At 31.7% G+C, this 72,089-nt stretch overlaps 3 protein-coding genes and 1 long non-coding RNA gene across 8 annotated transcripts in view; all 4 read right to left on the reverse strand.

Annotated features, from left to right (window-relative positions):
- Window positions 1-7,119: 7,119 nt before the first annotated feature.
- LOC139481784 (uncharacterized) lies at window positions 7,120-9,768 on the reverse strand. Its single transcript, XR_011654685.1, has 3 exons — window positions 9,236-9,768; window positions 8,424-8,492; window positions 7,120-7,661 (listed from the first exon to the last, which is right to left on the reverse strand). It is a non-coding gene; the product is annotated as an uncharacterized lncRNA (long non-coding RNA).
- Window positions 9,769-10,797: 1,029 nt separating this feature from the next.
- LOC139511606 (sialin-like) lies at window positions 10,798-32,253 on the reverse strand. 4 transcript variants are annotated; one of them, XM_071298526.1, is made up of 9 exons: window positions 32,100-32,253; window positions 22,497-22,743; window positions 21,901-22,060; window positions 20,699-20,811; window positions 19,516-19,650; window positions 17,744-17,948; window positions 17,141-17,288; window positions 16,505-16,619; window positions 10,798-15,645 (listed from the first exon to the last, which is right to left on the reverse strand). In XM_071298526.1, exons 2-9 carry the CDS (start codon window positions 22,686-22,688, stop codon window positions 15,490-15,492), a joined length of 1,224 nt encoding a protein of 407 aa, XP_071154627.1. In that variant the 5' UTR covers window positions 22,689-22,743; window positions 32,100-32,253; the 3' UTR covers window positions 10,798-15,489. The 4 variants fall into 4 exon arrangements, with proteins under 4 accessions (XP_071154627.1, XP_071154635.1, XP_071154609.1 ...); XM_071298534.1 differs by having other exon boundaries at window positions 32,193-32,244; XM_071298508.1 differs by having other exon boundaries at window positions 32,084-32,244.
- Window positions 24,951-28,158, reverse strand: LOC139511603 (zinc finger protein 862-like). Its single transcript, XM_071298494.1, has 2 exons — window positions 27,820-28,158; window positions 24,951-26,930 (listed from the first exon to the last, which is right to left on the reverse strand). The coding sequence occupies exons 1-2, from the start codon at window positions 28,067-28,069 to the stop codon at window positions 25,048-25,050; spliced, it is 2,133 nt and encodes a 710-aa protein (XP_071154595.1). The 5' UTR covers window positions 28,070-28,158; the 3' UTR covers window positions 24,951-25,047.
- Window positions 32,254-39,984: 7,731 nt separating the features above from the next.
- The window catches only part of LOC139511622 (glycine dehydrogenase (decarboxylating), mitochondrial-like), a 40,616-nt gene continuing 8,511 nt past the window's right edge, over window positions 39,985-72,089 (reverse strand). Inside the window, exons 2-25 of one of the 2 annotated variants that reach the window (XM_071298548.1) lie at window positions 70,068-70,146; window positions 68,891-69,026; window positions 67,905-68,069; window positions 66,309-66,386; window positions 65,533-65,680; window positions 64,619-64,815; window positions 63,785-63,881; window positions 60,119-60,224; window positions 59,017-59,156; window positions 58,457-58,537; window positions 56,917-57,017; window positions 56,273-56,399; window positions 54,667-54,809; window positions 53,656-53,731; window positions 53,228-53,353; window positions 51,038-51,117; window positions 50,257-50,326; window positions 49,444-49,556; window positions 48,773-49,032; window positions 48,207-48,302; window positions 43,077-43,184; window positions 42,422-42,486; window positions 41,329-41,409; window positions 39,985-40,663 (exon numbers count right to left, since the gene is read on the reverse strand). In XM_071298548.1, coding sequence (XP_071154649.1) covers window positions 40,508-40,663; window positions 41,329-41,409; window positions 42,422-42,486; window positions 43,077-43,184; window positions 48,207-48,302; window positions 48,773-49,032; window positions 49,444-49,556; window positions 50,257-50,326; window positions 51,038-51,117; window positions 53,228-53,353; window positions 53,656-53,731; window positions 54,667-54,809; window positions 56,273-56,399; window positions 56,917-57,017; window positions 58,457-58,537; window positions 59,017-59,156; window positions 60,119-60,224; window positions 63,785-63,881; window positions 64,619-64,815; window positions 65,533-65,680; window positions 66,309-66,386; window positions 67,905-68,069; window positions 68,891-69,026; window positions 70,068-70,146 — 2,829 coding nt within the window. In that variant the 3' untranslated portion in view covers window positions 39,985-40,507. Of the gene's footprint in view, window positions 40,664-41,328; window positions 41,410-42,421; window positions 42,487-43,076; window positions 43,185-48,206; window positions 48,303-48,772; window positions 49,033-49,443; window positions 49,557-50,256; window positions 50,327-51,037; window positions 51,118-53,223; window positions 53,354-53,655; window positions 53,732-54,666; window positions 54,810-56,272; window positions 56,400-56,916; window positions 57,018-58,456; window positions 58,538-59,016; window positions 59,157-60,118; window positions 60,225-63,784; window positions 63,882-64,618; window positions 64,816-65,532; window positions 65,681-66,308; window positions 66,387-67,904; window positions 68,070-68,890; window positions 69,027-70,067; window positions 70,147-72,089 lie in introns of both variants that reach the window. The other variant, XM_071298555.1, reaches the window with a different exon arrangement.

Genomic DNA, 72,089 nt, shown 5'->3' on the forward strand with positions numbered 1-72,089 from the left:
AAAAACAAAAGGTCCTGGAATAGAGTATTTTTTAATTAACAATTCAATTCAATTCAAATATTTATTGTCATATAAACTCTGAACAATAAGTTTGTGACAAATAATATAAACATACACAAAATACATTTAACAAACAAAACCATGAAAACAAAAAAAGCAAAAAAGCAAAACAATCTATCTATATGATATATAAATATATTTTGTAAATACATCAAGAGTCCCCTGTCCTCAGTTCTAATGCCTGTTTAAAATAGGACCCTAAGCTTTCTACTTCTTTTGAGGTTGATGGACAAAGAAGATATTTAATTTTTTCATTTTCTTGCCAGGACATAAAATCTGGCATATGTTTAATTACATTTCCTATAAAGTTATCTCTTAGTTTAGCAATTTTTTTGCAGTATAAAATAAAATGGGCTTCATCCTCCATTGTATTACAGGATGTGCATAGTCTTTTTTCTCTAGGTATTTTTAAATGTCTTCCGTTTTCTATCATTAAATTATGATTGCTAATTCTCATTTTTGTTATGTTCCTTCTCTTTTCAAAAGATTTACAGTTTAAGTAGTTTTCCATTTCTAAATTTTGCTTTAAACTTTTATATAAATACAATTTACTTTTTTTATCTATTTTTTCAAATTTTTGTTCAAATATATTTGTGTAGAAATTTAAGAATTGATGTTTTAAGGGTTTTTTTTAACAACTTTGAGTAATTTTCTCTTTTGTTTCCCTCAAGAATGGATGCGTCCACATTTACCTCTTTCAAAATATTTTTAACATATGTAAACCAGGTATAGCAACCTGAATTATCTAAACTTTTAGAAAGTAAAAAGGATTCGTATAATAATGGATTAATTTCAGAATTTAGAAATCTTGATAAGTAAAGTATACTTTGAGTTTTTATATGCATCTCTAGTGGGTATCTCCCTAGCTCTGTTCTCACAGCTATGTTTGATGAAGATTTTCTTGTTCCGAGGATATATTTACAGAAAGACAAATGTAATTTTTCTAAACTTGATTTATCAGTAAAATTAAGGGGGTCTATATTTGTTTTGGAAATATTTGCACGTTTTTCTGCTCTAAATTTTGTAACATAAGTATCCATATAAGTTATTTCTGAATTATAAGTGGCTATTGGTTTAACTATAGAATCAAAAAGACTGCAAGCTACTTTAACTGGCAGATTATTTAAGGAACCAGTATAAGTTTTAATGGCAAACATCACTTTCCTTGCTTTATTTACAAGCTCTTCAGAGCTATATTAGTTATAAATAAAGTTGAATTCTTTGATTCGCTGTTTTACTTCATGCCCTCTAACAAATTGAAAACTGTACCTATACGCCTTATTTTTAGTCCAGATTTTTAGTATTCGTATTGTACTGATTAAAATGGTACAATAGGTAACAATATGACAATTTAGTAGTGTCAAAACTGTGATTATGACCCGTGTATATAGCATATAAATCCTGAACACACCGTTTGGTGGTGCGCCTGTCATCAGATGCGGAACGTACAGATAAGGTTATAGGTAACAGGTGAATATACTATTGGTATCGGTATCGGACTCGACCCGGAACTTCTTAATTATTGGCAATATTAATTACGTGGAAAACAAAAGGGCCTGGAGTGGTGTCATTTTTTATCTACACCTTTGTACTATATTAGTTATATATAAAGTTGAATTCTTTGATTTGTCGTTTTTACGTGATGACGGCTGACTAATTGGACCTCGTAAATTTAGTATTATAGATGAGGAGCGAGAAATAGGGTTATTGATAAAGTTATCCTGACCTATCCGTATTTCACTCATAGTAAAAGACAATGCTGTGCAGTCTAATTTAATTTTAGTTTCGGAGAAGATTTCCAACAAATTAAATGCATGAGAAGCAGCAGCTGTTTAACTTTCTCGTTTTGGAGTCAACGTATTTTTTAACACCTTCAAAATTCATTTCTTTAAATTACATTGTTTTTTTTCCCTAGGAGTGGATCGTAACCCTTGGCTAGCGAAGATGAGTTTAATATAAATTTTAAAAAATTATGAAGAAACATAGATCCAACTTTGTCAGTCAAAATTTGTCTTTTATATTCCTTTTGGTTATTCCTTTTATGTTACTTTACAGATTATCGTCTCCTTTCATACGTACTAGTATATAAAGTGGTATCTGAAAGATTTATTCTTCTTCTTCCAAGTAAGGAACCGAATTCGTATTACATGTGTATGGTCCTAGCGCAGTACCGGGCAAGGCAGCAAGTCCTCTCAAAGTTATATACATTTAAAACGTTCGCCCATTTATAATTAAAATTATATACACTCTCTATGCTGTTCACTTCCTTCCAGAGCTTGCTTTCAGAGCAGCCCTGAAACCCTCTATCGAGTCAGCCGATGTTGTTTTAGCTGGAAGTTTATTCCAATCCCTGATGGTCTTTGGAAAGAATGACTGTCCATAGTTTCAGTTTTTGTTCTTTCCTGGTAAAAGCGGCCTATACCTCTGGTCCAGTTGTCATTGGGTATAAGATATTGTTGTCTTTCTATATCAATTAGCCCATGCTGAACTTTAAATAGCATACATAGTATTCTACCAGGCTTTCCCACTGTAACTGTTTAACCATGTGTGTTACCGGTCTGAGTAGTTATTATGAAAAAATCTTGCTGCTCTTTTTTTTTAACTTGTTCCAAAGATTTAAACTTTTTTTTTTGCTCGATGGATCCCAAACTGTGCAGGCATATTCCACTGAAGCTCTTACCATGGCTGTATATGCTGCTGCTTTTACTGGTTTTGAGCAGTCTTTCAGATTTCTTCGGATAAATCCCAATGTTTTATTTCCTTTGCCTACACTATTGTCAATGTGTCTATCCCAAGATAGGTTGTTGCTGATAGTTACGCCGAAGTATTTGTTTGCATCAACATTGTCTATTGTATGTCCGTGGAGTTTATATGATGTATCTCTCACTTCTTTGTTCTTCTGCGTTATTCTTATAACTATGCATTTTTTGGTGATAAAACTCATTAGCCATTTATTCTCCCATTCTTCCAATGATGTTAAGTCTTTTTGCAAAAGGTCGCTGTCTGCCTTGCTGTTTGCTGTTCTAAAAAGTAGGCTATCGTCTGCAAATAGTTTTGTTTCAGATGATGTTGATGTTTCTGGCATGTCATTTACATAGGTCAGAAACAATAGAGGTCCAAGAACTGTGCCTTGGGGGACGCCTGATAGTACCGGGACTTGAGAAGATATATTACGCTCTACATTCTGTTTTCAAGGAATGATTGAATCCATTTTGTAGCTTTAGGGTTTTCTCCATAAAGTTCTAGTTTATGTAAAAGGCGGTGGTGCGGTACTTTGTCGAATGCCTTTGCAAAGTCAAGAAGGATGATGTCGACTTGGGATCCTTTTTCAGTTTTTTTAGCAATGTCGTTGATTGTTATTATAAGTTGCGATTCGCATGATCGTATTTTGAGAAATCCATGCTGTGCGTTCGTGCGTATGTTGTATTTGTCAAAATGGTCCATAATACTGCTATGGACTATGTGTTCCAAGACCTTACATGTGATACAGGTCTATAGTTGGAAGCTAAATGTCTTTCATCTTTCTTGAATAGAGGTACCACGTTAGCATCTCTCCAATCTTGTGGTACTTCTCCGGTGTTAATGGATGTTTGGTACAGATCTGTTAGAAAAGGAGCGAGTTGGTCTGCCGCTGTTCTTTCGGGATGAATGATGGAATTGAGTCTGGACCAGTAGCTTTGTGTGGTTTAAGGTTTTTGAGTAGTTTGTGTACTCCCTTATTGCTGATTTTGATATCATCCATGGTGGAATATGGGCTCTTTCCTTTGTTGGGAAAGTTATTTAGGTTTTCCTTTGTGAATACTGACTGGAATTGATCATTGAGTATTTCAGCTTTGCTTTTATTGTCGCTTTTCAGAGATCCCAATTTATTCTTTAATGGTGCTACATCTGTCCATTCTTGACCTTTGCTCTTTATATATGACCAGAATTTCTATAGTTGTCTTTATAATTGGTGCTTACTTCATCCATATATTTTTTGTTGGCTTGCCTGACTTCCCATTGTGTTTCCTGTTTGAGTCTCTTATATCTATCCATGTCTCTTTTTTTGGTTTTCCTGGCCTTTTTGTGGTTTTTATTTTTTTTTTATTTATCTTCATTCTAATGTTGGTGTTTATCCATGGATGTGTGTGTTTTCCTTGGCTCATTTTTGTTCTGGTACTCTCTTATCTATTGTGTTTTTGGATTGCTTTTTTGAATACTTGCCACATGGTTTCAACATTTCTGTCTACAGTGTTAATGAAAGATGAGTTGAAATTGGCCAAGTCTTCTTTTATTTTGTATATTTCTGCTTTCTTCCATAAGTATTTTTTTCTTCTCACTGGCTTTGGTTTAGATGGTTTGCATTCCAAATCTAGTAGGACGATATCATGGTCACTATTTCCTATTGATGGTAATGGTTTGCGTCGTAGTTTAAAAGCTGGATGAGAGTTTAGTATAAGGTCCAATGTGTTATCTTTACGTGATGAAGTCTACAATTTGCTCCAATCCGTTATCATGGTTATCAGCTACAATCTCCAAGAAAGTTTGGTTGGTCCTGGTTTGATATTGTCTGTTTATTATGGATTGTTCTGACAAATTAATAGATATAGGAAGATGTGGTGTGAGTGCCAATGAGACAACTCTCCATTCAAATAACAAATGTATAAAAGTAAACCATTATAGGTCAATGTACGGCCTTCATGTCTGGTAAGTTGACGTCGCCTCCAATTAAGAATATGTCTTTCTGATGTTTCGTTCTGATGGTGTTTATTTCATTTTGTGTTTGTTTCAGATATGTGTCGTCAGTTTTATCCGGTGGTCGGTAGAAAATACCTATAAGCATTTTCTTTTTCCCCTCTAGATATATTGTACCAGTAATTAATTCTATGTCTTTGCTTTTTGTGATGTTTCCTAGTTGTAATGTTTTTTTTAGCAGCTATCATTACTTTCCCATGGGGGTCTTTTGGGCGATCTCTGCGTTCCATATCAAAATTAAAATACTAATAGTCAGGGAATTTCTCGCTTGACTTGATGTTCGAGTCTAACCATGTTTCTGTGCCTATGATTATATCTGGTTCTGTTGATTCAATTAATGTTTCAAGGAGTTTACTTTTTTTCCTTAGGCTTTGGAAATTGATGTTTAGGATTCTTAACTGTTTCTTTGGTACTGTCTTGGTCTTTATTGGTTTAGGTGATGATATCATGATCGGCATGTCTGTACTGAAAGTTGAGCAGGTGAGATGGGGAATTTATGCTGGATCCTGATGTTGATAGGATGGATGCTTCGGATATACTGTCTGCAATTAGTGGATTGGTTGATATGTTTAGCGTTGAATGTTTGCAGCTATCTCCATTTGGTATAAAATGTATTTAGTTAAAGACTTTTTTTGTTTTTTGATTTGGAACAAGATGGGCATGTCCAAGTGCCTTCACTTTTTCCTATATTGAATTCTGTTGTAGACATTCAAATACAGTTTCTGTGTGTCCATTTGTCGCAGTCACCGCAGGCTATAGATTCCAATTTGCATGCTTTTTGGCAAATTGTGCACGGATATCTTGGCTGTCTTGGGCCAGGGTTTTTCTCAATGCCACTCAGTAAGAGTAAGATGAGTATTTGTGTACATCCTCTCTGATAGCAGTTTAAAATTTTGTTGAGTCAATTGAATATGTATTTTACAGCTTTTTATCCAATGTACAGGGTGCCATTTCACAGCTTTTTATCCAATGTACAGGGTGACATGTTTTCCTTTAAACTTTGTGAGTTACCACTTATTCTCTTTTTCCCGGTGAACCATATATTTGTCATAAATCATGTTCATAGGTTTTCTTATTTTTCCTTTTTGTTATTTTTTAACGTGTGGATTTTTCATCGTTAATTTTGATCCAGGTTAATAAACTCTTCTTTTCAGACATAAAAGAGAAGTCTTGTAGATATTTAACATGTAAAGACAAGTTCAATAAGTTCAAGTAAGCAGCTTAATAAAATTAAATCAAAACGGACAATACCTGAGCAAGAATAGAAAAATTAGTGAAAGACAAAAGGCGGTGTTAAAAAAAAGGAGTGAGAGCAGATGCTCTGGAAAAGGGAAACCAGAACCTGCTCTGCATGCGACATCCGTCGTGTTGTTGGTAAAACATATCATATATTGAAGAAATTAAAAACCCCAAAAGCCTTTGTAGAAGAGTCAAAAGTGTATAATCATGTCAAATTGTCTATGACTTCAAACAATGAAAAATGTATATGTTAAGATATATATGACGCATGCTTTACAAGTTTAATAATAACCCCTATACTCAATAAACTTAATCCATTTATTTTGCAATCAGGATTTCTTTTAGATCGCATTACCATTATATCAATAGATGATGTTGAATGTTTGTCCCTCCAATAACATTATCATTTCGACCGAAGTGATATAACGTTTTTATCAAAATATTTTTATAGAACCAAGTCAGGAAAAAGCAGTTGTTATCTTATTGTTCGTTTCTATGTGTGTTGTATTGTCGTTTTTTTTATTTGTAGCACTTCAGTGTTTCTGTTGTTTCGTTGCCTTCCTCTTATAGTTGATGTGTTTACCTCAGTTTTAGTTTGTAACTAGGATTTGTTTCCTTTCAATCGATTTATGACTTTCGAACAGCGGTATACTACTGTTTCCTTTATTTACCAATCATTGATGTTGTCGACCAGGAAAGTGTTAAGAAAACTATATCTATATGTAGACCAGGGGTCAGTTACAAAAATATCTCTTAAAGTTCTTTTAAGTCATAGTTTACAGCAGCACAAAGAATGTCATAAGAATTTTTTTAAGAGTGTGACCAGAACCATTCTTTGTTTGCCCTTTTCTTTCTCTTTACATCCTTTAAGAATACCCTTAAGACAGTCTTATTCTAAGCACACTTATTGACTTTCCGTCCTGTTTGTTAACATTTCTTTCTTTGTCATTGCCAAATAAAAATCTCTGATGCCCTTTGCGGTCGCAATAATAACGTTATTGGAGGGACTGGGAAACATCTATCATTGGTAGTTTCTGTCTACCTTACAGACTGTTACCTTATATGTAAAATGAAAGAGATGGGTAAACATTTACAATTAATTCTCCATAGGCCGTAATGGTAACGTTTTCCTCCGTTGCTCAGTCCATATCGTTTACTTGAACATGTATGATGGCTCATATCGAAGCTGATACATTTATACATGTCTGGTTAAATTTTCGGGGTGGCAAGTGAGATTACTTTTTTCGCAAATTGATGGACCCCGGAAGATGGTGAAAAATGTCAGTCTCCTCATGAAATAATCCCAAAATTCTGATCATAAAATTCAATAAAAAAATTGTCCTTTCTAATAATTTATTTCAGGTCAAATCTACATCTTTCTTTTCTCATCACACCAGCTCTATAAAACAGTTCTTATTGTTCATGTATGTCCATTTTTAAAATCACAGCATCCACAATTGTATGGCGGACTAATATTTTTTTTAATTACGTCATCTGAGTTCCTCATCTCAAGGTCTATTAGGGATCCTGACCCATATTGAAATTCATACTTCTGATTTTTCCAAATATTTTTATGTGATCTTCATCGGTATAACATTCTGAATAAATCTGTGTATTTTTGTCCATTTCTGAAAAAAAATAAAGTTGTTTTAGCACTATAAGGCAATGACACTTTCGTCGCTATATTCATTTATTTTGAATACAATGTGTTTGTATAATTAATTTCTTCCAGAATACCTTCACTAGTCAAAACAAGGACAAAACTTCTGATTATAACCTTTAATTACAATACACAGACCCTGTTAAAGCATTCTATAAAATTTTCTTGTGCCTTAAAGTGCATTTTGACAGAGAAATTATGCAAAAATGAAGATTTTATAAAAAAACCAACACCAAAATAATTATTCTTACTAGTGGAAATCTGGTATTTAAAACTGTGGAAAGCACTCTTAACTACTTGGAAAGTCATCTTTATCATATAATTAGAGTGCAATATAGTGCAAATTTTCAAAACTTGTGCTTTCACATAATTCTATTTGAGAAAAAATGTTTTTAACATGTATTTCAGTGAAAACCTTTTATTAGTGAGAAATCCACATGAGGTTTTAAAGGAAACATTGTGACATCACATGTATTATGGCGTCATTAAATAACGACAGATCAAAATAGAGCTAAATATAGTTTGCAGTGTTACGTGAGAAACAGTTGCCGCAAGATTTAACTCGAAATATTGAGTCGAAACGATCTGTAACTAAGCCTTTTCATTTAATACCAAGACCATAGCAACAGTTTTCATATTTGCATATTTTTAACATACCGACTATAATTTCAATTGCATAAATACCATAAATAAACAATTTAGAGCTTGCCTAATAAAGCAAAATGCTTACCAGTTATTCAGGACTTTTTAAAACCTCTAGTTTGCCATCTCAGGTTAAAAAGTAATGATATGTCTGGAACTGAAATAAGACAAAAAAATTACTCAGGCTGTGTTATCATTTGATTTAAATACATAAGTACTATTGAGAGAGAAAAATCTAATTCTTGAAAGTTTAATCACAAAGAAAGACAAATGCTTCTCCCTTGTGGCTTAGTCACCTTCATTTAAACCTTTTATTTTAGAAGCAATGGGTAGTAGCTAACTAGCTTAATAGTTGAATAGGTGCAGAAATATTGTTTTCAAAAAGGTTTGACCCTCCCCCTTTTTCACTGAGAAATGACAATATCTATTGTTTTGCTCAAGCGCATTAAAAATATTAGTTCATGATTTTCTTAAAACATGTACATGTTTTTTCTGTTTTTTTGCATATGATATCTACTGACCAGGGGTCAAATCATTGGATAAAAGCACATGCGATGATGTATCTCACTTTACTCGTATGAAGTGTGTTATCTCCCTTGATTATCAGGTATTCCTGTAGACCGAAGTGATTATTACATAACAAAGACTATATTGTGTCATGTTTACTTACAATTTAATAATATTTAAAAGTTGTTTCTTGCCTTTTTCAATATAGTAAACAAATTCCTTTCGGATCTCTCGGAAGTAAACAAAGTGATGATTGTGCCTAAAAAAAGTGTTCAGCCCCGTGCCAGTAATGCATTTTAAAAGCAAAGTTTCATTGAGTTTTTGCTGACCTTTATCAATAATATTTATCTTAAACCATTTATAATAACTAGGTATAAATAAAAAACTACTAACCATCATTTTCGGTGGTGTACAAGGTGAAATCATCCATAAATCAGCCTGAAAACTTCTGGAATTAAGCTTCTAATTTGGGTAAACATTTACAATTAATTCTCCATAGGCCGTAATGGTAACGTTTTCCTCCGTTGCTCAGTCCATATCGTTTACTTGAACATGTATGATGGCTCATATCGAAGCTGATACATTTATACATGTCTGGTTAAATTTTCGGGGTGGCAAGTGAGATTACTTTTTTCGCAAATTGATGGACCCCGGAAGATGGTGAAAAATGTCAGTCTCCTCATGAAATAATCCCAAAATTCTGATCATAAAATTCAATAAAAAAATTGTCCTTTCTAATAATTTATTTCAGGTCAAATCTACATCTTTCTTTTCTCATCACACCAGCTCTATAAAACAGTTCTTATTGTTCATGTATGTCCATTTTTAAAATCACAGCATCCACAATTGTATGGCGGACTAATATTTTTTTTAATTACGTCATCTGAGTTCCTCATCTCAAGGTCTATTAGGGATCCTGACCCAGATAACACTGGAATGCAGTGCCTTTGGACAGGGTGACATGTCTTCATGCAGACTATTACAATGTGCATAAGAGAGAACACTTGTTGGTAACAGCTGTTGACAAGGCGACATGTCTGTTGCAGTCTAAGTGGACAGGGTGACATGTCATTCTGCAGACTGTAACCCCTAAGAGAAAACACTTCCCACTGGTGCCTGTGACTTGCATGTCATTTCACAGGTTTGCTGTGCCAGTGACTTGCATGTCATTTCACAGGTTTGCTGTGCCAGTGTACAGGATGACATGTTTTCCTTTAAACTGTGTAAATTACCACTTAAAAAAATATACGAACTGAATAGCATTCTGGTAATTGAGATACATTAAGCAGTCACAAATCAATTTATTTATCTGATGAAGGAATGATAGAAAGTACGGCTGTAGAAAATGACTGCTGTCTCATTGATGTTTATTCCTTAACATTTCGTTTCTGTGGGCATAGATATTATCATGGTATACAAGAAAGTCATTGGCTTCTTTTTTAACTCACGGGTTCAGACTTACAACACAAACCAATGGCAAATTTTACTATTCTTCAGTATCTAAATAAGTGATTTTGTCAATAACCCATGAATCAATGAAATGATAGAATGTTCATGGTATCTATCATTTTCATATTATATACAATAATGCAAGAACCAATGAAATGATAGAACTTTCATGGTATCTATCATTTTCATATTATATACAATAATCCAAGAACCAATGAAACGATAGAACTTTCATGGTAATTATCATTTTCATATTATATACAATAATCCAAGAACTAATGAAACGATAGAACTTTCATGGTATCTATCATTTTCATATTATATACAATAATCCAAGAACCAAGGAAAAGATAGAACTTTCATGGTATCTATCATTTTCATATTATATACAATAATTCAAGAACCAATTAAATGATAGAACTTTCATGGTATCTATCATTTTCATATTATATTCAATAATCCAAGAACCAATGAAATGATATATACAAATAAATAAAACAATGAAATAAAAATAAGTTATTTATTTGTTCACATGTCAATACTGGTTGACAATAACATTAAACAACAACAATGGACGTTAACATGAAAAATAATCTCAACAAGGCCATTATATACTATACTTAAAGTTGAAACACAAATTTCATCACTAACGACAACAAAGAACAAATGATTCAGTAAATGCTTGAAGTATTTCAGGTAATAGGTTTTTTAATAGAATAATTATGGGTATACTGTGGATTCATTATTATTCGTTGGATACCAACTTTCGTGGTTTTAGTGGGTACAGGTTAACAACGATTTTAAATATTCAAGAAATTACAAATTTTATATCAGGTAGTATGCAGATTTTGGCAAAACCAAGAAATCAAATAACCACAAAAATTGATGTGATTACTGGTAAAGGGAATTCTATTAATACATTTTATTGGGGAAATTAGAGAACTATTTTCTGTATCATATATTTACACAAAGATGTCGTTTAATGAAATTTGATAAATAAAAAAAAAGTGAATTCTTAATACTAATATCATTATTTGAAACTGTTAAATCAACATATGAAATATAACTAGTTTTTGGTATAATGAAAGAAAATGTCATTTAAAAACTTAAATTAAATTTGCACCAAGAAGCATGTGTAACAGTATGTTAATTATCATAAATAATTTAAAAAAAAAGTTTTAACCACATTTAAGGTGGTACCTAACACTACAGGGAGATAACTCTGTAAAATCAGCAAAACGTTTTAATTACGTTGTGTTGTTAAGGGAATATTAAGCTTTTCAATGATCAAAATAAGTGTTTGTCAAACTGCTATATAACCAGTGTAATTTTTCTGATTAAACAATGGTTTAAATTTTTTGAAATTTTTATATTTTTGTCAAAGGGTCAATACTTTGTCAAAATTTAAAGAAAATTAAACGAGCCAAATGAATTTTAGTTAAGATGTTGGGTACCACGTTAAAGATAGTAATAGAATAAAGTGGATATGTTTAGCACAATTTGGTTCACGAAGCATATGTTAAATGTATGTTAACATACACATATTTGAAACATATGTCAAAGAGCACAAAAAATGTAATAAAGCTAATATAGTAATTTACATCTACAAAATGGCATCAAATACCACCACATGAAATAAGAAGCCAAGTTCCTTTAATAAATGGTGAGGGCAAAATTGACAAAAAGGCTTATCTGATAGGCTAATTATATAACAAATGAAGGTGTTAGACACCAGTTATACTTCAAGCAAGTATGCAGATATAATATTAAATATAGCTTCAATATGCACAAAATAAATATATATATACTTTTTTTTACAAAATATCACAGTATTTTATTACACATTATAGTACAAATGTATCAACACTTACAAATGTATCAACACATTTCATAATTGCCATCAATTTGAAAGTTTTATTCCTTAGCTCATCATGCAGGGTTTTAATAAAAAAAAAAAAACACACACAAATTGATATATTTTGAAAATTTTGTTTATAGTTCACAAAAATCTGACAAAAATGTAATTAAAACAATCTTGTTTCTAAAACTATGTTCCAAATCTTATACAAGACCAGCATAAATACAAAACAGTTTCTTTTATAAAGCTGTTTTATTTCTTCCTTTTTTATCTGTGTATTAAATAATGAATAAAATATTGAAATAGAACACTTAGTATGTTTTAGAATTTTGCATGAAGTTGGAAAATTGAGGACTTTCATATTAGCATCATATATATATATACGTATATATTGTCTTTTTCATAAACAAAGTGTTCATAATGTTTATTGTGTTCTCTATTGTATTATATACTATGTATTATCAAAAAATATACATTTCATGTTGCTTACACATGCTAATAGTATAATTTAAATATGCTATAGCATAATTGTGTGTGCCTATTACAATAAACCTTTTTTTATCTTTTATTTGAAAAAAAATAGAACAATTAGTATGTGACCTTACAACATGTTTAAACAAGAATGTGTCCTCAGTACACGAATGCCCCACTCACACTTTCATTTTCTATGTTCAGTGAACCGTGACATTGGGATAAAAACTCTAATTTGGCATTAAAATTAGAAAGATCATATCATAGGGAACATGCGTACTAAGTTTGAAGTTGATTGGACTTCAACTTCATCAAAAACTACCTTGACCAAAAACTTTAACCTGAAACGGGACCGACGGACGAACGGACGGACGGACGCACAGACCAGAAAACATAATGCCCCTCTACTATCGTAGGTGGGGCATAAAAATGGAACAATTAGTATGTGACCTTACAACATGTTAAAAGGGCTAACTATTCATTTTTTTACCCATTGAAATAAAGTCTTTAAGATTGTGTAATAGAGAAATCAGTTACTATCTTCTACTATCTAATTCATCTATTTTATCCATAAAAGAAACAACATCTTCATAACTCAACTGGCTTTTTTTTTTTTAAATTCACTTAATTGTATTATTAGGATTGTTCAATGTAAATATAAATTGCTCATTGTTCATCTTTATTAAAATTAATAGAATTTGGTAGAATGGTTTCTGTGAGGAGCAAAACAATTATCAAAGTGGTTTCAAAAGGCATGATTGTGATTATTAAAAAGGAAAAGCCCTTGACTTTAATAATATATTTAAATAAATAAAAAAAACAAATCTACTGATTTGTCCATTTTTTACTGAAAGCAATTATTATGTACAATAGACCAATCAAGCAGAAGTGTAATGATGATGATACTTACAAATGTAAAATGACCTTCTGAACTGACATATTATCAAAAATAAAGTAAAAGCAATTGTTAAAGATTGCCACCAAAATCAGTACTGTAAATTCAGAAATTATTGCGATTTTGTCATTTTTGACTTAAATGCGATTTAAAATTTTACAATTTTGAGAAAAATCCTTTATAATTAATATAAAATGTTTCAAAAAGCTATGAGAAGTAACAACACATGTTTTTATGAACCCCACTATTTATAGACTCAGTTGTTAATTTTGTCAATATCCGGTTCTATTTTAAATGAAAGTGTACTTTCGTTTTGTCGACCTACATACTGCAATACAGCCTTTCAATGAAAAAAAAATAAAACCTGTAGTACCACAGACTCCAAAGAGTGTCTAAAACGATGATAAAAGACTCTTATTCAATCGGTAATGAAAGGTTGACTATCAAACAGCAGCGAGAAATAATAATTTACAGTCGTGCACATGATGACGACAATTAAAGTCTCGATTTCTAGTTGTTTTACAAATATCCTTCTCATAACTCAAAAATATACGTACATACATTACTTTTGTACAAGATAAACGACTTTCATGACTGCAGGTGAAGTTTTCTAAATGTTTCAACTCGAAATGAAACTCCTGACCAAAATTGTTTATGATTCCGCCGTTTTGTTTTTCGCGAGGTTTTTTTCCCCTCAACAATCTTTGAAAAAACATATTTTGACCCGATACTAAAACTTCAAATGCATTTGATGTTTATCATAACATCTATGGAGCAACTGGGCCAAGAAACATGCCTAAACGTTATTTTTACTGTTTGCACTGTGACCGTCTGAAAATAGAAATCTATGTATCCTCAAGGATACATTCTGAATCTACACCAGTGTGCCAAAAGGATGCATTCAGCATGTGCACAGGGGTGCCAAAAGGATACATTCAACATGAAAAGGTTAAATTATTGCATTTACAACTGTCGCATTTTTCGCAATAATAAAAACCTTGCAATAATTTATGAATTGACAGTATCATAAATCACCAAATAAAGAGTGTACTAGGCTACTAGCTGAAATAACTTGCCTGATTTACTGATGAATATTTATTGCAAGTCTTTAAAATATAGGTTTTACCTTAAATATCACTTTAACTTAACATTAACCAATTACATTTAAACTAAAAGATAAGTTATATTCACTAGTCCAATTTGTTTAAAATTTGATACACAACAGGTTGTCAAATCTAGGACCCTATGATCTTATAAAAATATGTAATGCCCTTTTAGACTGTTCCATAAAGACATGTATAGGACCTAGACCTTGAATTTGCCACAATTGGTGGGTGTAAATATCATGTTGTACAAGTTTAAAATGTAAACAGGTCTCCAAATACTGATATAAGTGGTTACTTTATTTCCAAAGTGTCTTCCCACAGTCCTATATATGTTTGAATGGAACAGCCATTTAATAGAACAGATATAAGATTACAATGTACTTATTATTTAAAAATTTTAATATTTTTCTCTTACAATGGTCAATAACAAAAAATGAGATTTTTAACATGATTCTTTGTACATTTAAAAAGAACAAAAATATATGTTGGCAAAAAGTTAAATAAAACAACATAAATTATCAAGGAAAGAAACACTCATAATCTCAAGAATTCACACTTTGTGTAAACCGTATTATTATTCACATTTTGTGTAAACCATATTAGTATTCACACTTGGTGTAAACCATATTATTTCTTACTCTACGGTTGCTCGATTCTCCATGGCATAGGCATTGCCTTCTGCCAAGGAGTTAAAACAACACTCAATTACAAAATGACCAACCAGGTGAAACATGTATTTTGACAGCTTGAAACTTTTCTCTAGAAAAATATGTTCTTTTGGCCCCAAAATACAAATCCAAAATCTTACAACCATAAATTCATGGAAAAAATTTGATATCACAAATAACTATAATTGTTTAGTTAAATACTATAACACTTGACTAGCAGCACTTTGACTTAAATAAATAATAGCACCAACAAAGTTTACTCCTGCCGCTATAATAAATACAGGAAACCATCTTCCATGACTTTGTGAAACTAACTCTGCTGTTAATGGTCCACATAAAATACCCGGAATAGTGGCCTAAAATATAACAAAATAAAATGTGTAGACAATTGAAATATGATTCATTGATTGATTAATGGTCTTTAACGCCACTTTTAAGCAACGCTTTTGGGCTATTTCGTGGTGATCAAGTTTTTATGGATGGAGGAAGCCTGATTGCACGGAGAAAACCATGACCTTCGATAGGAAAACTGACATTCCTAGTCATTTAAGAATGGAATCAAGTGGACCAGCATGAGTGGTGTTCTGACTTACAACATCAGTTTTGACTGACTAGTGATTACAGTAGTAGAAGTACTTTGACCACTTGGCCACCAAGGCCCACATTTGAAATATGAAAATTACCAAAGCAATCTTAAGATACATGTACTATGGTCTAACCTGATGAAGGAGATATTATTTATGAAATGACAGAAATAAAACATCTTTATCAACATAGAGGAAGTCATTTATAAAATGTCTTGGCAAGTTACCAATTTAGAACGTGAAAGACGTTGGACAGTACACAAAATGGTAATGAATCATGACCACAGCAAAATATGTGGAGGGCTGGATAAGATTGAAAATTTGGTCACAGTATCTACCAACAAAAGACAATACTCTTTAACAAATCAGTGATTTTTTTTGTATATCACTGATATATGATTTTAGCAAATTATAATGATGGAATGCAATCTGCTATTTTTGCAATCAATAAGAACAAGGTTATATTATAATCTTGATGCTATTGAGGCCACAGGCATCCTTTAAGATTAATTAAAGCATCAATCAAGAAGCATGTGATGTGCATACCACTTCAAAAAATAAAGTAACGGTACTTACAGTTGATCATAAAGTAATCTATATTCTATTAGACTATATAATGTACCGTACTCACCAATGTATTTGATATGGCAAATGTAATGCCAGCATGATTAGGTGCAATCTCTGCATGGTTACTTAAGTGACCTGATGAATTACATGCACTTAATCCAAGTGATAAAGATACAAAGCTGAAAAAAAAAGAATTTCACTTTGTTCTTATAACAATGACAACAGATAAGAAAAGTATGATTGACTAACATGATTGAACAATTTGGCTCAATATTAAAAATGGCTAATAATGAATTCATCTAACAAATAAGCAAACACTAATTGTATTTTATACTAGTTTTTTATTCTTGTTAATTTGCTCTGACAGTGTATTTATCTATCTTTTTTATTTGTTTAACTGTATTTTTTATATAGATGTCTGTCCATGATTTTTTTTACCACATGTTTTACTTTCAATACTTTAACAGTTAATAATTGTATTGAAAATATTTCATTGATGAATGTAGCAATATGCCCTTTATATTTAATTTTCTGTAGACATAATTGGCTTAATTCACTCCATCAAATATTGATAATTCTGAATTGAAAACATACTTTTCAACATAATATACTTATATTTGTTAATATGTCTTTCATGAAATTTAACTATATTTTCAAAAATATTGACTACTTTATTCGATATAAACCATAAAATACTTACAAAACAGCTAAAGGAAGATTATCAACAGCACTGAAAAACAAAATAAATAATCCTGGTCCTAACAGACCAATACTTGTCATTAATCTTCTCACGGACACCGTCGTCCATTTATGTTTATTTATTAATGAATCTGCAAAGTGAGCAGCAACTGAAACAAGAGAATCAAACAATTAGTTTTTCTATGTTAAAATATATAGCTCATAATTCTAGTTATTACATAGCTAAGTTAGTATGGCAAGTGTCTTGCTTTTAAATTTTCAGAAAATGTTACAAATTTCTTTAAACCATTAATTATGTATAATTTCAAAAAAGTAATGATTATTGGTGTTTAACCTCACTTTTGGCTAAAAAGGGGTGGTCAGTTTTTATTGGTGAAGCTAGGGGAGGTACCCAGATAAAACTATCAACCTTTGTCACTGTCAATCCTAGTCAATTAGGATTAGAGTGTATGCACCTGCCATGTGCAAGGTTACAGCTCACAACCTCAGTGCTAGTAGGCTAGTGATCCAGTAGATAAACTACATGTTTTGTACTTAAGACTTCTCTGCCACCAAGGTCAACAATGATTATATATTGATAATTCAATACTTTAAATGTACTTACCAACACCTACTAATGAATTCATGACATAAGGTACAGCGGTAAACATTATAGAACTTTGATTAGCACCTAACGTTCTTCTCATATATGTTGGTAACCACTGCATTATAATATAATTTGACCAGTTCATACTAAAATGTGCTATATAAATGGACCACAGCGGCCAATGGCATAAAAATTCTCTCCATGATACATTGGTATTAGATACCTACAAAAAAAGTAAATTATTACATTTTGACAGTCTATCTATAATAGGATAGGACAGAAGTATGATTTTAAATGGGTTTAAAATAGACAAAATAAGTAATGATGTTGAGAAATAAAGTCCTCATATAGATCAGCAAGATAGATGGTTGTTAATTGTCTTGAACGCAATCTTCCATCTGCATGTGAATATGTTGATCTATTTATGAACCTTTCTTTATGTACAGATGGATTTAAAGTAAACAGTGTCAATTCATCATTATCCCAACTTAATATAGTGATATAATCCATGAATGTGCCATGCTTAATAGGGAAGCATCAAATACCAACTTCAAAGTCTTTGTTTTAACATGACCAGAGATCATGACCTCCAAATCACATCTAGATAGATGGAAAATTGCATTATATAGTCTGGTTAAGCATTATATATAAAAGATGATGTTTTCCAAGGGCAAATATTACATGTATATCAAGAGGACATGATTGAGGTCATTCTGTTGTAACAGACTTACCCACTGAGCAAAATTTCTAACTTGCTATTTCATAAAAAAGTAGTCTTTAATAAACAGCTGCGCCATGAGCGCATGATACGCCCGACGTCTTGTGTGGAAGTTTTATGCAATAATCATAAATAGTTTCTGAGAAAGTTTTAAGCAATAACCATATATTGTTTTTGAGACACGGCAGGACATGTGAAACCCCCAACCCTTTTTTTTTTTTTTACAAAAAACTAAGTGTCACTAACATAAAATTTTGAATCAAAACCAAAAAAAAACCAATCTTTAGATTAATATAACAAAGAAGTGTGTAAAGTTTTAAGCAATACTCATAAATTATTTTTGAGATACGGCGCGACATGTAAAAAAAACCCTCCCCTGTTTAACAAAATACTCAATAACTCCAAAATAAAGTTTTGAATCATCACCAAAAAGTATACAGATCTTTAGATTAATATAACAAAGAAGTGTGTAAAGTTTTAAGCAATAATCATAAATTGTTTTTGAGATACGGCACAACATGTAAAAAAAACCTCCCCCTTTTTTACAAAATACTCAATAACTCAAAATAAAATTTTGAATCATCACCAAAAAGTATACAGATATTACGATTAATATAACTAAGAAATGTTTAAAGTTTTAAGCCATCATCAAGAATCGTTTTTGAGATACGGTGCGACATGTGAAAAAAAACACACCCCTGTTTTAGTTACAAAGTGCCGTAACTCAAAAAGTTTTAATCTTATTTTCACCAAAAAGTATACAGATCATTTGACCATCATAAGAAACAAGTATGTTAAGTTTCATTAAATTTGGATAAGTTGTTCTCAAGTTACGGTGCGACATGTTTACGCCGGACAGACAGACGGACGGACACCGGACATTTGTATACCATAATACGTCCCGTCAAAATTTTGACGGGCGTATAAAAAAACATGTCACAATTACCAGACAAAATATTCTGACTTTGAAATGACAAGTCTTTGCTCGTAATACTACCACTAGTCCACAGAGACCGTTAAGAAGGGTTAAATTGACAGTTTTATTTTTATATATAATCAATTGTTTACTTACTTTTGGTGGTTCAATAAATTCTTCTTCTGTTGATGTTCTGGCTTCTTGATATAATACTGCCCAAGCTAATACCCAGAAAATACCCATAAAACCAAACAAATAGAACATCCAAGGCCAGGACATATGTGGTAATATCTAAAATACAATCAACAAAAGTATGTACTCAAATAGTGTGAAGATTTTCTTTTCTAAATAGAATGTCATGTATTATAGTAACTTTTTGGTAGTACAGTCACACACTTGATAAATTGCTAAAAAGGTTATAAAACTAGGAAATACTACAATATCGGGAATTTTCATACTTCATGTCAAAATGCCAGATTTTGTTTGGTTAATGCAAGGGAAATAATTTACCTTATCCCATGGCAAATACTCTATTACCTGTCACAGAGAAGCTTGATCAAGCGTGTGCTTTATTAAGTACAGATGGTTGTAAAGTTTTAGAAAACATAGATTATCACTTTGAATTTGAAAATTATAGAAATTTCAGTATTACAAATTAAATAAACTATCTGAGAGGTGATAGAGCAGATTGGTACCCCTCATAAAGACATTGTCAACCTTGCCTTTGCCTAAGTTGACAATATTTTCTCGTGGCAACAATCTAATCTATCACCTCCCAGGTATGTGTTATATATATATTATTACACTTCTTGTTTACATTTTTCTTCTTTGGTTTTTGTGGATTGTTGTCTCATTGGAAACCCTACAACATCTCCTTATTTTTTATATGTACAAATAACAGGCTATTATTTAAACTTGGAATTATCTGTAAATATGGAATTTGCATAATTTCTTGTGCATGAAATTTTTAATAAGTTCCATGTTTATTTTGCATTATAATGTTTTTAAGAGTTGCATACCACTTTCCATACAATGTCTTTTGTATAGAAAGTGTTGTGCGCCACACAGTACATTCTATTAAAAATGTGCATTATTCTTTGTAATAGAAAGTGTTGTGCCCCGCACAGAAGTGCCCTGCACAGAACATTAAAATACAGAATAAACATGGAATTAACCAAAAATTTCAAGCACAAGAAATTATGCAAATTCCATAATTAAAGATACTTCCAAGTTGAAATAATAGCCTGTTAAATGCTATTTTTGCACAGGTTATGAAATTCTCAATTGAATACAGAACTTCTGTTCAGATCCCCCTTATTCATTGTTTACTTATAATTACCACAGAAGCCACTGTTTGACCTATTGATCCACAAGCTACCAGGTAACCAAATGCTCTAGATCTTTCTTCCCCAGGAATGGTATGAGCGAAGATATGGAAAATTGTTGGAAGACCTAGAAAATAGATCACAGAGTATAGTTATCTTTCCATGATGAAAAAAAGGACAACCTAATTACATATATCATACAAACTGAATTAAATCATGATAGGTTAATTAAAAATTTAGAAAATCTATTGTTATTGAATAAACAAAATGACACATTTAAAACTAAATTAAAGAAAAACAAATGAAATGAAATTGTTGTGAAAAAAGAAGAAACCTAGAGGCTCTTAAGAGCCTGTGTCGCTCACCTTGGTCTATGTGCATATTAAACAAAGGACACAGATGGATTCATGACAAAATTGTGTTTTGGTGATGGTGATGTGTTTGTAGATCTTACTTTACTGAACATTCTTGCTTCTTACAATTAATTACAGAGGAAAATATTTTGTTAAAATTTACAAAAATTTACAAATTTACAAAATTATTAAAAATTGACTATAAAGGGCAATAACTCCTGAAGGGGTCAACCTTTTTGGTCATGTTGACTTGTTTGTGGTTCTTACTTTGCTGAACATTATTGCTGTTTACAGTTTATCTCTATCTATAATAATATTCAAGATAATAGCCAAAAAACAGTGTAATTTCCTTAAATTTGCCAATTCAGGGGCAGCAACCCAACAACCCCTTGTTTAATTCGTCTGAAAATTTCAGGGCAGATAGATCTTTACCTGATAAACAATTTTACTCCTTGTCAGATTTACTCTAGATGCTTTGGTTTCAGAGTTATAAGCCAAAATCTACATTTTACCCCTATGTTCTATTTTTAGCCATGGTGGCCATCTTGGTTGGTTGGCGGGGTCACGCCACACATTTTTAAAACTTAATTCCCCAATAATGATTGTGGCCAAGTTTGGTTTAATTTGGCCCAGTAGTTTCAGAGGAGAAGATTTTTGTAAAAGCTAACGACGGACGACAACGACGCCGAACGCAAAGTGATGAGAAAAGCCCTTCGGCCCAGGTGAGCTAAAAACAAACAGATCTTTTGACGAACAGCAAAACAGTTCAAAATGATATATTTGGGCAAAGATGAGCTTAAAATGTTCAAAAATAGTGTTCTAAGAAGAAATAAATTCTACTTAAATAATGTTATTCAATTTACCTAGCCCTTCTCCAAGTCCGAGTAAAACTCGAGAAAATATCAACAGGTTAATAGATGGAGCACAGAAAGGTACCATCAGAGTAGAAAAAGACCAAAGGAGAACAGATATTAACAATATAGACTTTCCACCATACTTCTTTGATCCACTTCCTCCAAAGACCTGAAATTATAGGTAAAATTTAAAGCATGGCTAGTGATTTCTTACATGATCTATACAACATTCCTTACTACATGTACGTCATGAAGATTATTTTAAATTAGTGTTAATTTCCAGAATAAATTTAGTATTTAACATCACTTTCAGCTCTCTTGGTTTTATTTTGGTGGCCAATTTTTATAACTGGACGAAGCTAGAGTGCATGAAGCCAACCAACAAAATTTTTCTTGGCAAACTAGCAATTCTAGTCAATTAATATTGGAGACTAACACACCTGCCAAGTGCAGGTTTCAACTCACAAAGAGTTGACAGGTTTGTGATGGCTGCATATGATCTACCTAGAACACTCAGCCCTTTACTTTTAAGAAATGTATAATGTTCATTGAAATAATTATCATTTGATTATGACAAAAATTAGTTTTGCCTCATGTCTTCTTACCTGACTGCTCATATATCCAACGGCAAATGAACTAAGTACCCATCCTTGTCCATGCAAGTCCCAATTATATTCATCAGCCATAGGAACAATAGCTATAGGCATAATGACTCTGTCTGCTGCATTTATAAAGTTAGCAATTGAACACAATGCTATGGTGTGTGAAGGTTTTGTTAACATTTTATTCATCCTCATGTTATGATTATAACCTAGTATTATATAATCTCCAACATCATCATTTCTTTAATAACTGAAAATAAAATGAAATTTTGTCAAACTCAAACACCAAAATTAATAAACAAGTTATTACTTTAAATAATTCATTATTGTTACATGTATACATTGTATGTAAATAGTCATAGTGTTGCATGGAATGTCTTCTTGACAATTCTCTATTTAAGCTATGTCAGTTTTTCTTTAAATCATGATTTTTCAGTGTCCCTTTGATGTCTTTTGCTCAGTCGTAAGTCTTTTATGTTAGGTGTTGTTTACTGTTTGTCTTTTGTTTTGATTATCATTTTACATGTATAATCTTGAAAATGTGTACAAGCAGTTTCTAAACATTCAGACAAGTCAGATAGAGCATGACAAAATATTTGGTCTAAAAAAGTAAACTTCATTAAAAAAATTTCCTGTAAAACATTTGTAAAAAAATGGTTTCAATTAAAAAATTCAAGGATTATTCATATTTAAGCCTACCTATGGTGATCTAAAGTATGGATTTTTCAAACAAAAATTGAAACCAATAATCAGAGGAAAATTAAGAATAATCAAAATATATCGACTTTTATTATTTGCATGAATATTCCAGAAGACCCTGATAATAAAAAAAACTGTGAGTTCCAATGTCTCCCAAGTTGCACATATTCTATGAGAGATATGAAGACTTGAGAGCAAAATCATTGCAATTTTCCATTTAATCAATATTTCTAAGGGGCATAACTCTTCAAAAAATTGATCGGCACTGATTTTGGAACTTGTCTGAGACATTGCAAATTATGAATTATAAGAATTGTACACATGAGAGGGCTATTGGTGTCAGGTCCGTTCGCACCCTACACGTTCGCCCCCGAAGTCCGGTCACGCCCAATTTTTATTAGAATTTCAGTTGAATTATTAGATATTTTTTATAAGTATATACCAAACAATTATATTTCTAAACATGAAAGATAATTGTTTTTAACAGCTTGGCTCATTATAGCAATACACTCACATGTACCAAAACTCGTTTACAAATTATTAAACACAAAACCAATAAAAATTGGGTGCAGGAATTTTCGAAAGGGGGGGGGGTGCTAACCCAGGGCACCCAGGGCAAAGGGGGGTGCAAAACATATGTCCCGATACAAATGCATTGATCGGCAAAAATAAAGGGGGGTGCGCACCCCCGGAACCCCCCCCCCCTGGATCCGCCACTGGGGTGCAAACGTGTAGGGTGTGAAAGGGGGCAAACATGAATGGGTGCGAACGTGATTGGGCACGAACTAACCCGGATTCAGGGCTAACAATGCATGCATATTCCATGTAATTAATATTTCCAAGGGTCATAACTCTTTTAAAACTTGTTTATCTGCAATAATTTTCGAACTGGTCCTAGACAATGCTGATTTAAACCTATGAAATAAATTTCGTAAAAATCTGGCAAGAATTGTTTACTTTCCATCCAGACAAATGCACAGTCCTTACAGTCTCACAGAAGAAAAACCCATTAAAACATGACTATATCCTCCACGATCACAAACTGGAACTTGTCTCTTCAGCTAAATATCTGGGCATTACACTTCAATCGAACCTAAAATGGTCAAAACATACAGACAACATCATAGCTAATGGCAACAAATCTCTGGGCTTCTCAGGGCTCAAGCTACTCCAGAATTTCAGGGAGAAGTGACTTCTCTTTTTGAGAATGGTAGGGAGAAGTGGGGAGACATCAGGGAGAAGTGGGGAGAAGTGGTTCACTTTGCTATATTATCGTGTCACGTTCTAGTTTTATGTTCCTTGTGTATAATATGCAGTATTTAATGTAATCTGTATATTGCATGTGCTATTCTAAGTAACTGTGCATTTTTAATCTCTGTTTGATGTTTTAGGGCTCTTGTGATGATCCAGACTCAAGTTTAGGAGTGAAAAAAGCCAATACAAGACATATTTTTGTTGCAGATTATAGCATAATAAACAAATACAATATCATTCAGATTTCAATTTTATTGAGTAGTCACTAGTCAATTCATTACATATATACATTAACAACATGCATAAAGACATAAATATAATAAATAACAACAGAATAATGAAAAGAAAACAAGATATATATGCACTATTTCAATGTTCACTGCACTATAAAATGTCACAAAATGATTGATCTTTAATAACAAACTACTATAGGCACTATTTACTGTAATAACATCCAACTTATAGATATCATATTTTAACATCACTTTCTTTTTAAACCTTCATTAGACAAGGCATACAAGCAACATAGCAATTAATGATTTCATATATTTTTCAATACACAGATATGTACATTTATCATTAAAATCATCAAAAAACCAGTTTACTGTCTGTAAACTTTTCTAGCTTTCATACCCTTCCACTCATTGAGAGCTTCATCAAAGTCAAAATTGTAAATGTGAGGTCCATTCTCAGAAATCATCATGAGATCCTTCAAAACCATGTTAGACATGGAGGTTCTTAATCTACTCAGAATCCTATTCTGAGTAGAAAATCCCCTCTCACAAGGCACACTAGAAATTGGTATTAAAATAGCCAATTCTAGGAGCTTGACAAGGTTTGGAAGGATCTCATGATAATTTCTGAAAACTGATTTCACACATGAAGACAAGTTTGAATTGCTGAAGTTCCCAATAACTAACCTCTTATACTGCCTGTACTCTGACACACACTCTACTCTCTCTATACCAAGACGTTCTTCAAATTTGTCAAGGATGAAGGTTAGTTCATCCATGCCAAATTTGAACAAAGTCTGGCTACCCTCTCTCTCTGCCTTAACAATACAAGCAGGTACAAACAAAGAAAACTTACTGAGCATATCACTCTCACTAAACCTATCTTCTAGATTACCCACAATGCCATCTACATACTCTGACAATACTCTCTTAACCATGCCCTTCTGCTGTGTGTAATACCTCAACTCTACCTCGCTTACCTGCTCCTCACTATCAGTCTCACTCTCAGAGTCACTCTCAAATCCTTCAAACCCCTCAACATTCAACTTTACATTCTGGTCTACAACTTTCTTACTACTTTCACTCACCTTCCTTTTATACAAAACCCTGTCATCTACACACTCAACAAACTCATCTAATGCCTCAACGTACATACCTGCACTCTCTTTCATATCTTTCAAAGCATCTATTGTACACTGAACAATGGGTTGCACCTTGCTGAAATCAGCACTTTCAGTCTGAAAAACTTTAGACATTCTAGTTAAAAATGGTAAAATATCTAACAGTAAATGTGTGAACATAATAAATCTGTATTGAGTTACTTCATTATGAAGTCCCTTAGCAGTAGGGTTAGATGCTGCCTCATGACTCAAAGCAACTACGAGTGCTGGGAAAGTCCTAAAGATTACTTGCACAGCACGATCTAAACTTAACCAACGCACGGAGTGTACCTCTGCATATTTCAGTTCTGGTAAGTTGAGAAGACTTTGTATTTGACGTAATTTGTTCGATCTTAAAGCACTATTGCTGAAGTAGTGAAAGATGTTTGATACAGTTCTAGAATATGACTGGAGTTCTGTTATGGATCTAGCTGCTTGTGATGTGGCTAATGAACACTTGTGTGCTGCACAATGAACCCCTATAAGTGTTGGCACATGTTCCCTTAACCTTACTACAACACCTGTTTTTTTACCGGTCATCACTGATGCCCCATCGGTACTGATACCATAGAGTTTGTTTATGTCTAAGCCATTTGATTTGAGATCGGTCAGAACTAAGTTGGTTATCATCTCAGCATTGGCGGTGCCTGAGGATATCTGTATGTTTGACAGAAAGCATGTCTCTTTGACGTGGTTGTGAATATATTCTACAAAAGTTATCAACCGTTTTTTGTTGGCGAGATCTGTTGATTCATCTATAGATATGGAAAATCCGGCAGAATTGTTGATGTCGAAAATCTTGTTTTTCTTAACAATACTTGACAATACAGACTGAAATTCAGTGATACTTTGATGACTCGTGTATGCTACAGTGTCAAGAGGAACTTCTTGGGTTGTATTTAACAATTCTAAGAGTGGCTTAAATTGAGCTTTTGATTGTTCTTGCTTGGCAAGGTGATATGCAGCTTTTAGATACAATTTAACAACTTTATCATCTTTAGACATTTGCTTTACCACTATATCCTTAATACCTGTGTCTGTATTGATACTAGTGTTCTTCTGTCTGGTGATAGCCATTAGGTGGTCACCAGCTGAAAATTAAAAGATCGTTTTTATTTTCGGTTGAATGTAAAGATAATTTTATATTCATGTAATACAACTTATTTAATTTTTTATTCAAATAATGTTCTACTCTTTATTCTCTATTTGTTCATTCACTATCGTATATTATGTGAACCCCATCAAGACCCTCCTAATACAACTTCATGTAACATCCTAAATCACTATCGATTATTACCTTTAACCGATAGCTATCTATACAAGATAGGTAAATATTGTAGACCGCCTGTCGTGTGTGTATAATAAAAGTGTCAAATCGACACGAGTCGGTAATTAATAGGTAGACCTGATCGGACTTTAAGCGAGACAACAGAAAATGATATTAAATCAAATTTAGATTAATTTTTCATGAGCCATTTCCAAAAGATACATCGATCAATCTTATCTCTACCCCGATTGATTATGCAAATGAACCTATATTTTGGCAAATTCATTAGATTACAATAAAATATTAAAAGAAATATCGTGTTTCCTAACATCTTTCAGCACGAATTTACGTTTACCCTTAATACTTAAACACATATTTCCTAAAAAAAATATTTATCCACGATTACAAATGTGAATCGTTACATTTTTTTACTTCTATTCATTGACGATCAACGAAAAATATTTTCTATTATCTTAAGGATATAAATTATGTAGTAGCGAATCGTTACATTTTTTTACTTCTATTCATTGGCGATCAACGAAAAATATTTTCTATTATCTTCAGGAAATAAATTAATTGTCAATTAATGATACAATTATAAAGAAGCATTTCATAATATAAGTCTTAAAGGCGTACTTTTATGTACTGGTTAAATAAATCAAGAGCATAAGATGTCTGCAAGTAACTATAAAATATAAATATAAACGACTTACATTTTGCATGTCTAGAATGGTTTGTAGTTTTCTGAGGCTTGTCATGTCCTATGGAATATTTATTACTGAATTTAGCATCCCGACACAAAACACAATGCCACATATTGAAAGTATCCTTGACGTACCAGTCATAAGAGTTCTGAGACATAGTTTTACAAAACTTTTTCTGTGGAGGAGTATTTTCCAAATCACTAGTAGCAGCTTTCCGTTTTAACGGAGCTGGCGATTTTAGCCACGATTGGAGAGACATTTTTAAGAATGATTAACCATTTTTCAGTGTTGCTGAATTTATCAACTTCGAAGCTTGGGTATAAACAAAAAGAAACAAATATCCCGACATTATTAGACGTCCTCAATTTCCATTGTCCCAAGCGCGATACAAGCTGTGAAATTCCTGATACATTAAATACCTTTAATCAAGAAAAATCAACTTTTTGTCACAACAAGTTATCTAATTAATTTTAACTTGTTTCTGATCATTAGTCCTGATCACTTTGTAATTAAAATAGATCGAAGCCCTTGTACAGTACTACCTGTGACTTTATCTTATTAATGGTGGCCATAAAAAATATGTTCACCATGGTGGCCCTATATGTTCATCATCATACCCCCTGTTGCTTTTTTTAATACACAAGGTATTACTCAAAAACTAGTCAAGGATAAAGGGAAATCTTGAATGCATTGAAGTGTTAAAATTATATAACTTACAGGTAAGGTGTCTCAGGTAAAATATACATGTATGTGTTTGTCAAATTTAATAACTGTGATTATGACAAGAAATTCAAAAATAAAATGAAACAATAAAACTAGTTGAACAAACAGCTTAATTAAAAAATAATTGTCTCCTGACTATTAGTTTTGATATTATACCTTTTAAATAATTTTTGATCAATTTAAGTTATTTTTTATATTAAGTCTATTTTTTGGTAGTGAAGAATAAATGAATCTCATTTTCAAATATACTGCAAACATTTACAATGCCTGCCTTTTTTATTGACAAGGTGTTTCTCAAATTAATTTTCTAAAATCAAAATGGTTTATCATTTTAGATAGACCGATCTTAACATATGATTAAGATTGTCTTTAGGACTTATGCTCAATGAAATTTAGGCAATTCATTATTTCTTTATTGAATAATAAGTATTAGAAAGATTCAGTACAGCAAAATTTGATAATATTTTTATTGTCATATGATATTTTAAACATGATCCATGTTTTAGAGGTTAAGCATTTCTTTTACTTTTTGTTCTTAGGTTAGAGACATATTATATAATGAGAAGGTAAATAATTTTCAAATGGATTTATATCTCAAAGTTGTTTTGTTAATTTTACAATCAAGGAATAGGTGTTCTTCATTGACCTACAAGAGGCACAGTTTACACATTCTATCCTTTCTAGGAATTTAATATTGTCCACTATTTTCTATTTTTAAATTATTACCAAAAATTCTCTACCTTAATTAACACAATCAAGTTTGCAGTTTTTATCATAAGTTATTATTTTTAGATTTTTCTTTGAATTCATTTTTTATTAAGGACTTTAAAAGTCTTAATTCATTCAAGTCCCTGCAATTATTAACTTTATCTAAAAGGCCTAGGTTGATTGAAATATTCTTTGTAAATGTATACCAAGAATATGTATCATGCCAGTCCAGCACTATCGACAATATAATACACTGGGGGAAAAAATGATTTAATTAAAAGACCATTAAAGTGTCACCATCTTTAGAAGTGCACTTTATTTTTTCTGGAGACAAATTTTGAAAGAAATTAACCAAACTGAAGATAACATATTTTATAAGTTTCAAGACAATTTCTTTAAATAATTTCTTTTCATAAGATTCACTGATTCAGATATATAAGAACATTTTTCATTATGATTAGCATTTTTAATGAACATTTATCAAAATTTGATGATAACTAGGTGGACATTTGGAAAATAAGTCTTTTCGGTGATTGTTTGTGCACAGCTCTTGTTTTGAGATTTGAAGAAAATTTAGATAAACAAAATTAGTTTTTTCCTAAACCATATAATGATACTTGTAGTTTTCCTGAATAATATTAGATGTTATCAAAATCTATTGTAAAAGGTTTGATATTGATCATCTTATTTTGTTAAGAAAACCAAATTGTTGAATTACATTCATTTTTTTTATTTAAAATATCACTTGCATGATTATTGGTTATAATTAATAGTAATAACTCATTTCATAATGTGAACAAACAATTGAATGCAATGTACATCATGTACATTTATATAAACTTTTTACTTAAAAAACAATTATTAAAAGTCTGTTTATTTCAAATGCTAGTCAATAACTTGAGCTTTGACTTTTTGCCATTTCGACTCAAGATTCTTACTAAGAAGAAATTAAAAGAATAAGAAACAAAACAGTAAGAAACAAAACAAACAAAAATGAAAAAAAAAACAATTAAAAAATAAAAAAATTAAATAACATTAAAGACAAAAAAATAATAATAAATTAACAGAGTAAAACAATATTTTATTCTACCTTTTCAAAAAAAAGGTGAAATGTCAATTTTAAAAGAAATCAAAGTTACCTGTAACAGGTAAATTTTAATGAAACATACCAGCTGAAAACTTCAACCCTGATTGATTTTAACAGGTAACATAATTAGATAAAAAATCTGCCCATGATTTATGACCCCCAATAAATGGCCAACATCTCAAGATTGAATACCCCAATAAATGTTCACCATTGGATGTTGACCATGCAAGAGGGTGGACATAACTAAGAGGAAGTCACAGGCTGTACTGTAAGTAATCATTAGGAAATTAAATGACTATGTCGGCATTTTCTTCATTCTATCTTTTTCTTAATCAATAAGATACAAGAAATAATTTGAAAATATGTTATTTGCAACGATAAAAATATTAAAAATGAAAAAAGATCGCATCTCGGGATACGGATACACATTCACTTTCCGACACGTTTTTTAGTTTAGTATCAAACACACACTTGTTATTCCCCTTTGATAAACAATGTCGACATTGTTTTGGTGCTAACGAGTATGTTTTCTGTTTAGTCGATACAGAAGCACAAACAGTTCAGGGAATTTAACAAATAATTATTAATAATTCACGGATTTCAATGAAAATATTTACCGATTTACTGCAAAAAATCGGCGGGCGACTGAAGGCGACTTGCACAAATTTGAAAGCGACTTGACTTCGCTTTTGAGGGTCGAGCAAAGCGAAGTGACGGACGGGAAGGCGACTTCTTCGCCCAAGTCGCCCGGTAGCGTGAGCCCTGCTTCTTAAAAAGAAACTTAAAAACATCATGTCAGAACATCAAAACTCAGGCATATCTGGCACTAGTCCGTCCAAAACTGGAATATTCATGTTCAGTGTGGGACCCTCACACAGTTGAACAAACCTCCAAAATCGAGATGGTCCAAAGGCGAGCTGCCAGATATGTCTGTAACAGATACCATAACATCAGTAGCCCGACAGATATGATAAACACCCTAAACTGGCCAACTCTACAGGAAAGAAGAACACGCACAAGATTAATAATGTTCTACAAAATAATACATCAAATCGTAGCTATACCATCTGCTATTCTCATACCATCAGACAGTAGAACCCGCAAAAACCATAATTATACTTTTAGACACATTTCAACCAAAAAAGATACATATAAATATTCATTTTTTCCATATACCATAACTCAGTGGAACTTATTGCCAATGCAAACAGTCGCTGTCGCCACAGTCGACACTTTTAGAGAACAGCTCACACCAGCTGTTCTCCACAAATTCATCTAACTCATTATTAGCCTATGTACATAGTTTTAATCACCTTTTTAAAAAAAAAGTTAAATTACGCACCTCAAATTTATTTCCATATATTTTTGTCTTTGTTTTTGTAAATATATATATAGGCCACGCTGCGCGCGCAAACAGTAAATAATCTTCAGATCATTGAAGGACTACTGAATACCTAAAGAAGAAGAAGAAAGTACTGTCACAAGACAGTTAGTATGTCTAGTATTTGTATGTACCCTACACAGGCTACAAAGCATCGTGCAGGGGACATAGAAGTGTGACATGCAACATACGGTCACAGGTTTGTGAGGAATAGAAAAAAAAGCCCCACTTAACATTCATAGAGAATATGAGAAAGGTATAGCAGTCAGAGGAAATATTTAAGGGCTCATATCTGAACATATGTGAAATCTTTTACATGGATGTCGTAGGGACGGTGTCTCAGGGTGTCCAGTCTGTGCGTCATATATCCTTACAATTAACAAAATTTACTGCTACTATTAGTTCTTGTATCCTTTCTTGTGACATTCAATAACTTTTTATATTGGTGCTTAATAGGATTAACTGGGAATTTGCTTGTAAAACCTTGATCAGTACGTGGCAGACATCCGATTCATACGTAACCGCTTAAGGTAATGAAGAAATCGTAGTTAGTGAAGAAAATATCTTGATTTGATATTGCACACAATATTCTCATTTTTCCATCAATTTTTAATAAAGTCATTATTGATGCATGTAAACTTTCAAATCTATTTATTTATCTATTTGATAAAAACAAAAAAGAAATGATATTGTTTTCTATGTTTTAAGCGGTTTCGTAATTGTTTTTGTAATATTACTTTTGTTCCGGACCAATTAAGTAATAATTCCGTGATATATCCCGTTAGAAAAAATGTGTTTTATTGTATATTTCAGGTACTTCAGGTTTTCACTTTAAATAGGTGAAACTTAGTGACAAGTGAGGAAAAATGGGGGAAATACACGTCTGGATGACATACATGAATGACATAGTGTTCAATCGCGGTGAATCAATCTCTCACAAAAGTCTCGATAAATTAATGGTGACAGACAGACAGACAGACAGACAGACAGACAGACAGACAGACAGACAGACAGACAGACAGACACAGACAGACAGACAGACAGACACAGACAGACAGACAGACAGACAGACAGACAGACAGACAGACAGACAGACAGACAGACAGACAGACAGACAGACAGACAGACAGACAGACAGACAGACAGACAGACAGACAGAACAGACAGACAGACAGACAGACAGACAGACAGACAGACAGACAGACAGACAGACAGACAGACAGACAGACAGACAGACAGACAGACAGACAGACAGACAGACAGACAGACAGACAGACAGACAGACAGACAGACAGACAGACAGACAGACAGACAGACAGACAGACAGACAGACAGACAGACAGACAGACAGACAGACAGACAGACAGACAGACAGACAGACAGACAGACAGACAGACAGACAGACAGACAGACAGACAGACAGACAGACAGACAGACAGACAGACAGACAGGGATTTTTTGTCATGTATAAAGCAGTGAGATTTTGAGATATGTCATATGTACTTTGCTATGAATTTTGAAGTTGTCTCTCATGTATTGTACCGAGTTGTTGGAGTTGTCCTTACTAGTTTGTATTGTACTATGGATTTCAGGGTTTGGCTTGTACTGCACTATTGATTTTGGGATTGCCTGTCATGTAATATGCTTCGGATTTGGGTTGCCTACCATGTGTTGTGCTTTGGTTATTTTTAGTTGTCTGCCATGTATTGTGCTATGAGTTTTAGAGTTGTTTGTGTCGTGTAAAGTTTATCAGATTTTCGGTTTGTCTGTTGCGCTATTGATTTTGGAGTTATGTAAAGTGCTATGGATCTTTGGACAACCTGTCCTGTAATGTGATTTGGGGGTTTTGTTTCGGGTTGTCTGATATTGATTTTGGAGTTATTTGTCATGTATTGTGCTATTGATTTTAGAGTTGTCTGCCAATATATTGTGCTATGGATTTTGGATTTTGGAATGGTCTGTCATGTGTTGTGCTATGAATGTTGAAATGACCTGTCGTGTGTTGGGCTATAGATTTTTGAATGGTCTGTCATGTATTGTGCTATCGATTTTGGAATGGTGTCATGTGTTGTGCTATGGATCTTGAAATGGTCTATCATGTGTTGTGCTATCGATTTTGGAATGGTCTCTTGTGTTGTGCTATAGATCCTGGAATGGTCTATCATGTGTTGTGCTATGGATTTTGGAGTTGTCTGTCATGTATTGTGCTATTGGAATGGTATGTCATGTATTTTGCTATGGATTTTGGAATGGTCTGTCATGTACAGTGCTATCGATTTTGGAATGGTGTCTTGTGTTGTGCTATGGCTTTTGGAATGGACTATCAATTGGTGAGCTATAGATTTTAGAGTTGTCCTTACTAGTATGTACTGTACTATGGATTTCAGGGTTTGGCTTGTACTGCGCTATTGATTTTGGGATTGCCTGTCATATACCTGTCATGTAATGTGCTTCGTGTTTTGTTTCGGGTTTCCTGATATTGATTTTGGAGTTATTTGTCATGTATTGTCTGGCAATGTATTGTGCTTTTGATTTCGGATTTTGGAATGATCTGTCATGTGTTGTGCTATGAATGTTGAAATGGCCTGTCGTGTGTTGGGCTATGGATTTTTGAATGGTCTGTCATGTATTGTGCTATCGATTTTGGAATGGTGTCATGTGTTGTGCTATGGATCTTGGAATGGTCTATCATGTGGTGAGCTATAGATTTTGGAGTTGTCTGTCATGTATTGAGCTATTGGAAGGGTCTGTCATGTATTTTGATATAGATTTTGGAATGGTTTGTCATGTATAGTGCTATGAATTTTAGAATGGTGTCTTGTGTTGTACTATGGAATTTTTAATGGTCTATCATGTGTTGTGCTATGGATTTTGGAGTTGTCGGTCATGTATTGTGCTATGGATTTGGAATTGTCTATCGTGTATAGTGCTATGGATTTGGAATGATCTGTCATGTGTTGTGCTATGGATTTTGGAGTGGTCTGTCATGTGTTATGCTATGGATTTTGGAATGGTCTGTCTTGTGTTGTGCTATAGATTTTGGAATAGTTTGTCATGTATAGTGCTATGAATTTTGGAATGATGTTCTGGAATGGTCTATCATGTGTTGTACTATGTATTTTGGAATTGTCTGTCATGTATAGTGCTATGGATTTTGGAATGGTCTGTCATGTATTGTGCTATGGATTTGGAATGATCTGTCATGTGTAATGCTATGGATTTTGGAATGGTCTGTCATGTGTTATGCTATGGATTTTGGAATGGTCTAACATGTGTTATGCTATGGATTTTGGAATGGTCTGTCATGTATTGTGCTATGGATTTTGAAATGGTCTGTTATGTATTTTGTTATGGATTTAGAAGTTTTGTTGTGTGTAGTGCTATGAATTTTGGTGTTGTCTGTCATGTGTTGTGCTATGGATTTTGAATTTGTGTGTCATGTGTTTTGCTATGGATTTTGAAGTTGTCTGTCATGTGTTATGACAAGTATTTGGAGTTGTCTCTCATGTACTGAGCTACTGGTTTTAGGACTTCCTGCCATGCATTGTGTTATGGATGTTGGTGTAGTCTGTCATATTCCCCATTTCCATTCTCAATTTTATGTCCTATACTATGCTTACTATTTTGGGGTTTATTTGTACACAAATGACATACTGAGCTTGAATCTTGACGTGCACAAGATATCATCCAAAAGGATGACATGTCAATATATATAAGACATTATACTGACTCGGAGAACTAATCTTTGTTCTCACACTAAGATGCTGCAAGCTTAGAAGAGAAGAAGCTGATTTCAATTTTCAAGTGTCTGTTTTGATTTGGCCATGGATTGAATCTGCAACCACTGACATTTGAGAATATGATAAAATCATACATATATGAAAACACATCTCATTCTCTGGTTCAACAATGTGTTGTTAAGTGCATGTTCATAGACAAGACCATGAAAATCAATCCCAATTTGTTAAATTATACCAAAACAACCATTTTCATGGTATTGCATATGCAATTCAAAGAATACTACTGACAGGATCATGAGTACTCTTAATATTTAACAGAGAAAGAGGTCTGGTGAAATTTCCAATTCATATACTTTCAGATTTATCATCTTATCAATAGGTGGTTCAGATCTATTTTAATATGCATTTTTAAAAAAAAACTGCCAGTCCAAATAAACCATGTTGCAATCAATATATATTGTTCTCTCATAAAAGTAATATTCTCTAGTAATTTGTTATGTCCTAGGGTTACAACTTTTGCAAACATCACTGAAAATATTACAGTAAAATTGTGGAAAATTGATTTTTCTAAGCAATTTTGTCTATAGACACAACTTCAGCAAACATTGCTTCACTATAATGAAACTAATTCTTTATTGGTTACTATTTCTGATAAAACTATTTATAACATCTAAAATTAGGCTGAATACAAACATCTAATCAATTTATTCATGTACTATAGAAAAAAGAGTGTGAAAAATAGATAGAATGCAACACTATATTTACTGTCCATCTCACCAGTAGGAGACTATAAAAGTATCCAGCATTCTCGATATATCAGTTTTGTAGCAGATAGACCAGACAGACTGACAGGACATGACACAGATATGACATGACAGATAAGATCAGACAATCAGAGATAGTACCAGATATAGTAAACCTAATATATTAGGACTAGACAGATATACCGGACATATATTTAGGACAATATAGATAGGATTTGACACATAGAACAAAACAGATATGACTAACATGTTTAGGACTAAACAGATAGGAACTGACACATATAGGACCAGTCATATGACTCAAATATGTACGACTAGACAAATAGGTTCTGACACAGATAGGACCAGACGCATGACTGACATATTTAGGACAATATAGATAGGATTTGAAACATATAGGACCAGTCAGATATGTATGACTAGACAAATAGGTTCTGACATAGATAGGACCAGACACATGACTGACATATTTAGGAATAGACAAAAGGGATTTGACACATAGTAGTATATGACATATTTAGGACTAGACATATCTGATCTGGCATATATAGGACTGACATATGTTAAGGATTAGAAAAATATGATCAAATCAGACATGGGGTAATTGTAATTGTAATCGTTAATCAGCTGTAATTGATTACAATTTTTCAAGTAATCATTGTAATCATTAATCAGCCAAAAATCTGATTACATGTAATTTAATTTAATCAATTACTTTTCAAATACCCTGTAATCCTGATTACATTTTGATTACATTCTGATTACAATGAACAAAATCGAAAACTGTTTATAGTCAATAAATTAAACTTTTTGTTATTCATACTTAATTGTAAACTTCAGTAAAAAAACTGTTACAGTATTGAAAAGTCATCATTAGCCAAAGTAAAAAATTCACAATTTAAAGATGTATATATATATACTTTATAATAAAATAAATTATTATTATTATGTATTTGATAATAACTGTTAATTTCAAGTAATACTTTTCTTTAACCCCTGATTTATAATCTAGGGTTAATATTGTGATCTTTGTCCACTTTGAATTGAAAAGTTTGTTTCTATTGCAATTACCAATTGTGTATAGCTGTAGGGAAATCATGGTAATATAGATATGATAAATGATAAATCAGGCATGTGAAAATTTATCTAATTAGCACAAACTAATTGAAAGGGGACAAATATGTAGTTCAAATTAAAAAAAAAATTGTATGTTTTCGGACTGGACATGTAAAATGCAATGATTTTTTGTACTTATATTTTGTTAACAATTTGATAAAACAATTCTAGTAACATTTTACATAGTTTTTAATTGGTAATTTTATTTCATCCATATTTTAACTTCCAGAAACTGAACCTTAAAATACACATGATACATGGAGAGGTTTGTTGACAAACACCAAACTCTTTATAAACCTTTATTTAATTGAAGTAAAAATAATTCAGAGATCAATAAAATTCTTTTGCAAAAATGCTAATTTTGTTATATTAAACGTTTATTCATTCACATCAGTCAAAAAGTTTTTTTTTAAAGTTCATTGTAATCAGATGTAATCATGATTACTTTGCAAATGTAATCGTTAATTTAATCAGGTACTTTCAGAAATGATGTAATCGTTAATTTAATTTAATTGTACAAATGCCAAAGTAATTGTAATTTAATCAATTATATTGAAAGTAATCAGACCCATCTCTGGATCAAATAGATTTGACTGACATATGTTCAAGACTAGACAGATAGGCCTGACATATTTTAGGACTAGACAGACAGATATGACTGACATATTTTAGGACTAGACAAATAGGACTAAACAGATAGGCCTAAACAGATATGACTAGCATATATAGGACTAACATATGTTTAGGGTTAGAAAAATATGATCAGACAGATATGACAGACATATTCATAACTAGACAGATATGACTGACTTATACTGAGGACTAGACAGACTATGTCTCTGACACAGATAGGATCAGACATATTGTACAAATAACAGAGGGTCCTGACTTACAGCAACAGACAGACAGAAACCAGACAGGAAAGACAAGGCAGATTGCTAAAATTTTCAGATGACAAACTGTGCTTGCAATATTCCTTTCATGGGCCAATTTCAAATTTAAAAATCATATTTACTGGTGTAAAAATTTATTGATTAGTTGAACAGTAAACTGAACAACTTGTGCAGCAAAATAATATTCAAATACAAATGAAATTCAACAAAATACATTAAGCTGAATTACACATGTTTAAAGCTTTAAAAGTTAGGTTTTTGCTGATTTCTTAACATGTTGAAGAAACAAAGTGGTGGAACAAAAAGAAAACCACACAATGAAAACAGATTTACTTCTATACTGTAAAACTATTCTTATCTGTTAATACAATATGTTCAGTATTTTAACCACGATGAAGAAATACAGTGGGGAACAAAAAAAAAACCTACAATGACCACAGTATTCCTTTTTAAATGTTAAAACTATTCTAACATGTTCAATTTTTAAATGTTTCTATTACTCTTACTATATGACTTGACTGACTGTTAATAACTTCTTACCAAATTACAATTTGTTCACTGAATCTAACAAATTGTCTTAACTGTGGTTCTGCTAGTTTGGTAAAAATGTTGACCTATCGAACAGTTTGTTTTGATGGAACAAATTTGGTCTGAAGTTTTAAAGAACTGCAATATAAAATGGAGAGAAACACCTAGTCAATTCAAAGTAAACCTAATGATGAGCAATCAACTGAAGAAAAATGGTAAAGTAAAATGAATCACAAAATAACAAGTTAATTAAGATCCAAAACAAGGGTGATTGGTAAAGCAATATCAATAAAGATTAAAAAAAAAAAAAAAAAAGGAACAAAAATGTTTTTGGTTGTACATGTAATAATGGATGTTCAACAATAATTAAAAGGTGAAAAACAAAAAACAATTTCATTGTTTATTGAGACCTATCTTTTACCTTTTTGATTAAGTACAGAACTATATCGGGGTGTGTTCAATATCTTAGCAGCTAGTATAGCCATTATACCTTAGATATGCATCTATGTTGAACGATATGCTACATAGCTAGCCTATCAAAATGATGTCATGAATAATGACATTTCTGACACAATTTTGAATGCTCTAGATAGCATACATTTTTGGGCTATGAAGAATTATTTAGCAGCTTGGCTAGCTACATGTTCAGTAGTCTCAATCTATGTAGCCCTACATAGCTGCAGAAAATTCTTTTAAACTAAACCTTCCTGAATCGCTCACAACAAATAATAGATTCAATTACTTCTCTCATACACTGTTGGCATACTTCAATACAAATACATTTATATTTTAGCAATTTCATAAGATAAGTTATACTATTGATATTTTTTTTAAATTCCACAAAATAAGATGGTTTACCATGTTTAAAATATCAATAAGGGAAAGTCTTTAGGGGCAAAGTTAAAATAAATCACTTCCAATCCACTTCAAATAAATGAATATCACAATTATATTTCTCTAGAAGAGTGTTACAATGTGGTCACTAAACCGAAATCTTAAAAGTTAATGTCTCCCTCCCAAGCAAACTTTTTTGAGAAATCCTGAATTCAACATTGTAATATAATGCTGTCCCTTTGGTTTCTTCTGCCTCTCGTTGAGGAGTGAAAAATTGTTTTAACAATACTCAATCATGACATGTTAAACTATTGACAATTAATTGAACTGTATCAGCAGAATATTTATAGATGTAGAAAAATAAAAAATAAAAAAAATATACTTAGAACAAAAGAAGAAAAAAATTCAAACATTTTATTCAATGCAAAAATAATACATGTATATCAGCAAAAAATAATGTAATTAATACCCCAAATCATATTCCAACCATTATTAGTTAGAAGCTTCTTGTTAACCATGAAAGACATATAAAAATAATATGATACTCTTAAACTTTATTCATCAGTTTTGTGGTTAAATATCACAGCCACAAAGCAATAACAGAATATACAATAATAATCAGAAATTAATGCAATGTTTAATGAATGTAAAAAATGTTATATAATGAATATTTCAATAATCAAAATTCATATTATAATTTTTCTTCAAAACATATGAAGAAATGGTAATAATTAGTCTCACACTTTTGTCAGTTGTTGAATATTCACAATAAACATACACATGCATCAAAGTCTAAAATATACAGTATTCATTAATTTATTTGTAATTGTTATATGTTGACAAATTGTCCTAAAACATGTCCAGCATATGTATAAGATCATAAAGTTTTGCACTATTTAAAATAATTCAATTTAAAGCCAGAATTACTGGCTGACCTTATCTTTTTCACTTAAAACTTCAATAAATGGTGATTCATATAATGACATTGGTGGGCAGGTACAAACAATGTTCTGATCTCCAAATATGTCATCAATCCTCGATACTGAAGGCCAAAATTTAGTGCCTGTTTTCAGGTAGGGCTAAAAAACAAATAATTACATGCTTTCAAAAATAAAATAAGCTACAAAACTTTAAAAAGTCTGATGTTGGTGACTGTTTTGTAATAAATCAGTGTATACTATAATGTACTGTAGATTGTTTTTTATTTGTGTATACCAATTTTTGTGGATTTCGTTGCTAAAGTGAACCAAAAATATAAATGTTCAACAAAGTAACCTCTATACATTTTTCTTAAGGCTTTGACAAAACCATGAAGTTAAATGTACATGAAATTAAATGAATCCACAGTGGTACAGGTCCTTTGGTAATAAAAGTCACATATTCTAGTCAATGTTTTTTTTTTCTTGTGTTCAAATATTTTACAAAGATTTGGAACGAGACAATGTCGATGGTTCTAATGTTAAACAAATGTTCAACATTACAATTGACTCTGCATTTCTTATGAGATCTTTCATCTCAGTTGATTAATCAGAGCATATCCCTCGGTCATAAAACTTTACACAGTAAAAAATGATGAAAACATTACCAGACCAAATGAGCTAAAGACTCAGATATTTTGAAAAAAAATGTAAACTGATATATTTCTTGCCATGAATTTGAATTGAATTCAAAAATCTGAATATTTACAAGCGTCTTTAAAGCTAAGAAAGAAATGATCAGCAACATTGAATTAACCAATACTTACTAATGGAAAGGCTGCCACTTCTCGTGAGTATGGTAGATCCCAGTTAGAAGATATTACTGTTTTTTGACAATGGGGTGACATCTGTAATCATAACAATTTATTAATATAAGAATGTCGTCACACAGATCCAAGGCTTATCTGCTAGCTATAGAGGATTATGAATGAAAAATATATGACAAAGATATTAAAAATACAAATACTGTATATCAGAAATTGTTCATTTGTTTTATTTTCACAGTAAGTCCAACCCATCTCCCCTAAAAGTCAAATAAAAGGTTGCACAAATGCCGATTTAAAGCATGAATCATTGACTTGCAAGCCAATAAAACATCTACAACGATTTTTAGCTTATTTATGAATAAATTGAACCAAACTGTTGATAATAGTAAGTCTTATTTCTATATTCCACTTTTATGAATGTTTGAAACAAAAGAAATCATATCTTAATATTTTGTCAAATTCATTTCTATTAAATGCCCATTAATGTTTAAGCTATCAACTTAATCACAACTATTATGAGAATTTCTTTAAATAGTAACGATTTTAATTAATTTAATGTGCTGTATTAAATGTGCATAATGTTGATTTTGTATTTACATTGTAATAGATCAAATTTATTCATTCAGTGTACGTTCACTTTTTTGTGTTATAAATGTCTTTTGATTGAGTTACCATTTCAATTTATATTTTATAGTGTCTTTCTATGTTGTGATGTTCCACTATTGTTTCAGGTAAGGGTGAAGGTTGGTACCTATTAAAACTATTAAACCTACTGCATTTGTTTGCACCTTTCCTAAGTTGGAAACCTGATGTTCAGTGGTTGTCATTTGTTGATGAGGTTCATATGTGTCTTTCTTGGTTTTTTTTTCAAAAAGATAAGACGGTTGGTTTTCCTGTTTGAATGGTTTTACACTAGTCATTTTTGGGGCCCTACATAGCTTTCTGTTTGGTGTGAGCCAGGACTCCGTGTTGAAGACAGTACTTTGATCTATAATGGTTTACTTTTTACACATTGTGACTTGGATGGAGAGTTGTCACATTGGCACTCATACTACATCTTCTTATTTCTATATAATGTATATAAATCTTTTACCTTTAATGGATTAATTTTTGAATCAGATCTTCCTTCTTCAATATCATTTATTTCTTTTCTTATTGCTGTAAAAGAGATTACTTTTACTGACACAGTTTAAAACAATACTTTTTCACATTTATTTACACATAGACATAATTATGAAGTAGTTTACCTCATTTCCCTGTTTTGATAAAATAACCAATAAACAGCTGTGCCATGAGCGCATGAACCACCCTTCACATTTTCAAAGAATAAAGTTCAATTACTACACAATGTCATATTAGAAATTTATGAAAATCAAAGGGGAGCTTACATAGTTTACCAACCAATGAGAGCACAACGTATATCTTGGTGTTTCAAAGCAGCATTACATTTGTTGTTACCATTAAAAACTTTGGAAATTTCAGGTGACATGGTTACTAAAGATCTTTTAAAAGAAATAAAAGGGGTGAATATTTGATTGGTTTACTTCCAGTGATGGTTATTTTTTTCATATGCATTGAAATGTTATGTGAAATTTTCACTGTAGTACTGGACAGGATAAAACTTCAATCATGCCAAGTATTTCTTTATTTAAAACAAAGAAATTCTGCACAATTTTTTGAAAAATGACAATTTAATATAGACTAATAGGTAAAAATGAATGGTGGTATTATTCCTATAGTTAACTAACCTATGAGAGCATCACAGAATCTGTCTAGTTCATCTTTATCTTCTGATTCTGTTGGTTCAATCATCAATGTTCCTACCACAGGCCATGATGTTGTGGGAGAATGGAATCCTAAAAGATTCAAGCAAAACTAAAAATTCAGTCACTATTCTTTACATTTGTTCTTTAATAAAATATGACTTATAAGGCAAAAGCAGGAGGTTTTTATAAACACAATACAGTTTTAACAGCACCACTTGTCATGCCTGTAACAAGCCAAGACTCTCTGGGCTATGTGCTGTTAGCTGTTTTGTCTATCCTTGTTTGTGTGTTTATTTTTTCAGGGAATTAGTTTTTGGTGGAAGGTGTTGCCTATTGTAATAATTCCTGCAATCCTTTTTATGTGGTATGTAATACAATCATTAGTGTCCACAATGGAGCTGTAATTAAGGTCAAGTAACAGTAAATGAACGCCGTCTAGCGGATTCTGCGAAATATTGCGACATTTTGTACGAATTACGTCCCTTTGACCAGATTTTGCAATGTTAAAATTGCACCCGGCGACTTTTCGTTGAGACAATGTCAACGGTAAATTTGACGGAAAGTATGTTACTTCTAGGAGAATGAACTTGTTTTTCTTATATTAAAAATTGAAAATGAATATGAAAACAGTCCTGAAGACGATCTTCAAAATGAAAATCAGTACGTAGGGTGATAGAGTTTGTATATCTGACGACCAGTTAAAACAAGTGTGAAAACTGTTGCTCACTATTGTGATGAGAAAAAACAGTGTGGTCTCGGAAGTATTCTATATGTAGTATGTCAAAACTGTCCTTTCAAAAACCCTATATTCACTTGGAAAAGACATTGTCTAGCAGAAAATAAGCAGAAGCTAGGGGTGCAAGTTTAGGAGATTAATACTAAAGTTAAAACTTAGTATTGTACGGTAAGATTCTCCCATATTTTGAAAATTATCACACCAGTCGGAACAAGTAAAAATATTTTCAAATTAGAGAGAAGGAAATGAACCACATAAACTAATACTGGTCATAAATTCGCCAAGAGTCAGTCAGTCATAGATGGCACTAAACTATAATACACTTAAATTAATTAACCTTGTTCACGGTTGGAACAATAGTTTAATATTCATACACAGTTTCTAGACTATATAACAAATTAAAAATAAGCAAAAATGATGTTTCACGATCATTAATCCATCGCTACATTTTGTAATCTAACGTTGTTTTTTGTTTTTGTTTTTGTAATGGTGCTTTCTTTCACGTCCGCAATTTCGATGTTAAAAATAGAACACAAATCTTTAAATAGATTTATACAGGGCTTAGTATCCTAATAGTATTGATTCGTATGGTTGTCTCCTCAAAGGAAATTGTTATATATATATATATGGGTAAAAATTAACCGAATAAAAAAAATGTACCCTAGCTGAAAGTAGCATCTCAAATATACAATAGAACTGGTCTCAATTCTATTTCACTCATAAAACTTGAAGGTTGAGAACGAGATTTATATATTGATCACCTCTATATCAAAGTACTACTATATATACCGACTGAAAAATATGCACAGTGTCACAGACTTTCAGTACCTTAAGTTAAATGTAAATCCCGTAAGTAGTCAGTACTTTAATAAGACAGCAACCAGACAACAACACAAGGCCAAAAGAAAATTAAAAAGGAGAAGGCATCTTATGATATGCTTTTGACGGGGTAGGGGTAGGGGTGGGGTCTGCAGGGGTCCTGATCCCGAAATCCCGGACTTAAAAACATGAAATCCTGAGGTCCTGAATTTATAGAAATTTCAATCCCGCCATACTGAAATTCAGGTTGTAGATATATCAAACATAAATATGTACATCTGTTTTATGTCATATGTCTCAACCTCCTGTCGAATGTCAAAATTGAATAAAAAAGTTTGCAAAATTATAAAGAATAACAACGGAAAATAAAATTAAGAAATAATTCATTGAAGCCATAGATTTGTTGGAAATTTACACATGGCCTGGACCGTGATATTCGAATTTTATCCTGAGCGTTAGCGAGGGATAAAATTAACGAATATCACGGCCCAGGCCATGTGTAAATTTACAACAAATCTATGGCTTCCATGAATTATTTCGATTCTAATAGGACAAATACGATCATTAAAAAACTGAAGCGATGATGGGTATACCGTGTGTGTGGCTGTTCTATTTTACCCACTGTTCGATAAATTAAAACAAATCTAATAAACCTGCATGAATGATTTCTTAACTAACCGCTGGAAAAAAATGTGATTCAAAATGACTTTTTTTACTTCTCAGTAAACCCAACATTTGCAATTTTAGATTTGCATTTTTTATCGTAAGCTACCGTCAAATTCACTGTTGACATGTTGTAACCAAGGAGCCGCCATGTTGACTTGCTGAAATCAGTAAATGTGCGAATATTGTAATAGAACAGAAAACAAGCAACACCTACCTCAATACTTTATTTTAATGCAATTGTATCCGAGTGTAGAAGGTACACGCAATAGAAAAACCTTCAGCTTTGACGTTTTCATTCGTATGACGTCATGTTTTGAAATGACGTTAATGCGCAAAAATCATTACTGGAATTTCGCGGAATTTTAATTTGTTTTGTTTTTGTCCATTTTCCCGTTCTCTAATGTGTAAATTCTTTTTGTTATGCATCAGAATCAGAATAAATGTTCTGTAGGGTTTTTTATTCAATTGTAATTGTTAACACAGCGAAATCCACAACCGTTTACGCATAGGTTACGATACATGTGGATTTACGTGGGAGGCATATTTAAACAGCCATTTGTGTACATCTTGGAGTCTGCGCTAAGTATAGATATATCGAGAATTTTATCACGGTGTTGTTTACAAAGCGAAAGAAGCACGTCATATTAGAATAATTATTTAATATAATAGTGTAGACCATATACAGAATTTTACAAAATCGTTAATTGAAGATTTTACAGAATAAGCGTTATACATGTATCTAAAGATAAAGAACATTTAGGTCCACACTTCATATGGACCCTTAAAAATCGTTGGATTATCTCGGTGTTGCTGGTCAGTAATGAATAAAAAATCACTGGTCAATTAAAGGTTGTTGTAAGTGATGCAATATATTCTTATTTTCCTGTTCCCCTTATGTAACTTCCAGTTTTATTGAAATTTACATTCATCAAAGCCTTAGTTTAATTTAGTTTCCTGTCATTACTTCCCGCCCCCCCCCCCCCCCCTTTATTTGTCACATGTTGTGTATCATGTACTGATTCTATATATATTTCGAGCATATATATGTACACTTCTGAAACAATAACCATTTAGTAAACTTTTTAAAACGTTTATGTAGACTTGTATACAATAAATTTTATACAGAACAAATAAGATATTAACAAAGATGTCAGTTTGTCTGCGTGTTTTACTTGTTAACTTGAAGATGTATAAAAAACCACACGACACTCTTTCAAGAATTTGTAGAATCATTGATATAATGTTTGTTTATATATGCGATGTTAAGCAGCAGTATATGGACAGAACACGTTCTGTCGTGATATAGTACCAAAACACAAGCTTTTACATGTTCCGCTGCTAAAAAAAAGTGGCCAAATCATATATCGGAATGGAGTTAAAGTGTAAACAGATGACTTACAAGATAGTCTAAGAGATTTATGAATTGGTTACCCAAAAATGACAAAGTTCAACTATCTCTCATTAGAGCAAATATTAATAAAGATCAAAACCCTGACCACATGCAGACAGCAAAGTACGTTCTAGGATTCAAACTAGATGTTTTGCGGAAAAACTATAAACTATAAAGGGGGACGGACGGACGGAAGGACGGGCGGTCAGACGGAATGACGGACGGACAGATGTACAGGGGTAGTTAAGAGGGCATAAAAAATATAGCTTCAATTACATCTTTTATTGCGTCAACTTGTATACAGTAACCCTGACGATTTCTATTTTTAAGATTTTACCATTTTTGCGTTCATGTACTTACAACGTATTTTTGTCGGAATTAGTAATTTTTTTAGATATGTATATCACATTTTTACAACGTATAATTTCTTTTTAAAATGTTCCATAAAAGAGGGTCTAATTGGGGTTTACAGAATACAGAATAATGGGCAAAAATTGCAGAATAAAATGCAAAAAAGAAAAAAAAAGAAAAAGTGTATAATGAGGTGCTAAAATATAAAGAATAAAGAATATTGGTAATACTAAATAAAAATTTATGAATCTATCAATACGAAACATATAATCATCGTGGTAATCAACACGAAGAACGTTGGAAATTATTAGCATGATAACTTGACGTTATATAATAAAAATTACGACGTCACAAATTTTTATGGTTTTTTTGTCAAAATGTTGGGCTTGCGTCGCTTCTACAGGGAAAACGAAGTCGGTGACCATATTTTTTTTTAATATCATCTAATTCGTAAGACAAAGAGGAAAAAAATATTAATTTAAAAAAAAATTCTATGGAGCGGTTCTCGTGATTTATACTAGAAACCGAAAATTGTAGAAGAAAAATATAGATTCACCCTATATATTCAATGTAATTTAGTACCCTCTCGGACCATTTTATAAATGGAAATTCATGAAAACGAAGTCGGTGACATATACTTTTTTTTACATTTTCTGATGTATATTTTCAATATCTAATTGAGTTCTAAGTTTTAAAAAAATCTATGGACTAGTTTATTTACTGATCCTTGACCTTAAGTCATGAAAATTCAGTTCAAGGCTAACAAACAAACAGTAGTTGTGCAAAGTCACACCTAATTGTTTTTTTTTAGAATTCAACTTTGGCATTGATAAACTATTATCACTATTTTACGAAATTTTCCTTTGATCTTACTGACTGACAATTTCCTTTCTTAGCACAATAGAGTGAAATAAAAAATTATTGCTAAAACTAAGGACACACATGCTATTGTCAATGTAGATAACAATTTCGTTATAGGTAAAATAGCGATAAACAGATTATCATTGGTCATCTCTATTCGTTTGTACGGCCAAAGCGAGAAAATCAATCTTGTTGAGATGACCAACGACAATTTATAATTATCTTCTTTATCTATTCTATGACCATGATGTCATTTAGGAAGTAGTTACATTAAAGTATTTGTTCATACCATAATCCTGGAGTCTCTTTGCAATATCCATCACTTCTACATTAGCACTTTTCTTAAAGTCTCTACAGTCAAGTATAAATTCATGAGCAACCATACCTATAATTAGAGAAAAAAGTTGTAAAATAATAACAGCAATATATGGAATAACTATGGGGAAAGGGGGCCACTACTTTTAAGGGTCCAGACCTCCAAGGGGATTTTTCCATATCTTGAATTGGACGCTAGTTGCTATATTAGGTTGGACAATAAAATTCCCCAAAATTGTGCTTGTGTTAATTTTGACATGAGTACTTTTCGACTCATTTTTTCAATATCATTTGCATTTCAAAGTGGCACAACTTTTAAAATACATTGTATGTTTGCCACCCAAATTAAAACTTGACTTGTGTTTTATGGTAATAAGCATTGTGCATAAGTTTCAAAATATTAGTCGAGGCAAACTAAGGTTAGAGAAAGGAAACCACTTTTGGACATACAGACGGACAATGCACCTTTGCCCTGGCAGCGGGGCATAAAAAACAAAACAGAAACAACACATTTCTTCAATTCTATCAACGTAAACTGACCTTCCTCATTTTTGTATAATGTTTTATAATAGCCATCAAGCCTTCTACTCATATAATTAGCATTAAGTATAGCAGCTTCTGATGCCTGACGTAGTCCCTCTGCTCCCATCATTCTGATATAGGCCCAAGAGATTGGTAAAATAGCACTAGAACCAAAGGGTGCTGCAGACACTACACCAAATGACTTGGCTTCTGGACCTGTTGTGCCATACGGAGGAATGACTGGATGTGTTGGTAAGTAGGGTGCCAAATGTTTTCGTCTGAAAGTATAATTGGTCAAAACTAACAATACATATACATTTTAAAGTAAATTATTTATAAACCTTTTTTTGTCAACACTAAGGTTGTGAGTTTCAAACCCTGCTAATAACAGGGTTTATTGACTAGGATTGTCAGTTTATTCTGGAATGTCTGTTGTTCTCTCTCAGTACTTAATCTACCTGGACCGAAGAAGAGTGGTCACTACAATAAACTCAAATAAACTGAAAATGGCAATAAACAGTAAAAATAAATCAGTCAATCAGAAATCTGTGTCTGCGTGTCAAACACATTTTTTACATCTAAAAAATAAAACCAACATGATTTTTTTTCTTAGTCATATCAGAGTTTGGTGAACATTTAGTTGACTTACAGAGATACTTCTATACAATTTTTATACTGATTCTACTTACACACCAATAGGTCCCATTCCAGGCCCACCTCCTCCATGAGGTATACAGAATGTTTTATGTAAATTAAGATGAGATACGTCAGATCCATAATCAGCAGGTCTGCATATACCAACCTTAAAAATGCAATAAGAAACTTAAAACATGTTTAACCCACCACATTATTTATGTATGTGTCTGTCCAAAGTCAGGAGCCTGTAATTCAGTGGTTGTCGTTTGTTTATGTGTTACATATTTGTTTTTCGTTAATTTTTTTATATAAATAAGGCCGTTAGTTTTCTCGTTTGAATTGTTTTACATTGTCATATCGGGGCCTTTTATAGCTGACTATGCAGTATGGGGTTTGCTCATTGTTGAAGGCCGTACAGTGACCTATAGTTGTTAATGTCTGTGTCATTTTGGTCTCTTGTGGACAGTTGTCTCATTGGCAATCATACCACATCTTCTTTTTTTAATACATGCATGCAATTTGTATCGAGTAAAATCATTTGATTTGATTACATTAATGTTAAAATTACAATATACTGATGTGAAGAAAGATATTACACATGTAAAACACTCTCCTTATTTTGAGTTATTAATCATACAGAAATAATAGCATTTACTCTGAAATGGAAATAAACATCTTACCAAATGAATACTCCATACATGCTAAAAATGAAGTACATACTGTGAGAAGTAAATTGGCAATCCTTCATTTTGATTTATACTACATTAAATAAAAGTAAAAAACCAACTTAGAAAATTTAAATATCCTAAAAAAAAAGAGAAACTCAATCTGGCGAATGGTTTCATTTCTTTCGCAATAAATAATACCTGAGCATTCATATTGGCACCATCTAAGTATACCTGTCCACCATATTCATGGATCAAATCACAAATTTCTCTGCAATGAAAAGGAGGATTTTAAATAATAGAAGAAGTGAAATTGTGAGCTACTGCTCACTGGTGATACCGCCACCCAAATACTTGATGGTAAACAGGAAGTTGTTGAGTGATGAAACTGAAAATACATCACACAGTATAGCTGACTTACCAAATTCCCAAAATCCTTGTAATGTAGTTCCTGAGAAAAATGTGACGAAAATTTTCAACTTGGATGTCATGTGTAAAATGATGCAAGTGTTCAGCAAACAGAAGATGAATCTGAAAATGCATCACACGGTATAGATGACTTATATAAACTCTGAAACCAAATTTCAGAAAACCCGGTAATGCAGTTCCTAAGAAAGATGCAACTAAAATTATTCATGGGACGGATGGACGGACTGACAGATGGATGGACAGACAGACAGAGGTAAAACAGAACATCCCCCCCCACTTTTAAAAAAAAGTTATTTATTGAAAAATTTATTTAAAGATTAATTGAGAATACATGTGTTTATTGGCTAGATAACTTTTTACTTGAAATGTTCAACAAAAATTCTGTTCATTCTGGGTGTTATGCTATATGTAACCCATATCTTATACTTATCTCATAATCACTTTTTGAAACTGGTCATATTAATTAAATATCTTATTCTATTACATAATTATCTTTCACAATTAAAAATGCTAAAAAACCCAACTTTTATTTATAATATGTAGAAAATCATACCTGATATCTTTATCAAACACACCATTTGTAGAGGGATAGGTGATCATCATACAAGCCAAAGTGTCTTTATGTTTCTCTACCTGTAATATAATTCATAGAATCCAAAAATATGTCTATCTAAACTGTTTATCAATATCTAAATGGATAAGAAGCTTTGCTTACACTTTAAAATTTAGGTTTTTGCTACTGTTTTATTGTGTTGTTGGGTTTGCCGTCTCTCTTGAACCCTAAATCTCCTTGTAATTTAGCCAATATCATTTTGTTTGCATCCATATAGTATTTTATGTAAAATGCATCAAATTGGTATAAACATTTTGATTATTCGAAAATTCAAAAGTGTTTTACTGAAATTCATAATTGATTGACTAATTGTGGTTTGCTTAAATCCAATTGCAAAAATTTCATGAATATTCAGAATTAAATTCATTGAACTATATCTGAACAGACCTTTAACCTTTCTCATAAAGGTCACTTTCTAGCAGTTCTCACAAAGATTAGAAACTATTGAAAAAAAAACAAGAAAGCAAAATAAACCAGATCAGTTAAATAACTGTCAAAACATCATACCTAGACATTTTGCTCTTACTTGAACCTAATTGAATAAATAGCATCTAACAAGTAACTACATTTTTAGAACATTAACAATACCAGTAGATACATGTTAGTTTTTTATCAGAACATTAACAATACCAGTAGATACATGTTAGTTTTTTATCAGAACATTAACAATACCAGTAGATACATGTTAGTTTTTGATCAGAACATTAACAATACCAGTAGATACATGTTAGTTTTTGATCAGAACATTAACAATACCAGTAGATACATGTTAGTTTTTGATCAGAACATTAACAATACCAGTAGATACATGTTAGTTTTTGATCAGAACATTAACAATACCAGTAGATACATGTTAGTTTTTGATCAGAACATTAACAATACCAGTAGATACATGTTAGTTTTTGATCAGAACATTAACAATACAAGTAGATACATGTTAGTTTTTGAGAAGAACATTAACAATACCAGTAGATACATGTTAGTTTTTAGAACATTAACAATACCAGTAGATACATGTTAGTTTTTGATAAGAACATTAACAATACCAGTAGATACATGTTAGTTTTTGATAAGAACATTAACAATACCAGTAGATACATGTTAGTTTTTTAAAAGAACATTAACAATACCAGTAGATACATGTTAGTTTTTGATAAGAACATTAACAATACCAGTAGATACATGTTAGTATTTTATAAACAGCAAATGCATCTGTTCTTATCAAAAGTAATTTGATGAGTTAAGACAATTGACATAGATGAATTATCATAAAACAAAATTAAACACAGATGAATTAACATAAATTAAAATCAAACATAAATTAAAACTAAAAGAAGAATGTTTCCATAGTACACGGATGTCCCACTCCCACTATCATTTTCTATGTTCAGTGGACTGTGAAATTAGGGTAAAAACTCTATTTTGGCATTAAAATTTGAAAGATCATATCATACATGTGAACTAAGTTTCAAGTTGATTGGACTTCATCAAAAACTACCTTGACCAAAAACTTTAACATGAAGCAGGACAGACGGGCGAACAGAGCCACAGAACAGAAAACATAATGCCCATAAATGGGGCATAAAAATGATGATGTCAGACAGGACTTGCTTGTACATTTTAGTGTAAATAATTTTTATAAAATCTGAACAGACTTATGTATTATGGCAAGACTTTAAACACAAATTTTAATCATTAACAGTAGGGCAGGTGAGACATTTTAGCTTACTGGTATACACTCTATTCACCTCTGAAGATCTTGCAAGGAACCCATATTACAAATATAGTTACCCCATTACTAATAAAAAGTCAGAAAGTCACATAACCAAAACTTTAATTTTTTTCAAGCAGTCAGTGAACCATAAATATGAGGTGGAAGACGATTGACATACGACAGACAGGAAATTATAACATAAAGCATTTGTGTACAAACTATGTAGCCTGCAGGTCTACTACCCTCTGAAATGTATAGCAGCTAGCTTAATACAAAAAGTGTCGGATTGTCATCCTTATGTCTAAGAGAGATACACAAAAGATTTTTCCAGTACTATGCTAGCTGCCACAAACAAAGTTCAAAGAACAAGAGACAGTATAAACCACTGACTATATTTTTTTGGTAATCTAACCTACCATGACTCTAAGATGCTTCATATCAATAGCACCATTTCTGTCCACATTTATGGGCTGTATCTTCATACCTGCCATCTGGGCACTGGCTGGATTGGTACCATGAGCAGACGTAGGAATCAAACATACCTTAAAATGATAAAATCGTCAGCAATGGCAGAATAAGTACCCTGAAAATATGTGGGAAAAATATCTATGATTGAAAAAAAAATTAAATTATCTAACCATGAAAATTAAAAAAAATTACATACTCTTATCTTATTTACTTGACTGTTATGTAACCTTAATCAAGATATAGCGATATCATTTTTCAAAATAATGAGAGGAAAAAAGCATAATCATTTATCAAATATATAAATAAACATTATACATTCCTTTTGAATATTTTTGCCATCATTCCTAGACCTTATACTGGTTGTTTGAAAACTTACTGTTCTTTGTTTTTGATCTATTGCATTTAGGTAAGCCATGATAGCTCTCAGTCCAGCATATTCACCTTGGGCACCACTGTAAATACAATTGAGATATTAAATCATAAAATGTTTAACACCAAAAATAAATATAATTCTTTTCTTGAAATCTGAAAGAATGTACTAACTAAACATCTTTTAGGACAAAGATAGACACATTTTGCAGATCTGGAAGTCCTACATTTCTTTATTAATGATTAAATATCCTAGGTACAAATAGAATACCTGACACAGGAGTCTTACCTGTCAGACTCTCAATTACCCATTGATTGTAATGAGAGGTGATTAAAGTTAGGTTTAACCATGCTTGGCCCAGACAGACAATGTCTGATAAATTTACATTAGTCCGCCATATGTGACCGTTTTGGAAGCCTAGGTCCAGACCAAATTTTTAATCATTCCCTTCTATAGAATCCAGAAAACCGCAGACAGAGTGGAGAAGTAACGAGATAAGCTTTCACTGTTGGTGACGCAGGTGCAAAATAAAGGTGTTAAATAGGATGTATGTGTACCTATTCATTTTCCCATTTTGAGCCTGCTGAGGTAAAGTCCAAGTATAGGATAACAATGCTACAGCCTAACAACATCACCAATGATAGGACTCTATATTTCTTGTCTCACTTTTGCTGTATTCAGACATTCCATTTCAGTAAACAAAAAGACAGAAAATACAGGCCTGATCAGTTGTTTGCGGAAGACAATTTACAAATTACTGACCTGATTGGTTAGTTTGCGGAAGACAACTTAGAAATTACTGGCCTGTTTGGTTAGTTTGAGGCAGACAATTTACAAATTACTGACCTGTTTGGTTAGTTTGCGGAGCGACAATTTACAAATAACTGACCTGTTTGGTTAGTTTGTGGAAGACAAATAACAAATTACTGACCTGTTTGGTTAGTTTGCTGGGCAACAATTTACAAATTACTGATTTGTTTGGTTAGTTTGCTGGGCAACAATTAACAAATTACTGACCTGTTTGGCTGGAATGATATTTTGTCATATCCCGTAATCTCACAAAGATCCTCTTCTAATTCTTTAAACATTTCAGCATATCCCTCTGTTTGTTCTAGTGGCACAAATGGATGTATATTGGCAAACTCTGGCCACGAACATGGCTGAATTATAACATAGAACAATATTTTTTTTTAAAACATAACTTATTTTAAGAAACAACCAGTCATAATTTAAATATTTGATTATTTGAAAAAAACAGCAGTGTGCAAGATAAAATCACAATGGAGTTGCTCATCAGAAACATATTAATCTGAAGTTGAGAAAGAAAATTCATTTATCTTTATAATAATGTGTTTCATTACATCGGTTACAATGAATTACTGTGATTTTCCACTGAAATAAACTCAATAATTTCACTCTTCTGACCTCATACAACAATAGGTGTTGTCAGGACGCTGTCGATGACGTTGCATCAGAGCAAATTGTGAATGCGTAGAAAATATGTGTTCCTTACATTTTCTACCTTATTTCCATTAAAAAGCCCATTGTAAATGTAATAATAAAAATAATCAATCAAAGAATTGAAAATTTGAAAAATATTAAAGTAGTGCATTACAAGCATTAGTGAATTAATGTGCTATTTGGTCACTCGTTGCATATTTTTTCATATTTGAATTCTTCAATTACTTATTCTATAATTAAACTCTGTGTAAGTTTTACAATATTTTTTTAAAAGTTGAAAATTGTCCCCCTCAAGACCAATTTCACAAGGAGATTCTATCTACACTGAAGAATAATAAAATCTCCTAATGTCTCTCTTCCATAGTTATAAGATCAATTTACAAGGAGATTCAATATCAACTTGAGAATAATAAAATTTCATTATTTCTCTATTTCAATGGTTTTTTGCATCATCAATTGTTTTTCCAATAAAGATTTAAAGACTAATCATACTGTGCCTAATTAGGTTCCTCTCAGTGATTTGTATTTAGGCAAAAAAAAAATATATGTCTGTTTCCTGTTTCCCAACCGACCCTGACTCAAAGCCCCCGACCCTAGATCTTTTTATTCAATTCCAGAAAAAAAATCGTTTCCGGTCTGGAAAAATTCGTTTCCGGTCCGATCCAGATCCATATTTTACTATACCCAAACAATCAAAATGGCTGCTCCCAGCACAAATGTGCTACAATTAAGGTTTAAAAAATGTCGACACTGGGAGGATTATTCAATTAAAGCTTCTTTAAAAAGAGATTAAATGATTTTAGGGTACAGGACCCTAACCAAACATGACATTTAACCATCTGCTAATATGACAGGGAAAGCAAAAATAATAAAAAAAAAATAAAAAAAAAAATCTACCTACCGACCCTGATTTTTTTGCCTTGGCAGCAGGATACAGACATATATTTTTTTTTGGCCTTAGTTAAGTCATTTTTTAATATAAAAATAAGGAGATGTGGTATGATTGCCAATGAGACAACTATCCACCAAAGTAAAAATGAAGTGGATGTAAGCATTAGCACTTTCAAAGAAAAATTATGCTGTCACTGCAGGAAACAGCACATCTATGTATCAATTTCACAACTTTGACGAGGTGAGACAAAAATAATCCAACAAAATTTACCATCATTTCTGTAGTACTGTTTAACTTCATGGTACAGGAGCCGAGAGGAATCATGGAATGTACTAGAGATAAATCTTTATTTTCTAACTGTTTCATGTATCTTACAATATTTGTCTCTGACTGGAATCTAAAAATACATCAACAATTTTCTTTATATTTAGAATGCACATGTTTACCTCGCTGTTTTATGATTAAAATGAATTTCTGACAAAGCTTGATTACTACCCATAGAACCTTTTGACTTCAGTTTTGGTGAGTTTTTTTTTCGTTACAAGATTCAACTTATCAGACTAGATTTAGCAAAGCATAACAAAAGTCTAGAAAATACTTTCATAGTGCCCTGAGCTTGTTTTGTACCTTGTTACACCTATGTTAATGTCAGGGAAATCATGACTTGTAGAAAAACTTTTTTGTATCTAATTTGTACAGTACCAGTCATTTTTCCTTCAAAATCATATGCAGGTCACATTTAAAAATACATGTATATTTCTTACATCTGAAAAATGCATATTATTGTAAGAGATGAAGGGGGAAAATGCCAGTAGAAGAATTATAAAAAAAAAAAAAAGTTTTAAGATTAATTGGATAACACATGAGCATTACCCAATACTCCACCCCCTAATTTCCAATTAACAATATTTTACCTATTAAAAACTGGATGTGTAAGATAATCACTAGTTCTCCTAAAAGGCGTGCTTTCAATAGCAGCAGTTGGATGTGGTCCAATTTCTTCACAGATTTGTTCCTTAAAAAACACAAAACTTATTATAATTATTTGAGATTATAAAGAAATGAAGGCATGTTGTGATAGTATGGAATGGATAGCCTTACCACAGCAACAATAAGGGACAAATAAGGACTGTAACTCAATAAAACAATTGTTAACTTTATACAAACCAAGAGTCCAGAAATTTCTTCATGTGATTTCGGTAATTTTTTTTGTACTAAAAAATCAGAATCATGAAATTTCAAACTGTCAAATTCACATTATAGGTCATAACATAAATGAACCTCTATGGACTGTTTTGTTGTATGAACAGCATGTAATTTCCTACATTTTTTTGTAAAAGCATTATTGAATAATATGTGAATTGCAAGAATTTAAAACTGCAATGATTGTTAAAATGACTTCAAACTGCAAATTCCTGAGGATTTGAACATGCTACTTTTATTTTTTTGAGAAACCAGAAGTTTTCAAGCTGTACAAGGAAATATTTGAAGTAACAAGCATTCTGAGAGTATTGCACAGCAATACATAGTCCCCTACCAGTTAAAAATTTATTGTACTGGAACAAAATGCTAACTTGATCTGTAACTTGTCATGATAAAACTATATACCAATTATTAAATCAATATCTTCAAGCATGACTAAAAGTGTGGAAAACTGATTATTTTAGTGAATTTTCTAAGTCCAAGGACCATATCTCTGCACAAAATCATTAGACCGGAACAAAATTCGAACTTGATCTGTAACTTGTCATAATAAAACAATACACCAAATATCAAATCAATATCTTCAAGCACCAATAAAAAAAGTTTGGAAAGCTGATTTGCTGGACTGACAGATGGACAGACAGACAGAGGGATGGAGTGCAAACTAAAGTCCCCTTCGACTTTGTCAGTAGGGGACTAAAAATTGCTAACACACTTCAACTGAACATAATTAAGCTGCAGACCAAATATAAAATCATTCCCTTCCATAGAATCCAAGAAAAGTTTGACAAAATATATCTTTGGACAATGAATGTTTTGAAATTTTAAATTATCAGTAAAAAGGACTTGGCTTTAAGGCAGATGAAAATAAACAGAAAATGTGTCCTTGGGACACAGACGATGCCCCTGCTTGAATATAACATTATAAAGAGACATAACTCAAGAAAGATAAAAGTTACGCAACTCAAATTCATACTTGATCTGTGTTTTGTGGTAATAAGCATTGTGTATAAGTTTCATAACATTTGGTTAAGGCAAACTTCAGTTAGAGAACAGAAATTAATTTTGTGATGTATTGACAAGGGCAACACCTAATGATCATTCCGCTACGGCGTGGGCATACAAAATGTCTAAAGGCTACAGGTTTCTAGCCAAAATCCTTTAGACAGACAAACAGACTCGAGTGAATACTAGACCTGCCATCACCTAAGGTTGAAATTTTATTTTTTTATTTTTAACAATTCACCCTACCAGTGTTGCTGGTGATCCTATAACTTGCAATAAATCTCTCATATCTTCTCTTTCTACAGTTTCATCCAATGCAATACCAATCTGAAATGAAGAGTAAACATAATTACAAAGGACAACTGATCATTTTAATGTATTTTTTATATTTCATGACTAGAAAAACTGATGTTTCAGGCAGGGCCTGCTTGCACAAGTTTGTGAGAGGTACATGCAAAGGATATATTCCGATACAAACAAAGCAAAACAGTTAATACAGTTTCAAGGTAATCAATTTGGAATAGAATCTTATACCTAAACAATGTATATATAATTTTCATTGAAATCCTACCACAAAAAATGTTTCAATTAGCAAATTATACCTGTACATCAATTTTCAATGCAATCATAGCAGAGAAAACAGTTTCTCAAAATTTGTAATTTTTAAACAAAAACTTAAACTTTTTCCAAAATTGATTTGCCTATTTTTACCAAAATGGACGGTCAGATCACAGTTGCCAAGTTTATATTACACAGAATGAAAAGAAATAAATATAAATCTGAATAAGCTAATGGTATATACATACATGACCATCAGAATAGTATCTGAAATTGATTTTCTTTTTCATTGCTTTGTTTACAATTTCTGCCTGTCCATTCTTGGGCCAAAAATACAAAGTATCATAAAAGTGTTTCATATCCATTCTGTGTCCTGCCTTTTTTAAACCTGAAAACAAAGATATAAATATAGTATAATTGTATGTGAAATGCTTGTTTACATTAGAATATAATTACTTATACATCACTATTCTTTGTAAAACAAGAAAAGAAACAAGAATGTGTCCATAGTACACAGATGCCCCACTCGCACTATCATTTTCTATGTTCTGTGGAACGTGAAATTGGGGTCAAAACTTTATTTGGCATTAAAATTAGAAAAATCATATCATAGGGAACATGTGTATTTAGTTTAAAGTTAATTGGACTTCAACTTCACCAAAAACTACCTTGACCAAAAACTTTAACCTGAAGCAGGATAGACGAAAGAATGGATGGACAGACGAACTTCATACAGACTGAAAAACATAATGCACTTAGGTGGAGCATAAAAAAAAGAAAAGACATGTTTTTATTATATAACTATAAAACTGACATACATTAAAGGTCCTGCTTGCACATTTACATTGTGGATACCAGACCCTTATATTTTGTACAGTTGTTGTGCATCATATATAGAAATGCATCATTTTTTTTATTTCTGAAATTTGAAAAATCAATTTTGAAGAAAAATATTTTAGAGGTATACTTTTTGTAAATGCAAAATCTTCAAACAGTATGAGTACAGCCAGAACACAATTGTGTACAAAATTTAGATGTGCATATTATTTTCTTGTGAAAACTGTAGAGAAAAAAATTATGGTTAAATCTTAGTTTTTTGTGTTAGCTTGAGAAACATCTTTTAGTGCTAGGATTCAAACTTGATGTATGGATATAATATACTCTAAATTCCATAATAACTGGTGTCAAAAATTATTCATCAACTGCCATTTAGAGCAGCAATTTTCGGAATAGCTATCACAAAATGTAAACATCCAAAGTGAGTGTATAGCTTAGTTTGCATCAGACTTTGTTTTCTTCTGACCCTCAACCAAGCCCCTTGTAATTTTTGAGTAGGAATATGAAAATCACCTTCAGCCAGAATAACTGTAGCATTATGAACTCTGTTACCAATGTGACGTAGGCCATCAGGACCATGATAAACAGCAAACATAGCTGACATATTAGCTAGCAGTGCCTGAAATATAAATATATGTTCAGAAACATTTATAAAAATTGTTCTAATTCAGTTTATTTTTTTGGAAAATTCTGTTCTTTTGGAATAAGATTCACTCTATCCCAAAATGACTTAAGACCACAATAGTTCTATTGGTTTCAAGATTTTTTTTTTTAAATATGTCCAGTAAGTCAGTTGAAATAAAAATCTTGATAAAATCATATTTAAGAAATAATTCTTTCATGTCATGCTCTATGCTCATTTTAACATGAGGAGGCATTATATTTGTTAATATCTTAATACCGAGCGTTAGCGAGGTATTTTAAAAATGTTAACAAATATAATGCCTACCCATGTTAAAATGAGCATAGAGCATGGCATGATAGAATTATTTCGATTCTAATAAGAATATTTTGAACTTTTGTACTGAAGCGGACCTATAGTAGACGCTCGAAATGTCGCCATTTTGATTTGATGAACAAAAACTTTATAGAAAAATCAACAGTTCATCAATAAAAAAAAAGAACAAAAACATTTAAACTTACTTTAAGAATGTTTTTATTTAATTTCCTAGCGAGCAACACCAACAAAAATTTCTAATTTGATCTTTGGCGTTGTTCAAATTTCATCTGACGTTGCAATTTCAATTGTGACGTCAATCATGTGCATCCCATGTTCTATTCGAATTAGAACATGGCTTTGTAACCAAAGCTAAAGGAGAACGTCATATTAGAATCTAATTCCAACACTGGACTGTATAAATTTCTGTTCTGAACTGTTATCTAATGATACGATTTATTTCCAAAATAAATGGGGAATGTGTCCATGGGACACAGATGATGCCCCTGCTTGCAGATCATATAAAGTTATAAAGGGACATAACTGAAGAACGGTAATAGTGACGCTACCCATATTTGTACTTCATTTGAGTATTGTGGTAATAAAAATTGTGTATAAGTTTCATAACATTTGGAGGAGACAAACTTAAGTTAGAGAATGGAAACGAAAATTCAAACTTGATCACATATCTACTTTTTACTTAAAACATGTAATCAAGTGTTAAGAATTTATACAACTTTTTATCCTAAAAATTCTAAATTAAAATCTAAACACATCATTCAACACAAGTGGATAAAATGTTCAACTACAGTAAGGCCATAAAATAGAATATGTCTATTTGCCCTCACCCTACCTACCCAGAAAATAGCTGCCTACTTAAAATCTTTTATTGTCCGGATGTGATTTTTAAAATTTTTAATCAGATAGGCATGTAGACTAAAAAACATTCGACACTTCAATTTCTCTCTGCCGATAAAAAAAAAAGAAAACGTCGACCTAACTACCCATTGTCTTGACCTTTGGGTAGGGTTTGGGCTAACCAAAATATTTTTAAGTGTGGCCTAAACACTCTTTTAATTTTGTTATTTCTTTCCAGATAAATTTTTGACATGCCTTGCAGTGTTACAGATTTTACACTGATGGAAAGTTCCATGAAGTAGGATTATTTTAGCTGTATGATTAGAACCTTGCACATACTCATTTATGATAATAGGGATACCTATACAAAAATAAGAAGATTTGGTATGATTGCCAAGAAGACAACTGTTTACCAGAGACCAATTTATGTAGAAATTTTAAAAACTATAGGTCACCGTACAACCTTCAACAAATTATCCGTACTGTTCATAAACAGCCACCTTATAATCAAGCTTATATTTCAGGTTTTCTGCAAAGCATACTATACAATGCCAAAGCCAGCTGCAGTGATGATTCTCAGAAAATACTGTCTATAAAAAGGGGAAAATGTGCAAAAATAAAAAGTCTTTCTGAAGTGGCTAATAAAGGGTGTGGGAGTTTAAATAATAAGATTTTTGAAACTCAATTTATGTCATACATGAATCAATACCTTTGAGCATAAATTGAACTATAATATAATTTTTATCAAACCAAATTAACATTTTAAGATTTTAAAGAATGCAAGGATTTCCTCAGTTACATACTTTCAATTTTTACAAGAATGGTATAAACATTTAGGGATATGGCTACTTACATGTACATATAAATAACCTGAAATACACAAATGCTTCAGTAAACAGCTGAATTCTAATCATTGATTTACTTATTGGTGTCAGACCACCAATTAAAAATCCCTATCTGTTCAACCAAATTTTTCAATGTTCACAGCTTTCTAAATATTTTACCTTAAGTTTAACTTCATAGAAACCAGGTATATCCTGAATTGTAAATGTATCAGCTTTCTACATGCCAATTTTCACTATACCTTAAAGCCTTCTAACAAAAAAAACTGACCAGAGGTACTCCAAAAAATAACCCCTTTCTTGAAATCTTAAATTAGTATACTATGGAGTGCATTAATCTGCAAATTTGTTGGTTAGTTTAAGTAAACAAGGACATCAAAAGCACTATTTTGTGTCAGAGTAGGGCTACTTTTACATACGTTCTAAACTGGAGGGAGTAATTGGTGGTCTGACACCTTATATTTGAACTTGTTTACATGCATGGACATGCCTATTTTAAGGTATCTTTGCTGAGACAATATTGCAACATACAGAAACTATTGGTTATGAAACTAATCTAATGATAAGATCACTGGTTGAGGCAAAGTAAAGTTAGAGTGCAGAAATGGCAAAGTCAGCAATTTTTCCTTTTATTAAGGGACATAACTTGAGAACAGTGAAACCAAATATCTTAATAAGAATGTCTTTAAAGAAAAGTGTTTTATAACCAGTTATATCACTTAATAGTTACAATCCAATGAATACAATGATATATTATTCTAGACCATTTACACAAAACGGCCATCATGATAAATGTCAAGGATTATACTTCCTGGATTTTGTGCTTCTTTTTTATTTTTTTTAAACAGAAGTAAAATACACTATTTTTGAAAGGCAAACAAAATCAAAAACATTTATGAAATGATTTGTTCACAATATTGGTAAAAGTTATGAAAATTAAAGCTAAATATGAGAAATTACTAATATCTATAAAATGTATATACTTGTTAGGCTGTATATATAACACTATAAGCAGCTTGAATGTGCAAACATAAAATTCATTCATTTGTAAAAATAATAGTAAATACATGAACATGTGACTTAAAACACTGCAGTCTTATCACTACTTATATAAAGCATAACATATAGTCATGAAGTGAGCAATTTTACCTAAATTTTAATTAAAGTTTCTTTCTGACCTGAAAAGTGCTCTGAGACCTTCAATGATTGATTTCAAGGAAAGATCGATGGCTATTGAACTCAAATTCAACATAATTTTTCATAAAAATTATGAATACATGTATTATTTAATTTGTAAGGAAAAAATGCTATTGACAAAAAAGAAACAATTAGATCTTATTTATATTTTGGTCTTTACACCTTTCAGTCATTTTGTAATGATAGTAATTAAGGAGCAATTTTAATGAGGAAATCTAGAAAAGAAGAAAACACATAAAAATCTTAAAAACCAAGTCTTAAGTCAGATGCAAACCATCTTTCCACGAATCTGAGGTTATTTTTACAGTTTTTTTAAGCTTTGTACAATGTAAGGATATATAATACCTGTGCTGTACATATATTACTGGTAGCTTTGTCTCTACGGATATGTTGTTCTCTGGTCTGTAAAGCCAATCTGTAAGCATCATTACCTCTAGCATCTCTATAATAATAAACATAAATATTTCAAAATTTTAATTCTACTATTAAGTCAGAAATTATTGCGATATTTTTTTTTAATGTGAATAACACAACTGACTGAGTATTGCATTAAAAAGAACTTTCCTCTCTGATACATGTATTTAAATACAGATTTAACTGAAATTGTTATAATTAATCTTTCAATGTCAATTTTTTTTAAAATTCGTTATAATAAACACACACAATAATTACAAATAATTAGCAAATAAGAATATATTAAAGAATTTTTTTAACTTATTTTATTTAAAAATTTTGTAATTTAAAAATTTTGTAATTTAAAAAAAAAGTTAAAAAAAAAATATATATTAAAGAGTTGCTGTAATAATATTTAATTATATGAACAATTTCTAATTTTAATAGACAACTGCAATGGCAAATAAATAAAACTTTTCAACATTTTGTTAATTTCGTGATAACAGGTTCAAACTGAACAACTGCAATGTTTTGTAAGTATGGAAACCTTTTATCAAAAGAGTCTCTAACTTACAATCAATCCAAAAACATTTCTTTTTTAATCTTACTGTGAAATACTTCAATATATTGCAAATGATGGCAAATTTTCAAACATTATTTGAAAATCAATGTTTACCTGATATGACCACATAAAACCAGTTTTCTTCACAATTCTTCATGATTAGTATAGCAATATTATTGAGAAACAATTCAATGGACTGATGGAATGGACAGCATTTACACTACCTTGTTACTCCGATCATCCTTCCCGGCATTAACCTCATAAATTGGTGTTTACATGAAAAGAAGCCAGCATGAGGCCCACCATAACCCATTGGTATACCAAATCTCTGACTGGACCCTACTGTTATATCTGCCTGGAACTCTCCAGGGGGTCGGAGGACTGTTAGAGCCATTAAATCTGTTGCACATACAACTAATGTCTGTAAAATAAAATGTACTTATTATCAAAGACATAAGAAGTGCTGTAAGACAGGTTAGAATAAAACTATTAATTGGATGGATTAAATTTTGAACCTTGATTTTCCTTCCTCCAGAAATTGTTGGATGTCATGAACTCATACAAATAAACAGCATGAAATAAAGTTTCCAATAGAATCAGTGTATTTTAAAATATTGATTTCATATTCTTTGGCTCCCAATATGGTAGTTGTTTCATTAGTATTCCTACTGTAGGAATGTGGTTATTTTGTTTATAGTAATTTTTCAGACATAACTAATTTAGAAATTATTGAAGAATAGAAAGTAAACTGACATAAACGGTCTCTCAACAAAAAAGCTTCAAAGGAACTTTTTTAATGAAGTTATTTATGTGTTTTAGCAGAAAAGTTAGACAAATAAAAGTGGGTAACATCTTAACACCTAATTGACAGTGTCTGGTGATTGATTCTTCATTGAAAGATTACAAAGCTGAAGGGACATGACGAAATAATCTCCATGAAAATGGGACATGTTTATGCTTCTACAACTGCACACAAGATGTCATTGACCTAACATTAGTGATTCAACACAGTAAAAAGCAGGGGAATATCTTACTTCTACAATTTTGTGACAGGCAAGAAAATACTCAAAGACCTTACTGCAATTCAGGATAGAGATCAATCAAAACTAAAAAAAAAAAATCATGTCTTTATAAGTACCCCATTGGCATGAGCTTCAGCAATAAGTTCCCCATAGTCTACAACATTGCCTTCTGTATCTGGATACTGAATCATCAGACCTGAAACATCACGGTTAGTCAAATCCATCTGGTGCCAATCAACTCTCTCCACCTCAATACCAAGAGCACTGTAATAACAAAATCCATCAAATGATCACCACTATCACAACTCCACATTCAGATAATTATAGATTTTGTTTAGCTTTAAGAATAGGCTCAGACAAGAGAAATGCTAAAATTATAAATCAGGTTTCCTAAATACATGTATCAGTTAAATTCTGTATCTAAATTATAGGGCTTGACTGTTTTTCTGTTCAGGCTTTACTAAATCCTTAGGTACGAGTTTGAGCTAGTCTCTCAATCCCTGACTTCATACTTTGGCTTAATTTTTTTGGATTATTTAATTTGATGTATTTTGAAGGGAAGTTACATATTGGAAATCCCATTTGCATCCATTTAATCTGGAATGTAAAATAGGTATGAAAAGAATAACAAAATATATCACTTGCTTTAGACAAAGGTGCTTACAATAGCTATCAAAGGTACCAGGATTATAATTTATTACGACAGACGCGCGTTTCGTCTACATAAGACTCATCAGTGACGCTCATATCAAAATATCTTAAAACCAAATAAGTACAAAGTTGAAGAGCATTGAGGATCCAAAATTCCAAAAAGTTGTGCCAAATACGGCTAAGGTAATCTATGCCTGGGATAAGAAAATCAAATTAGCTTTGTTTATATACACTTGTTTACCTTGCTCTGGTTTCAATAACTCCAATAGTCTGTGGATGACATTTGTGGTCAATGAAAAACTTCCTCCTTTTGTTGTATCTAAAAACAAACAAAAAATCAATTAAGATAGAAATAATTGACTTTGAAACTTTTGCAAAGTTTACATGTGATTAAGCTAGTTTGAGATAACTCCTAATGGTAACTCAATTATGTATTGGTCATCTCACTGTCTGTTTCACTCTCCTCGTAATTGCATATCACAACTTGGTGACATCAAATATGTTGCCCCTGCTTTAACTTTGATCCAGACATATCAGCAATATCATAATGTATCAAACAGCTTTGATAATTTTGACTCAAACTTATCAAGTCATTGGTTTTGTTATGCAGGATGTAATAGCAATTATCAATTCAAGGGAGATAATTTGACCTTACACCTTCAGTCATCTTTCAGTGACTTTGAATGTTTTGCATAGCGTACATGTATATGTTAAAAAATTGCTATTTTAGTTTCAAGCTTTAGATAATACTACATGCATTGAAATTGAATACAGGGAAAACATATCTCTGTGTTAACAGTTTATTAAGTTTCATTTCAAATATAACATTATTAATGAATTATAAATCCTTTTAATTAACTTTTTATGTTTGCAATAACAGGCATTTCCCTCAAGAAACATATAAAGTGTATTATGAAATAACCACTCCCCTTTTGTAGACAACAAAATACTGAGATCTATAAGATCTAGAACGGTGAACTGGTTATTGGCATCTAATCAAATTCCATTTTTAAAAACACATCAATAATTAATTTAACATAGACCATAGATATGCATGTTTGTTACACTAGACTGATTATTGATTTTTTTTTCTTCTCTTTTAATGTATCAATAAAAATTACTGAACCATTTTTTATTTATATGAGATCGATGAAAAGTATTTCATTCTAACATTGGAAAGAATCAGATTCAAACTTGGTAATTTAACAAAGCATGCTAAATATCATTCCTCAAATACAAAACATACATTTTCTTGTGATTTTTAGATATGTCACTGTTGGATTATTCAATCATTTAGTTACCTACAGAACTGTAGCTCTAATGGTCCTTATGTTATTATTGAACATTTGCTGACCAAAGGAGCTATCATTTAGTATACAAACTGATGTATATTCCCTCAATTGGTAAATATCTAGCGCAACTTTGCCTTTATAACCTTCAAATCATTCAGCCATGAAACAAAACAAAAGGTTCAAAATCCAGTTGCTGATTTATCAGAAAAGCATACAGATGCTGACAAAATAAACAGCCACCAAACCCTCCTAGGACTGATCCTCACTGATTGTGTGTGTGTGACAAAATAAACAGCCACCTAACCCTCCTAGGACTGATTCCCACTTATTGTGTGTGTGTGACAAAATAAACAGCCACCTAACCCTCCTAGGACTGATTCCCACTTATTGTGTGTGTGTGACAAAATAAACAGCCACCTAACCCTCCTAGGACTGATCCCAACTTATTGTGTGTGTGTGACAAAATAAACAGCCACCTAACCCTCCTAGGACTGATCCCCAATTATTGTGTGTGTGACAATATTTTCTATGAATATCTATCCTACCTGTAACATAACTGCATGGCCTCTGCCCCAGCAGTCGCCTCATCCAGGAGTGAAGCATTGGCTATAGGTAGAGCTGTCAGATCGCATATCATTGTTTGGTAATTACATAAACTTTCTAATCTGCCTTGGGCTAATTCTGCCTGATATGGTGTATACTGTGTAGTCCTTCAAAATGGATAAGCCTTATATTATCTTACATCAACTAACATACAAATAAAATGGTAAGAAAATAAAAGAACTTTATTAAAATTTTCAACAAAAAGAGTTATAAGGCTTCTACAAACAGGGTTGTATGTTTAACCAGCAACGTCCTTAAATGAGCCTGTCCCAGGTCAGGAGCCTGTTCTTCACTGGTTGTTGGTGGTTGCTGCCTCATCATGTTTGTTTTCATTTATTGTTTGGCAATAAATCAAGCCTTTAGGTTTTCTCTTTCAATTGTTTTACATTTTGGTCATGTCTAAGGTCTTTTTTTGTCTACATTGGCTAGGGGTATTGGTTTGAGATCTCACAAAACATGTTTAACCCCCAGCATTTTTGAGCCTGTCCCAAGTGACAGGAGCCTCTGGCCTTTATTAGTCTTTTGTGTTTTTTTAATATTAGTTCATTTATATGTTTTGAAGTTGAGAAAGATGTCCATTTTCACTGAAATAATGCACATTTTTTATTTAGGGGCTAGCTGAGGCCAACCTATGCATGCTGGATTTTCTTGCTGTGTTGAAAACTCTTTGTTAGCCTTTGACTGTTAGCTGCTCTTTAAGCCTCTTTTGTCAGGTTGTTGTCTCTTTGACATATTACCCATTTCCATTCTCAATTTTACTATTTACTTCAATCAAAGTCCAGTGCAAATGCATTCCAAATAAACAAATAATTTGCTATGGTTATATGATTATGGATATTTCTATGTGAAATAATTTCAATCATCCAACCATCTCCTATATTTATTATTCGTTTATAATTATGAAGAATAATCCTTTTCGTTCACTTACCATCCTGGATTTTCAAATATATTTCTAAGTATTGTAGTAGGTGTATATGTATTGTAGTAGCCAATTCCAATATAACTTCGCCATACTTGGTTTTTTGAAGCCATGGAGTATAATTTCTCTATTAAATCTGTTTCACCTGTTAATCAAATATATATTTTATTTAAAAACAAGAATCACTAAATCATTGCATATGGTCAAATTAATATCAAATGGACAAGACTTGTAATCTGCATATTGAGATTGAAAAATATCAGCTGCTCCCCACAATATGAAGGCTTTTTGATATCTTTCACTGTGCTTACTCGATAAAAAGCTTCATATTGTGACTCGCAGCTGATATTTTACAATATCAACATGTAGACAACCTGATAACCAGTACTTATCATTGTGTTTACCAAATGCAGTTAAAGTTGTTCTATGGCTATTATCAAACACCAGGATAGGGTTTCCTGTGTCTAGTTAGCTGTAACATTTATCAAAATTAATAGTAAAAGGCTATGAAACACAGTCTCCAACACAGCAAAGATTTAAAAGATAGAAAAATGCTTATTTGGGCCCCATTTTGGCCCCTAATTCCTTAACTGTTAAGACCACAACCTTGTGTTAAATTTCACAGATTTCTATTCACTTATGCTATAGTTATTGTCCAGAAACCAAGTGTCTTCAGATGACGCAGACGACGAAGTGATACCAATATACAACTGCAAAATTTTTTGCAGTCATATTAAAAGGCCTTACATCATAAGGCAGATAAAAGTCTAATATAAAAGGAGCTTATTCTTACCAATATTTTCATCAATGAAAATTAAATGGTTGAAATAAATTGTTGAAAGTATACTCAAGTTTCTATGAAACATTTGAAAAGTTGCCCCAAATCTTATGGTTTTAGTACAGAATGAGAAATTGGAAAAAAAATTAAATCAAAAGGTAACTTACAATACATGTACTTCTACCAATTCTGATTATTTTAACAATATTAAAAATTATCTGTGATATGTGAAAAATTAACTAAATTTTATCAAAGCAAACTAAAGTTTTTAAAGGATTTGTGGAGAGCAGACAGAATGTACACCAGCATGGTCTGTCCATTCCTAGGATGGAACTATACAATTATGAGTCTATGAATTCCTATAAATTAATATAAGTAAGTAAACACTGTGCAGAATACACAATTTACCTAATGGTTCTTCCATCCTTAATTCTCTATCCATTAGAATACTTGCTGGTACTGTTTTGATTATCATCTCTTTCATATTCTGTAACAGATAACAACTAATTAATGTTACAACATTTATAATAGGGTATTACAACAAAAAACAATGCAACATTTTAGGATATAACAACAAAAAACAATGTAACGTTTGTAAGTTTTATGCCTATTTTTAAAGAAAGTATCACTTTAATAGCAATAATTCTAAAAATAATAATAATGGGGTTCCCTTACATATTTATATGAATTAGGTACAGAGGAGTCTGAAGAGGGTACATGTATATATTTTATTCTTCCAAAACTTCAAAACAGTAAAGTGGTTTAATTTCAACTTTCAAATAATAATGGGGTTCAATTACATATTTATATGAATTAGGTACAGAGGAGTCTGAAGAGGGTACATGCATATATTTTATTCTTCCAAAACTTCAAGACAGTAAAATGGTTTAATTTCAACTTTCAAATAATAATGGGGTTCAATTACATATTTATATGAATTAGGTACAGAGGAGTCTGAAGAGGGTACATGTATATTTCATTCTTCCAAAACTTCAAAACAGTAAAATGGTTTAATTTCAACTTTCAAATAATAATGGGGTTCAATTACACATTTATATGAATTAGGTACAGAGGAGTCTGAAGAGGGTACATGTATATTTTATTCTTCCAAAACTTCAAAACAGTAAAATGGTTTAATTTCAACTTTCAAATAATAATGGGGTTCCATTACATATTTATATGAATTAGGTACAGAGGAGTCTGAAGAGGGTACATGTATATTTTATTCTTCCAAAACTTCAAAACAGTAAAATGGTTTAATTTCAACTTTCAAATAATAATGGGGTTCCATTACATATTTATATGAATTAGGTACAGAGGAGTCTGAAGAGGGTACATGTATATTTTATTCTTCCAAAACTTCAAAACAGTAAAATGGTTCAATTTCACCTTTCAAATAATAATGGGGTTCCATTACATATTTATATGAATTAGGTACAGAGGAGTCTGAAGAGGGTACATGTATATTTTATTCTTCCAAAACTTCAAAACAGTAAAATGGTTTAATTTCAACTTTCAAATAATAATGGGGTTCAATAACATATTTATATGAATTAGGTACAGAGGAGTCTGAAGAGGGTACATGTATATTTTATTCTTCCAAAACTTCAAAACAGTAAAATGGTTTAATTTCAACTTTCAAATAATAATGGGGTTCCATTACATATTTATATGAATTAGGTACAGAGGAGTCTGAAGAGGGTACATGTATATTTTATTCTTCCAAAACTTCAAAACAGTAAAATGGTTCAATTTCACCTTTCAAATAATAATGGGGTTCAATTACATATTTATATGAATTAGGTACAGAGGAGTCTGAAGAGGGTACATGTATATTTTATTCTTCCAAAACTTCAAAACAGTAAAATGGTTTAATTTCAACTTTCAAATAATAATGGGGTTCCATTACATATTTATATGAATTAGGTACAGAGGAGTCTGAAGAGGGTACATGTATATTTTATTCCTCCAAAACTTCAAAACAGTAAAATGGTTTAATTTCAACTTTCAAATAATAATGGGGTTCAATTACATATTTATATGAATTAGGTACAGAGGAGTCTGAAGAGGATACATGTATATTTTATTCTTCCAAAACTTCAAAACAGTAAAATGGTTTAATTTCAACTTTCAAATAATAATGGGGTTCCATTACATATTTATATGAATTAGGTACAGAGGAGTCTGAAGAGGGTACATGTATATTTTATTCTTCCAAAACTTCAAAACAGTAAAATGGTTTAATTTCAACTTTCAAATAATAATGGGGTTCCATTACAAAATTTATATGAATTAAGTACAGAGGAGTCTGAAGAGGGTACATGTATATTTTATTCTTCCAAAACTTCAAAACAGTAAAATGGTTTAATTTCAACTTTCAAATAATAATGGGGTTCAATTACATATTTATATGAATTAGGTACAGAGGAG

Source organism: Mytilus edulis, chromosome 1 (assembly GCF_963676685.1).
Source record: "Mytilus edulis chromosome 1, xbMytEdul2.2, whole genome shotgun sequence".
In the NCBI taxonomy this organism is placed as follows: domain Eukaryota; kingdom Metazoa; phylum Mollusca; class Bivalvia; order Mytilida; family Mytilidae; genus Mytilus; species Mytilus edulis.

Coding starts and splice junctions, on each gene's coding strand:
- LOC139511606 (XM_071298526.1), bottom strand. CDS start 22,688: ATGAGGATGAATAAAATGTTAACAAAACCTTCACACACCATAGCATTG. Junction 22,061..22,496: donor TTGGATATATGAGCAGTCAG/GTAAGAAGACAT, acceptor CTATAATTTCAG/GTCTTTGGAGGAAGTGGATC. Junction 17,949..19,515: donor AATTTATTGAACCACCAAAA/GTAAGTAAACAA, acceptor CTTTTTTTGTAG/GTATCTAATACCAATGTATC.
- LOC139511603 (XM_071298494.1), bottom strand. CDS start 28,069: ATGTCTCTCCAATCGTGGCTAAAATCGCCAGCTCCGTTAAAACGGAAA. Junction 26,931..27,819: donor CCATTCTAGACATGCAAAAT/GTAAGTCGTTTA, acceptor TTTAATTTTCAG/CTGGTGACCACCTAATGGCT.